Source organism: Lactuca saligna, chromosome 2, assembly GCF_052625555.1.
Source record: "Lactuca saligna cultivar CGN05327 chromosome 2, ASM5262555v1, whole genome shotgun sequence".
In the NCBI taxonomy this organism is placed as follows: Eukaryota; Viridiplantae; Streptophyta; class Magnoliopsida; order Asterales; family Asteraceae; genus Lactuca; species Lactuca saligna.
Genome location: NC_136418.1, coordinates 88,433,583 through 88,505,671, shown reverse-complemented (window position 1 = coordinate 88,505,671; position 72,089 = coordinate 88,433,583). Strand labels below are relative to the sequence as shown.

The 72,089-nt window shown below is 36.8% G+C and overlaps 1 pseudogene; it reads left to right on the top strand.

Annotated features, from left to right (window-relative positions):
* Positions 1-28,108: 28,108 nt before the first annotated feature.
* LOC145029848 (bZIP transcription factor 29-like) lies at positions 28,109-41,457 on the top strand (annotated as a pseudogene).
* The last annotated feature ends 30,632 nt before the right edge of the window (positions 41,458-72,089 follow it).

Sequence of the window (72,089 nt, the reverse complement as noted above, 5' to 3'; positions counted from 1 at the left end):
GATCCTTCGACTTCTTGTCGAGGAATGCTACTGGTCGTTCAATGTAGTTCAGGTTGTCATCCACCTGAATGTCCTCTAGTGGTACCACCGCTGAGTCGTCTACCTGACACTTCCTTAGTTGGGAGACATGAAAGGTGATGTGAATTTGACTAAGTTCGGCTGGCAGGTCTAGCCTATATGTCACCTTGCCAACCTGGGCTACAACACTGAATAGCCTAATGTGCCTGAGGCCCAACTTTCCCCTCTTCCTGAATCGTATGAAACCTTTCCAAGGTGACACCTTCAGGAGGACCATATCCCAGACCTGGAACTCTAGGTCTGAATGGCGCTTATCGGCATAACTTTTTTACCGACTCTGAGCAGTCTGAAGTTTGCTCCGGACTTGTTGGATCCTCTCCATCATCTTGAGTACCACTTCGGTACTCCCCATGACCCTCTGCCCAACCTCACCCTAGCATATCGGGGTTTTGCACTTCCTCCCGTATACTATCTCGAAAACCTAGAGTTGTGCGCCTCCTCCATTAGCACCTGTATGAATAGAAGACATGGGTTTGTTCACTTCCTCCATTAGCACCTAGCACACAACTCCATGATACGAAACCCACACCCTATGGTGTACTATCAACAACCTATGTCTATCATAGTCGATGTAGGAAATCTGCCCCACAATACGCTCAATCTTCCGATGTTCCTCCTTCATAGCCTCCTATTGGGCCTCTCAGATCTGCTCCAACAGTGAAGTCACTACTGTCAGCCATAAGCAAATCTCTCATAATCGTAATCCTTCACCACATCTAGCCACCGATGATGCCTCATGTTCTGATTCGGCTGATCAATGAGTTACCTCAAACTCTTGTTGTCCGTGTAAATGTTACATCGGACCCCATATAGGTAGTGTCACCAAATCTTGAGGGCATAGACAACTGCCCCCAACTCCAAATTGTGCATCGGGTAGTTAGCCTCGTGAGGATTCAGTTTCCTTGAGGCATAGGCTATACCATGCACTCTCTTTATCAATATCGTGCCCAACCCCGAGATGGACGCATTGCAGTATACCACAAATCCACCACGCCCTCTGGCAGGGCTAGAATCGGCACCTCGGATAGCCTCAACCTCACTGTCTTTGAATGATTCCTGCTGCTCAGGCCCCTAACGAAAGACCACGACTTTCTTCGTCAACCGGGTCAAGGGTATGATTATCTTGGAGAAGTCCTGAATGAGTCTCTGATAATAGCTGGCCAATCCCAAGAAACTACGTATCGTAGATGGAGACTTTGAAACCTCCCATCATATCACAGCCTCTACTTTGGTTGGATCAACCAGAATACTTTTCTGGTTGACAAGGTGCCGAAGAAACTGCAGGTTGCGTAACCATTACTCATACTTAGAGAACTTGGCGTACAAGCTCTCCCTCCTTAGTATATCCCAAACCTCTCGCAAGTACTCCTCATGTTAGTCCTGTGTCTTGGAGTAAACCAAGATATCATCAATAAAAACTATCATAGACCCATCCAACATCGGTCAGCATACGCTGTTCATGAGGTCCATGAACGCGGCATGAGCATTGGTGAGCCCGAAGGGCATCACCACGAACTGGTAGTGGCCATAACGAGTCCGAAAAGCAGTCTTTTGTACATCCTCATCTCTGAACCTCATCTGATGGTAGCCTGACCTTAAATCAATCTTGGAAAACCAAGATGCCCCTGTATCTGGTCGAAGAGATCATCAATCCTTGGGAGTGGGTAACGGTTTTTCACCGTTACATTATTTAGCTCCCGGTAGTCTATACACATCCGATGTAACCCTTCCTTCTTCTTCACAAACAGGATCAGGGCTCCCCAAGGTGAACTGCGCGGTCTAATGAATCCCTTGTTTAACAGCTCTTGTAGCTGTGTAGACAACTCTTGCATCTCGGGAAGAGCCAACCGATATGGTGCCTTGGCTATCAGAGCCACATCAGGGACCAGGTCGATCCTGAAATCTACTTGTTTCTTCGGAAGTATCCCAGGCAGCTCCTCTGCGAATACATCTGCATACTCTCGCACTACAAGTACATCACTCATTGTCGCCCTACCTTCCTCCCGGGTATCCATAACATAGGCGACGTACTCTATGCAATCGTGCTGAAGGTAGCCCCTAGCCTTCGCTGTTGAGCATAAAGTTGGTCCATGCTGTGGCCTCTCGCCCTAAATCACCAGCTCTCCACCACTTGGGGTCCTGACCCGTACCAAGTGTTGTTTGTAGTTGATCATTGCCCCATTGGTGCTTAACCAATCCATGCTTATAATAACCTTGTTCTCACGCAACGAAATGGAAACCAAGTTTACCAGGTAGCACTCCTCATACAGTCTTAGGACATAATCTCGAAAAACCTCTAATGCTCGTGTTGATTGGTCGTCAGCAATCTCGACCTCTAGAAGGAAATCCAACACTACCCGACGGCTTAGGGAACCTCTTGCTAAGGGCAAGAGAGACAAATGATCGGGTAGCCCCAAAATCAAAAACTACTTGGACCGGAATACCATTCACGTGGAACGATCCTAACACCACGTAAAACACATACATAAATATCATAAGCGACATAAAATAAGAGTTAGGAGAAGAAATCATACCCGTCACCACATCGGGTGCAGCACCTGCTTCCTCGGTAGTCAGCTAGAAGGCTCGGCTCCTCACCACTGGAGCCTCTGTCTTGCGCTGTCGGCCATCTGTAAGCCACAGGGGTGTTGGAGTTGGTTCCGCGACCGTCGTTGTTGCTGTCAATCTCGGGCATTCGGCCTTTTTATGGAAATTATGATTGTATTGGAAGCAAATCAGATCAGATGTTTGGTAGGTGGGGGTAGTAGCAACAATCCTTACCAAAGTGTCCAGTCTTGCCGCACTTATAGCAGCTCGATGACACTAATCTACACACCCCCACATGTGGCTTGCCGCATTTCCCACAGCGGCTCCGACCCTGATAGCCCTTCGACATAGAGTCGGATCCCTTAGGTTTCTTCCACTAAACCCATGTCACCTGCCTCTCTTCCACCTTCCTCTTCCTGATGTTCTCCAATTAAATCTCCCTCTCCATTGCCCTGTCAATCATAGAATCTAGGGTCGGGCATGCCGAGTAGTTGACATGCTCCAAAATGTCACCTCTCAACATGTTATGATAGTGGGTTTTCCGCATCTCCTCATCTCCTGCATACTGATGCACCAATAAGGCCTTCCCCTGAAACTTGGGGGTAATCTCCGCCACTGTCTCTGTCATCTGTGTCATGTCGAGGAACACTCTGGCCAGCTGTTGGAGCTCTACAGCCAATGCGAACTCTTCCCTAAACCAGGGCACAAAGTTTGACCAAGTCATAGCCTCAATGGTTGAGGCTCTAGAGAGTCACCAATTGACTCCCACCAATCTCTGGCTCTGCCTCTCAAACATCCCGCATCATACCGGACCTTTAACCTCTTAGGGTAGAAGCTCATCAACTGGGTAGACTCGATTTTTACAATCCATATCCTGGAACCAATGAGCTCCTTTACCCTTTGGAACTCTAGCGCACCACATCCCCTAAAAACCTTGAAGAAGAGTCTGTGTGTGTGTCCCCGTCTGGCCAGATGCCATATCGCTCATGAACGCCCTAAGGCGATCTTCCATCAACTCGACTATCCCCTCCTTGATCGACCCGAAAATCATCAGGGTCACCTCAAGGATGCCTCTCGTGATCTCTGATGTCATGAACTCACGCAGTCTCTCATCAACTGGTTCGGATCCCGAACCTAAACCTGATCCTGACCCTGACCCTGATCCTGATCCCGATCTTCCTGCTATGTGACGCGTAATCATCACAATTCTGATACAAAACATACAATTATCAGGGTCATACAAAATCTCGAGATGTCTCACTCACTCTATAAGTTCCCTAGTTCTATCTCGGTCATCCTTGACTCAAGTATGTATCATTTGCTTTCAGTAGTACAGACCCATACTACCTTCCACATCTATCCGTACTTACCTCAAGGATTGCTTTGACTTTACCAATTCCTTTCTACAAATGTTGCACTCTGTGCTAATCTCATCCTAGGCTTACCCTAGGGTAACTCTCCAAACCACTCTCCACCATCAACTGCATAAGAAGTCCATGTCATCTCTCCTTAACTAGCTCGCAAATACCTTTACATATTGCTAAGACCAGATAATTCTTCGAATGAGAGGTCTCTCCCTACAGCGGTTAGACTCAAATGAGAGCTGTGAAATATGGCTAAACCTAACCTTCTGAAATTAGTTAGTCCTCGTAATATGTAACTTAGCGTATTCGTTTACTAGTTACATAAAGATAACTATAACTCCTAATAGCACAAAGCAATCAGCATTCGGGCATTGAGTAACCCAAACCAAGCATATCCTATCCAGGCTATCATATCACTATCTACTCAGTACTATCATGCAGTTCAATAAGCACATACATTAGGCATATCAGGAATCTTCCTAGATCCTTAGCCCTATTCTATGTAACATCCAAAAACCCAGTTAAACCTTGTGAACCCTAATGCTTGAAGCAATTTTCTATATTGGTCCTTGATAAGAAAAGGGGATGATAGACGGGTATGCGGGGTGAATTGGTGTGTACGCTCAGCGTACTTGTGCACGTGTTTGATCGCAGAGGGCCGCCTAGTATGCCGGGCATACCAAGGTGTACGCGGGGCGTACCAGGACCAGTTTGTAACCCTAATATTTTGGGTGTCCCCTATTTAGAGAGTGTTATGGCCTCCTTGTGGCCACCATTTCCAGATACTTAATCTCCCCAAAACCCTAAATCTCGTTCTTGTAGCAACAGAGTGCCTTAAGAGCTTGTGCATATGTTCTTGAGCTTTTGGAGTGGAAAGGAAGCTTTGGATAATAAGGAGTTAGAGCCCAAGCTCTTGGATCTGAGCTTAGAAGTGGGAGAGGCTTCATTTGGAGGTAAAAAGCTCCAAGCTTTCCTATTCTTTAGTTGTGTTCATGTGTGGGGTGTTTAGGGTTTTTTCCCCCTAAAGTTTATGGCTTTATGAGTTGATAAGCCCCTAGAACCCGAGATTTGTCCCATTTTGGCTTATTTTGTGTTGTTGAGCCATAAAAATCTAATTTTGGTCATTAAGAGTTGGTCATGCATGAGTTATGAGTATTTTAAGGAAGGAAATGGCATGATTTGGGAGTTGGTAACATTTACCGACATGCAAAGGCTTAAAGTCACTAACTTTATGGATTAAGAGGCACTACACTAACTAGATCTGGGATTTGAGCCTTTGTCTTAGCCGATTTAGACCAAAACCACAAGAAGTGTGAAATTGGGACTTACATCAGGCGTAATCCCAATTGTGGAAGGATTAGTTGTGGAAGGATTAGTCCAGCTTCTTGAGGGCCAATATTAATGAGGGGTAATATGTGAAACTAGGACTTACGTCGGGCGTAATCCTACAAGGGGTAAAATGGTCATTTACCCTTCTGTGAGATGTGGAAGGATTAATCCAGCTTCTTGAGGGCCAATATTAGTTAGGGATAATTATTATGTGTTAGGCGGGAGCTAGACCCGGGAGTAGAGATCCCGATCCCGATTGCGATATTTTCATTCATTAGCTTACGAGGTGAGTCTTCTCACTATACTTTACCTTGAGTGGTAGTTATGTGTGACCAGAGGGTCTTATGTGCTTGAACTATGTAATGAGATATCCTACTATTTACTTGTGTTATGTTTTATGACTATTATATTGTGATGCTGAGTTGAGGGACCGGAGGGTCCATATCAGTTGTGGGACCAGAGGGTCGCACTGAGACACATTAACCAGAGGGTGTAATTGAGTTATAGCCTTGAGTGGCTAGTGTGCTCTGTGTGGTATTTTAGGGAACTCACTAAGCTTTTATGCTTACCATGTTATGTGTTATGTGTTTCAGGTAGTTCCGAGGATCGTGGCAAGGCACCGGCATGATTGTACACAGCGACAGGAGATTGTTTTTACGATTCTAGGATTGTGTTTTCTTTTATTGACATTTGAGAAATATGTGTTTTGAGAATTATGATACAAGATTTTATTGTGTTAAAAATGAAAAATTTTGTTAAAAAATTATGTTGTTACATTCTAGCATGCATTTCTCATATATAAAATAGCCATAAAAGGCATCCTTCCTAGATCCTTAGCCCTAATATGGCATGCAGTTTTCATAATCATATAATATCATAACATAATATGTATGCGTATCTTGGGGAAAACTTACTTGAGGTCAGTCGGTCGAGCACATCATACACCTTGTTCTTTCTCAAAGCTTTTCACTTTAAGTTTTGGGAAAACTATTTTCTTATGAAAAGCTTTGAAAACCTCGATTTGAGTCCAGACACTCTCGAAGAGGTGTCCGAATCCCTCAAACTAAGGCTCTGAAACCAACTTGTAACATCTCAATTTTCAAGACCACAATCAGTATCTTACTTGTGTTTTCTTTTTTGGGTTATGCTATACGTATGCACATTGTTTGTAAAATATATGTTTTGTTTTCTTGATATGATAATTTTATTATGTGGAGACGTCTATTTGAACTAAGGACATGTTTTCACAAAAGGATTTATTTGTGGGGTGGGGGGTTAACTTATTTTCTAGTATAATGGGTACAATTTCCCTTTTTGGCTTTCTTGTGAAATACCCGAAATACACATTGCTTATTGTCGATTTTATGTTTTGGAAACTATTTAATACATATCAGATTGCTACTTGCCTATACGGGGATTAATTGTGCATTCATGAAATATTATTTTCAGAAATGCTTGGAAGATATAAAGCTAAAAATGGTTATTTTGAGAAAAGAGATTTTTGTTATCGTACTTGTTGCATACATGCATATCATGCTAGGATGGGTCTGACTTTGTGGTCCCAAGTACCCAATTGAACATTTGTTATTGCTTGTTTTTTGTTGTGATTAGATTTCTAGATAATCCTAACATGCACTAGTAGAGGCTCACTACCCATCATGTTGCCTAGGTTGGATGGCCCATAGTGTGTGGTTAGTTATAGGAGTAAGGGAAACTCGACAACTTTGACTATTGTGCGTTCTTCACACCCAACCATTATTATTTACTAACAACTATGAGTACAAGTTGGCTGTATTTTAGGAGTACTTCGCAACTGACAAATTTTGTAAGTTGGACTTTGAAATTGACATCGGTTGGGATAGTTACATGCATTGCATTATCCATTTGGATTATTCTTTCAAGTTTTGTACACTTGTTTACTGATCGGATTATTACATCAGAGTTTCTTGTAACTCGTTTGAGTATTATTTGGATATATATGATCTTTTTTGGATTTTGATTTTTATAAGCTTTTACTTGAGGTATATCTACCTCATATTGTTTATTCACTTGTAAAGTTTTATGAGATTTGTCATATATGACAATGTACTTTGACTAATATAATAGTTTACCCCGAAATTAACTTTTTATGTGGATTTTTTTGATTTGAGATAGTATTGGTTCGTACAATTTTGTATGAACCACACAATGTATGCTTAATGACTATGATCAAGAAGCTGTCAAATAGCCCACCGTTTACGACGTCGACTGTGGGTGTGACAAAATGGGTTTTTGAGTTTGATTTGGTTCTCAAAATATGATGTGGTTGTAGGGTTATGGTTCTAAAATTTAATGGTTTCAAGATTTTTGTTTATAGGACAGAGGAGGAGGACAATTTTATGTTTCTTGACAAAAATAAGGCACCATAAACATGTTTGATAGATCTAGCTTCTGTGGAATTAAAATAAGAGAGAGAGAGAGAGAGAGAGAGGTGGACCCAATATTTATTATTAAAAAAACTTTAGATTAAACAGAAAGTATATATATATATATATATATATATATATATATATATATATATATATATATCTTGAGAGAAGTTAGTCTTTTTAATTTTCAAAAGGATCAAAACTACAAGAAAATAACCCAAAATAACCACCAATCAAATACATTTGTGGTTTGGACAACTTTTCAGAAAAATGCATACGAGATGGACCATTTTTGCTATAAATACATTTTAAACGTATTTATATGCATTATTATATACATATGAAAAACGTATTTATAGAAAACATATTTATAAATATTTATATCTTAAAAAGTTCTTAAAGTTTTTTTTTTCATTTAAACATTTTCATACATGTATTTATTAATACGTTTAAATAAAAATAGAACATTGAAAAACATTTTTTTACATGAAAAAGTTATTTATGACAAACATATATATATATATATATATATATATATATATATATATATATATATATATATATATATATATATATATATATATATATTTTGCCTTAAAAAAAATTTTTATTTTTTTTTCATTTAAACATTTTTATAAAGGTATTATAATACGTATAAATACATTTAAATGAAAAAAAAAGTTTAAAAAATGTTATTTAAAGTACAACAATATATAAACACATTTTTATATGTATTTATTATATTTATACATATAAATATTGGATTAATGTCTAAGTCCATAACTATAATTGGTAAGACTTGACTTGACCCGGCATGGTCCATTTGGGTTGCATGGCATCGGGACAATTGGATAGACAAGATGAGGAAAAAGATACTAGTGATTTATATTAATATATTATAAGTTCTAATATATTAATATATAATTATATTATTTAATTATTATTGATCAAGAATTAATTTATAATTAATTATGTGATCAAAATGAACTAATTAAATATGGACTCTTAGATATATATGTGTGATTGGCCAAGTTCATTTAGGTTGGGCTAAACTTTCATGGATAGTCCATGGAGTGTTTAACCCATGGATCATATGAAATGAAGGGTCATAGGTTTAACCCTAATCTCCACATTATATAAAGATGTCCTTGGTTGGTGAAATTGGCACTAGTGTGTGTACACAAAAGGGCAAGGCCGATTTCACTAGAGAGAACCATAGTTGCCTTATTCTCAAGATTATTCCAAGTGTTCATGGTGTTGTGTGAACCATTTGAGGTGTCACACTTGGGGCACTAGGCACTCAAGCTTCATGAAGAGAAGTTACATAAAAAATGTATGTATTCTATCTATTTCATTACCCAAGTATCAAAGATTGTATGCTAGATAGGGTAATACCTTGGAATATTCATATTTGCATGTATAATAGAGAAAACATAGATCCAATGTATTTAGGGTTGCATGTACACTTAGTAGTCTTAGAATGCTTAAAACCCAATAGTGGTATTAGAGCCATGGATTGTTTTATATTATATTGATGCAAATGTTTTATTTTCAAAGTTGAAAAAAAAGGAAAAAAATATGACGTTTATCAAATTTTAAGAGAATTACTTGTTTTTGTGAAAAACTAATTATTTGTAAAATTTGAATCATTTGCTATATAAGTTGAATTAGGTCAAATTTAGTAAAAGATAAACTGATATGATTATTTTATTAGTTTTAAAACTTTAATCTAAAGAGTGTTTTTTTAAACTTCCATTAGTTATGGTTATGAAAATGTTTTAAGAAATTGATTCAAAGTTTTTTATGGAGTTACAAAAATTGGTGTTAATGTTTTAAACAATTCAATAACCTATTCTTAAGTTATGGAACATGAAAAGTTTCATCTTAAAACAAGCATTTAACTCCATAAATTATGGATTACCAAAAGTTTTATGTTTCCTTGTGTGACAACCCGAAACTTCTAGCCATGTAATTGATCTGCGTTCAGCACTAAAACTCGAGTTCATTACCTTTTATTACATCTTGTGGTTCCATTTGAGTGCTCTAGATTTAGTATAACCTGGATATAAGATCTAGGAAGGGTTGGAAAGTAATTAAGTATCATGAAATCGGACCAAACACACCAAATAAGGTGTGTGCGGCCACACACCCAACCGCACACACACTCAACCTCACACTCAAACACTTATATGGAAGGATACCCCTTCATTCATTCATTTGGATGTTTCTCTTCCCTCTCTCTACTTTCTCTCTCTAAAATCATCAACCAAGAACACTTGAAAAGCTTCCAAATTATGATCTACTCCATCTTCAAGCTAAGTATAGTGGTAAACACTTGAACTAAAAGCTTAAAACTCATTATGTTCATCATATTCATCATCCCATGAAGGTCTACGGCCGCACACCTTCATATGGGGCAGCATACCTTCAAACCTCCTAAGTGTGAAGAGCAAACACTCAAAAATCATCAAATGGACTCAAATGAGGAGTGTACGGCCACACACTCCTGTGTACGGCCGCACACACCCTCTGTACAGCTGCACACTCTTGTGCGCTGCCTCACACACACTCCTGGCCGCACACCCCAGCCGCTCACTCATTTTCAAGGCCATACACTCACTTTAATGCCCACATTTGGCCCTAAACTTGCATAAATTTTTAAGCCTGGATCCTAGGGTACTTATTCTTAGTAATTCCAAGCCCTAAGGGTTTTTTCTTATCATGTTTAGTCATGAAACACCTTAATTCTAACTCATCTATGTGTCGTCACATGAATAATAGCGGCCATAGACGTTCAGGGCATCCGTTGACACTCGAACCCTACATTAAGCGGTGAGTTCATACCCCTACCCTTTTTCACTGTTTTCACTATTTTCAGGGGGAACACAAGCAAAGTACAAGAGGTTTCTTGTACTCAAAACTTGTTTTCAAATGTGTGTTTCACATTTTATATGCTTTTAACACTGATTACTACCACTGATAACTGTTTGAACATACAGATCACGTAAACATATATTTTCACAAGGGTAAACATGTTTTCAGTGTACAACTTTACTTTACATGTTGAGAAACAATAACCAACCTTTTTTAAGAAAATATGGGATTTTCTTGGTGTGCATAACATTTCAGAAACAAAAAGGAAACTCAACATTTTCATAAAACAAAAACCGCTTATGAGTCACCAGCATTATGCTAATTTTCAAACCGCTTGTGTTCTTAGGTTAGCATTAGAACAGGTATCCGAAGATCATTTTGTTCCAGGTTGGAGTGCGCAGAAGATCAGTTCATTTTGTTAATATATACTATGTATCACAACTTTATAACTTTACTTTTGTAACAACTGCAAAACTTTTCAATATGTAATGTATGGTTGTTCTACTTTACTTAATATGTGCATTGGATTTGATACTCAACATGGAGTCAACCCCGGAAATGTTTCCGCCTTCGGTTTTTGGGGTGTGACACCTTGATTTATGAGTTACTTTAGATTTATGGAAAAAAATTGTGTTTTAGTTGTTTTCAATCCTAATTAATCTAGAGGTAGTTCTTAAAATGTGTTTTTGTAACTTTTCCTCAAGTTACACAAAAGGTCACATTTATGAATCATAAAACACATAAAAGTGGCATAGGTCACATAAAAATGAAGAGACTTTTTCATTAAATAGTATTATGACTCCATAACTTGTCCACAAGTTATAGATGTTTAAGAGTCACTTCTTTAAAAGTGTTATTAAAGAATAAGATGTTACATAAAAAATGAAGAGTCTTCATTTTAATGAACCATTAAACTCATAAGTTATGAAATGAAATTTTTTTAATAGTTTCAAAACTTACCCTTAAGTTTTGGAATTTGAATGGTTTTCCCTTATGAATATTTTAATTCCAAGTTAAGCCCATAGAATTTTAAAACTTAAAATTCAACCTTTATACTTTATAATATATATATATATATATATATATATATATATATATATATATATATATATATATATAAAAGAGCAAGACGTCTTACCATTAGTAGGCCTCATTCACGAAGCCGGTCTATAGGGGGGGGGGGGGGGGATAAGGTTGCTGCCTATAAAATGGCAGTTTAATGGGAGTCCACTCTCACCCACCGCTTCCTTGACTGGTGGAGGGTCGTTAGCCAAACGGGTAGGACAAGCACTATAATTCTCCTTTCATTAAAAGTATTAATGATAAATATAAAGTAACTAAATGTCTTTTATAATTCCCAATCTTAGATACTTTAGGAAAATGTGAATAAGGTGTTAATCCATGCAATTACACTTTCCACTTTGTTTAAGTCAGTTAGTGGAGCGTGTATGGTTAACCGACACACTAAATCATATTTAACAAGGTAGGAAAAGGGTAACTTAATGTTTATCATAGTATCGATGGAGCGTGTGTGGTTAACCGACACATCGATTGAGTGGTAAAAACTTAAGAGTACCAAGTACTTTGCATGGTTACTTCCAATCCTGTTTTGTGATCCTCGACATCCCAGTCACAAAACATGAAGGGCACACTCGAGATTGAAACATGAAATTGAACAGTTCAATGAATCTCAAAAGATCTAGAAGTTTCAAATCCAAGTAAAACCTAATTAAATTATTTCATTTTCATGGTGGAAATTGGTGAATTGTAATTCACCTACCTTGAAATATTCTATAGCTTGGATTACGGCATCCCTCTTCCAAGTTATAAAATATTGTGTTGGGTTCTAGCCTTAATATTTCATATTCGGTGTTATATTAAGGACTTTAAATCAACTATCTTGAATATCTCCCAAAAGATGTCTAGTTCTGACATCTATGATCTTCCCAAATCTTTTGGAACTTCACTTTCTCCACCTCCTCCAATTAGTCTCTCTAACCCACAAGTTCAAGGTCACTCAAGCCCTATTGGCAAGAAAGTTCTATGTGTGATCGCATCTTAGAGATAAAGTCACATATTGACAAGCTAGGAGAGTTGGGTGTCAAAGTCTTAAGAAAGTTATATGTTCAATCACTTTCTAAGTCACATAATGAGTTCCTTTGGGACCACTATGGAACAGACTATGACATCAACCTTAATGATCTTATCTATTTGCTTGGTGCTTCTAAATCAACAATGATTAGGAGGACTAGTAAAGCAAATTTGATTAGAAGATCAACTTCCCAAATTTTCATGGACATTGACAGATGGTACATGGTAAGGGGCATTGGTTACGAAGCTTCCAAATTTACCTGAAAGATCTCCGGGTAAAAACCACTATCAAACTCTATTAAGTTTCTATTCTGAGATTCTTATTACATGATGTGACTGGGTAACATATTGATGCTTTAAGAATCAAAGAAAAAGTTAAGAAGGAAGTATATATTGATTATGATCATGAAGATGGATTTCGATCACATGGTTCGGTGATCAGAATTTTGAGCTGTTACTTCGGAGTTATGTAATATTGCTTAGGAATAGATAACAACAAGTTTTTCATATGCTTTTGCATTGTAAGGATAAGTTTTCCGCAAAGTTTTAAAATAAAATTTGTTGTTTTATTTATTCTTAGTATCCTTATAATGGCATTTGTGAAAAATTGTTGTTTATATGATTCCATTGATAGCAATATTGGAAGTGGATTTGATTCTTTCATTTGTGGTAGTGTCTAAATTTACCAAACAAGGAAAGATTCTCATCACCCAAGTTTTAGTTGGATAGAAACTTAGAATCATGCAAGTTGTATGATGAATGAGAATTTTCATCTTTGGAAAATTAAGACTAATTCTTTTTCACATGTTTAAGTGAATCAAGTGAAGGACTAAGGGATCGAGTACACATTCGTGTGCACTGGTTAGGTCCACTACAAAAGATTCATAAGACTATTTGTCATGATTTACTAAAGTTTAGTAAATATGGTTATAATTACAAGGTTAAGTATAATTCTAAGACATTGGAAAAGTTCCAAATGTATGGCAGTGTGAATAAGTAGAATCAAATTAGGTAGAATGATAAAAGTTTCTTACATCTGAAAAGATGGGAGAGTACTTTAGTATCATGTTATATGATCATCTTAATGATTAAGAGACCTTATTACAATTCATCCTCTAAGTTCATTCTTAAACCTAAGAGGTGGAACTATGATTTGTTTAAGTGGTCAAATCAAGAAGATGATTCATACCTCATTGCAGAAAACAATTCTTAGAGTCATACTCCAAGATTGTAACTTGAGTGACGTATCTTAAAGAAAAGTTTATTAACACCAGTCAAATGTAAGAGTAAAAATATTCTACTCTTGTACATTTGTAATTGATATGGTGTGATGTTTTAGATAAAACAAAGACCAACTAAGACCAATTGTGTGAAGTGTTTGTCTTGATAAAGAATCTGCACTATCTCTTGAGTATTTGGCAAGATAGTCTTATATGTCAAGAGGACAGTGGGAGTCTTAAAGATCCTGAAAAGAATTTCAAGATCTAATCAAGAATAAAAACCTGTAGTTTAACACTAGCACACGACCTGAGGTTTATAACCTATCATGTTGACATATTTCTATTTCTGTGCCCATTCCAGTTAAACATGGCTTTGCATATGAGTTCTTAGATTTCTCAAGTGGTTACATAACAACTTTGAAGCAATGGCAGACCCTTAAGCTGCAAGGTGGCAAGAAATTAAGATTGAGTTCAGTCCATATGAGTTTAGATTTGTCATTATCCTTGTCTAGTGATTATGGTTTTGATAAATTCACGTGGATAAGAACACATACACCATAAAATCTAAGTGTCATAAGATTTCACTCCGATTCATGAAAATGATGGTGAGGAAACACTTCCACCAAGTAGATTTGAAGCAGATAGCAATGATCTAAACCATTATGACTATGATTACGACATCCCTTTTCATAGTTCTAAAACTGTTTAGACACACCTGTGAGCTATCTAAGATAAGGTATATGATTTTGATAAAGTTTTATCAAGGCAATCTCGTCTTAGAAATCTGAACTTTGGTAAGAAAGTTGGTAAAGTATTGACTTTTAGAAGTCCAGCTGATTTTTGAGTACATGTCAAAGCTAGTGGAAGCATATGTGTTTTGCTAGTAATTATCATGTTAGTGGGAGCATGATAAATATTGTTGGTGTTGCAAGTTACCAATGTTAATTATAGAAAACAAAAGGTTTCAATTGGGAAAAAGTTGTTTGCTATAATTAAGGGAGAGGAAATTATACTTCATTTCAATTATAAAAGCTTAGATTGAGGTTTTAATCATCTTTAGTCAAGGATATATATGAATTTTGTGTTGGAATGGATCAACATAAGGAAATTCTATATATAGGTCTATTATTTGCATTCTAAAATTTGATTATGATTACGACATCCCTTTTCATAACCTGAATTGTGAGAACTCGGCAAATATAAATATTCTAGCAAAAGACTGGTCTAAAATCATGTCTTTATGTGAGACATCATGAATCGTGTCCCATTTGTTTTGGGTACAAGATCGATTACATGTGCTATAAATATGATATAAAAATTAGTTATAGGCCAATGAGGCCTATTACAGTTAGAATGAATCATTCTAGGCCCATATGAGATGTATTTGAACGAGAATAGAGTATAATATTCACTTAGAGTGTAGGCTTTTACAATTAATGATGTTTGCATGGGAATATAACTTCCTATCAAAATGCCACTTGTGGCACTTCTTCTTAAGAAATCACATTTCAAGACAATGGAAATTTTTAGATAAAAACAAAATAAAAATAAACTTAGCACACAAATAGAGCAACGAAGATTAAAAATAAAATTAAATACGTTCAAAAACAATATTTTTGGATTTTTTATATTTCTAAAAAGGAATTAAAACAGAAATAAACATATTTTTGGATTTTAAAATTGTATGATTTTTTTATTTTTGTTTGATTTTATTTAATACTCCCCATAAATTTGTGCATAGAGGAAAAATATGAACAAATTTAACAAAAACAAAAATAAGATAGAAAATGTACAAAACAGAAACGTTTGGGATCAAAGTTGTCAAGCAATTTAATTTCGTTTATCAGCACACACCTGCATGTTTAGCTCTTGTCAATCACCAATATTGTGGTCTACTTAAACACAAAGCATGTTGACAAGTTGGATAAATTATAAGTGACAAGACATTGCACCTATATTCCTAAATAGACCATTTAGCTGACGACGACCAAGGATATTGTTATCCACTTAAATTCAACAACGAGATCTACAAACAGCCTTTAATCATGAACCAATTCAATTTTAAGCTCACTCGAACGTGTTCCCCAGTTCACGACATACCCTAGCAATCAAGTAATTCCAAATAGCTCTTTACTTTAGGTGAGTGCTCAATTATCTGAGAGAGAAGATAGATATAGAAATGCATATGTTGTAGCCCAGGTCGGATGTCTTTCAATCACGCAGAGGGACAACATATGACTAACATAGATAGATGGATAGAGAGATAGAAAGTTGCATATGTTGTGTCCTAGGTCGGATCTTCCAATCATACAGAGGGGACAACATATGAATGACATAGATAGATAGAGATGCATAGAAGTAAAGGTACATATGTTGTGTCCCAGGTCGGAGCTTCCTATCATGCAAAGGGGGCAACATATTACTGACAGAGATGATGAGTATAAGAAAGAAGAACAATTTCACATTGACCTACTTTATTAGAACCCCCCAATCACCCTATAAGCACCACAATGAAGGACATTAGTCTGTACATCGAAGAAATGTTGTGCCACAATTCTAGATGATAAGTAACTTTAATGTATCTCAAAGTCTCCCTTTTTATCTCACTGCTCAATCTATCCAAGTGTTGTATGGTCAGTCCAAATGAAACTATCTAAGTCCAGATGAGCTAGCACTGTGAAGTCCTTTTATTGTTAGTTGTGTCTAGTCCTTTAATTTTTCATCCTTCGTGGCTACCAACACATTGAACACAGAGTCAAAACAATTCAGGTCCAGTGCATTACACGAATTTCAGATTGCTCTTTAACACTAAACTTCATATCACTTCCCAAGAATACTTACGAAAGAAAAACACTTTTTTTTTAATTTTTTATTTTCTCCGCTTTAATTTGTGCATGGGGAAGAAACAAACAAAAAAATGTGCAAATTTAAAAAAAAAAAAAATCTTTAAAACAACTCTTTTATGAAAAAACATAGAAATCTTGAGAAGAAAACATAAATCGTAATTCATAAATTGAAGTTGCATCCAGATGATCTGAAAACATCATGTAAATGCAGCAACAAATTCAACCTTAGTTGTGTTTCAATTCTATAACGGATTCAAAAACTCTTCACATCGTTAAGTACAATCCCCATTTGTGGTCCTCTTCTTTCTTCGTTTCCCGCAAAGGATACATGCTCTCAATTAAAGTTATTAATGTAATGTAGTTGAGAGATGTATCCTATCATGTGCCTAGAACAGCCTCTATCAAGAAACTGAAGTCTAATGATATTCCTGTTGTATAAGGTGTCTAAGTTGATAACTATTTCTGGTATGTACTTGACTCGGTTTGGCATGGTCAATTTGGTTTGCATGGCATCATGCATTTGGATTGACTATAAATGAGGGAAATAACACTTATGGTTTATTAATATATTATAAGTTCTAATATATTAATGATATTATTTAATTAGTATTGATAAAGAACTAATTTCGAATTTATTAAGTGATCAAAAGGAGACTAACTAAATATATGGGTTGATTGTATAAATCATCCATACTTATATAGTGGGCTAATGCTTCCTGGATTATCAAGTTGGGCTAAAACCCATAGGATGCTCCATTGATGCTCTATGGTGTTTGTTGAACCCATGGGTCATCGAAATGAAAATTCATGACAATTAGTGTTAACAAGGTGTAACCCTAATTGTAACACACTATATAAGGATCCTTATTTTCACCAAAATCGGAAATTAAGTAAGAAAGAAGAGGGCTAGCCGATTTCAAGTAGTGTGACATTTCTCTCAAGTCTATTACAAGTGCATTTGGTGTTGTGTGAGACATTTGAGGCATCACACTTAGGGTGCTAGGCTCATAAGGTATTCAAGGAATCCAAATCACTACAAGGTATGTATTTCTAGCTATCTTTTATGTTTAAAGTTCTTCATGTATGCTAGATAGGATTAAGAACCTTGGAAAGAAAATTTTACATGTTCTTTAGACAAAAATAGATCCAAGGTTTCTACGGTTGCATGTACACCTTAGGGGTGTTAGAATGCTCAAAACCCTTCAGTGGTATCAGAGCCTAGGCTTGTTTGTTTGATACTTGATCCAAAATAGTGAAAAAAGTCAAAATTATTGTTGTCTGCACAGGGTACTCGCCGAGTCCATGGAGGGACTCGATGAGTCCAACCATATCTTCAACCAACTCGGCGAGTCAGTTCTTGCACTCGATGAGTTGGTCGGGTAGAGTGCAGATTTTCGATTTTTGCTGCTGGAAATTGACTAGAAACATTACCCTAAATTGTTTTGGTGTTTTAAAACTTATTTTAAATGGTGTAATGGTTGTTCTAATCCATTTACAATGACTAATATCAGAATTCCATGTTTATATGTGTTCATATGTTCTTGAAATTTTGATATGAATATTCATGTTCTTATGAGTTCTTGCAAGATCATAAGAATTATGTGCTATTTATTGTTAGTTAATTCATGATCATGATGTGTTTTAATGGAGTCCATAACTTATTCTCACGTTGTAATAAATCCATTAAAAGAACACAAAAGTTACAAAAATGAAGAGTCTTCATTTTTAATAAACAATAAAACATACGTTATGAAATGAAAAGTTTTGTAAAGTTATAAAACTTGCCCTCAAGTTTTGGAACATGTAAAGTCATCCAGTAAACATTAGTTCCAACCCCTAGAATTTTAAAAGTTAAAATTAAACCCTTATACTTTATAATATTATAAGTTAGTATATATATATATATATATATATATATATATATATATATATATATATATATATATATATATATAAGATCAAGTCGTTTTACCATTATTAGGCCTCATTCACGAAGTCGGACTATAAGGGGGGTAAAAGGTTGTTGCCTGTAAAATGGCAGCATAATGGGTGTCCACTCTCACCCACCGCTTTCTTGACTGGGGGAGGGTCGTTACCCGAGCGGGTAGGACAATGACTTTAAATTCTCATTAAAAGTATAATGATTATTATAAAGTAACTAAATGCTTTATTAAAATCCAAATCTTAGTTACTTTAGGAAAATGTGAATAAGGTGCTAATCCATGAAATTACACTTTGCACCTTGATTAAGTCATTAGTGGAGCATGTGTGGTTAACCGTTACACTAACTTGGACTTAACAAGGTAGGAAAAGGGTGAATTAAGGTTTTTCATAGGTTAGTTGAGCATGTGTGGTTAACCGACACATTGATTGAGTGAAAAACATTAAGGGTACCAAGTAATTTGCATGGTTACTTCACACCTTGTTTTGTGATCCTTGGCATCCCAGTTACAAAACCTGAAGGGCACACTCAAGATTGAAACATGCCATTGAAAAGTTCAATGAATCTCAAAAGAATCTAGGAGTTTCTAAAAGCCAATTAAAACCTAATAATTTATAATTCGTTTTTCATGGTGGAAATTGGTAAGTCATCATTCACATACCTTTCAAATATGTTATAGCTTAGATTACGACATCCCTCTTCTAAGCTATAATATATTTTGATTGGGTCCTAGCCTTAATATTCTGTTTGGGTGTTTTATTAAGGACTATATTTATATCTAATCTATACTTGTTTTTTCTTCTTTTTCGGATGTCCACCAACAATGCTGCTTCTAGCTCAAACCCTACCTGTGCCTTCTCTCTCATGAACCTTTGTGGGAGAGTCATATTTGTAGGATCCAACTTTATGGATTAGATCAGGAACATCAGGATGGTCACTCGGTATGAGGACAAACAATATGTCCTCGACAAGGAGCTTAAAGAACTCGAGCCGACTACTACTCCGGAGGAGATCACTGAATATTAGGCCCATTAAAGAGATGCTACCAAAGTGACATGCATCATGATAGCCACTAAGACAGTCTAGTTCCAAAAGTCCTATGAGCACTACTATCCTTTTGAGATGCACCAGGATTTGATGGACCGCTACCATCAGAGTGCTCCTCAAGAGCGATATGAAATCATCTCCTCCATGATAACAACCCGGATGAAGGATGGTGAATCCATCACGAGCCACATCCAAAAAATGCAAAGGTATGTGGACTGTTTGCTGAAACTTAATGTGAACTTCCCCATGGAGTTGGCAATAGATATCATTTTGCACTCCTTACCCATGTGTTATGATCAACTCCACATGACATACCACATAAAAAAGGAGGAGGTTACCCTCAGCAAGCTTCAAGGACTCCTAAAGACCACTGAAACAGGTCTTAGAGGTAAGTCAGTTCTTACCACTCCTACTTCTACTCCAAACTCTGCCCTTGTCCTGGCAATCAGGAAAAGTAGAAGGAAAAAGAGGAAGAACCCTTCGAAGGGTACCAAGGGTAAGATCCTTGATGGCTCCTCTTCAAGTGGAACCAAGAATGGTTTCGTCACTCCTTCTTCTGACTCATAAGAGGCTGAATGCTTCTATTGCCATGAAAAGTCGCATTGGAAACAGAACTGCCCAAAGTACTAGCAAGATATTAAGGATGAGAAAGTAAAACCCACCCATGTAGGTATTTACATAATATTGTATAATATCTCACCCTATTCTAATTCTTGGGTCCTTCATACAGGTTGTGGAATTCACATATGTTCTCATTTGCAGGGACTAAGAAGAAATGAGAATGTGGAGCATGGAAAGATAAACTTGATCAATGGGAATAGGAAAGCATCACCTGTCACCTAGATTGGAGTTTACTCTTTGTTGCTAATTAGTGGGTTTACATTAGATTTGAATAAATGTTGTTACTCGCCTGAAATGGCAAGAAATATTAGTTCCTTTCATGCTTTGTACAAACAAGGGTTTACCTTTTCTTTTGATGATGAAGTTGGTGGAATAAATGCTTTCCTTAATAATGTTCTTTATTTCGAAGCATTACCTTGTGATGGTGTATGAAGTTGTGTTTGTTGTAGATAACCTAAGAAATAATGTGTTGTGTATTGATTCTTCTAAATATAATAGTTTGGATAAAGCATCCTTATGGCATTGTCGTCTTGGACATGTAAGCAAGAAACACATAGGCCAACTCTAAAAGGATGGAGTCTTGGAGTCATTTGACCTAAATTCAGATAATAGCTGTGAATCATTCTTACTTGAAGAAATGAAAAAGTCACCCTTTACTAGTTCTTGTGCAAGGGGTGAAGGTTTGTTGGATCTAGTGCACACATATGTGTGTGGACCCTTCAAAATTGCCACAAGGGATGCTAATCGCTATTATGTGACTTTATAGATGATTTTAGAAGATATGGTTATGTCTACTTAATCAAGCATAACTCAGAGACTTTTGAAAGGTTTAAAGAGTTTAAACAAGTCGAGAATCAATTGGGCAGGACATTAAGATGATCGATCCGATCGTGGTGGTGAGTATCTTAGTACAGAGTTGCTCGACTATATTAAGGAATGTGGGATTGTCTCACAGTTGACACCTCCCAAGACACCACAATTGAATGGTGTGGCTGAGAGACATAATCGAACCTTGTTGGACATGGTTCATTCCATGATGAGTCGAGCTTTCCTACCAATCTCACTTTGGGCTTATGCCTTAGAGAGTACCGCCCATATCCTTAATCTAGTCCCTACAAAGAAACTTATCAAAACTCCTCATGAGATGTGCACTGGAAAAGTTCCTAATCTAGACAACATTATGATTTGGGGTTATGAGGATTTCATGAGGCGTGAGACTCACGATAAGCTCGAACCTCAGTGAGAGGTGTATTTTCATCGGCTACCCATACAAATCCTTTGGTTGCCTCTTCTACAGACCTGGTGAGAATGTGATCTTTGTAGCAAGGATGGGTGTCTTTTGAGAGAGAGAGAGAGAGAGAGAGAGAGTTCATAAGCCAAGGAAACAGTGGGAGTCAAATTGACCTTGAAGAAATTCAATAGTCAAGTGGTGAAGGAACTTCAAACACTAGCAGTCAATTTGAGGAGGAAACTCATGTTGATCCAATTGATGAGTTTGTACCTCTAAGGCATTCTACGATAGTTAGGAACGCACCTGAGCACTACTTTGGTTTCCATATTACTGTGGAAGGTGAGACGCTTATCAGTGATGAGACACTGGTAAGTCTGGATGAACCTAACAGTTATGCGGAAGCCATAGCAAGCCCGGAGTCTACTAAATGGAAAGAGGCAATGGACAGCGAGATACAGTCCATGTATGACAATCAAGTTTGGAACTTGGTTGAAAATGTACCAGGTCGCAAGACAACTGGGTGTAAATGGATCTTCAAGAATAAGACCGACAAGGATGGTAATGTACACACTTATAAGGCACAGCTGGTTGCACAGGTTGTTTCTCAAACTTTGGGAGTTGATTATGATGAGACATTTTTAACAGTAGAAAAAATTAAGTCTATTAGGGTTATGTTAGCCATTGCTGCATTTCATGACTATGAAATATGACAAACGGATGTCGAAACTGCTTTCCTTAATGGAAAGTTGGCTGAAGATGTTTACATGAGCCATCCAGAGGGTTTTGTTAGTATAGAGTACCCTAATAGAGTGTGTAAGCATGAGAAATCCATCTATGGATTGAAATAGGTACCTTGTAGGTGGAATCTTTGTTTCGATGAGAAAGTCAAAGTGTTTGGCTTCTCGAGGAGTGAAGATGAATCTTGTGTATATGTCAAGGCTAGTGGGACTATAGTCAGTTTTTTGGTACTGTATGTGGATGACATAGTACTCATAGGAAATGACATCCCAACCTTGCAGGAAGTGAATTCCTAGTTTGGGAACTGTTTCGCTATGAAAGACCTAGGAGAAGCTGCCTATATTCTGGGAATAAGTATTTTGACAGACCGGAGTAAAACACTAATTAGACTTAGTCAGAGTTCCTACTTGGATAAGGTGCTAAAGAGGTTCAAAATGAAGGATTCCAAGAAAGGAGTGTTACTTATCCAGAGTAACGCCAGATTGACTAAGACTCAAAGCCCGAGTACCAAGGCCGAGATAGCATAAATGAGTGGAGAACCTTATGCTTCTGCTGCAGGCTCGATCATGTATGATATGACTTGTATTTTTCCTAATGTACGCTTTTCTTTGAGAATGGTTAGAAGCTATCAGGGGAATCCTGATAAGACTCACTGGACTGCGGTAAAAGAATATCCTCATGTACCTGCAGAGGACTAAGGACTGGATCCTTAATCTCAGTGGGAGTGATGACTTGAGAGTTTTAGGGCATAGTGATCCTAGCTTCCAAACTGATAGGGATAATTTATGCTCTCAATCAGGTTGGGTCTTTACCTTAAACGGAGGAGAAATGCATTTGGTGTTGTGTGATACATTTGAGGCATCACACTTGGGGTTCTAGGCACACAAGGTTTTCAAGTAATCAAAATTACTACAAGGTATGTATTTCTAGCTATCTTTTATGTTTAAAGTTCCCCATGTATGCTAGATAGCATTAAGAACCATGGAAATCAAAAGTTTCATGTATTTTAGACAAACATAGATTCAAGGTTTCTAGGGTTGTATGTACACCTTCGGATTGTTAGAATGCTCAAAACCCTTCAATTCCTCCATAGATCCTCTGGCACAAAGTGCGAGATTAGTTTCCCTTTTGAACCCAGTCCATTTTGAAGCTAGGTTGATCATTGTAATCTACACAAGGTACTCTCTCCCATGACATATCCTGTTTATCAGACACGGAAGATGAAGAAGTGTTAGAATCATTAATTGATTTAGGAGTGCGAACCTTTGGAACCCCCCCCCCCCCTAATCGATTTTCCCCATTCCTATCATCTAATTGAATTTCCGAAATTGCCCCTACTTCCTATGAGTTGTATGACATACTATATTGAAGTAGTTTCCATAATCATTCTTCCATTTCACCTAATATAAGTCTCCATCTTTGATTTAGTCAAATTGAATTCCTACCAAATATACCCCCAGAGCATTTCACCAAGATTTTGCTTTTCAAACGGAAGATTAGAGCAAATATGATTGCTAATCTATTCCAAAAGTAACGCTCAACATTGCAAATTGAAAGCGATAAATCAGGAACTTCAGCAAATGAATTTGTGTATATTGATTTTGTCTCCCATTCATTTGATTCAAACTCTAAAATCAACTTCTTCTGGTTCTCTATTTTCATTTCTAGCTCTTGAGCTTCGTAGAATCGCAAACATTAATAATGTCTGGTACATTGCTTGGTCTGGTTTCACATCATTTAACTCTTCTGCCATCGAGGTATTCCTCTATTCCACTCTTATATATGTCAGTTTTATTTGGTTATAATCGGTGTGTATGCTTTTCAGAAACAAGTTGTAAGTTTGAAGTTTATAACTTTAGTCTTTATGTAAGTGATTCTGAATTTAAATGCATATAAGGATCATTAGAACCGTAATAGTGTTTGCAAGATGAAATTCAAGAGTTTGAATTAGAATTAGATCAAAATTAGTTCAAGTAGCAAGTAATAACGAACAAGGAATTAGTGTGTTATGTTCGTGAGACTATATGTGTTAATGTGCTTGTATGTGCGTTATTGTGGTTGTTAGTGTGTTGTTGTTGTTGTTGTTGTTGTTGTTGTTGTTGTGTATGCCAAAGTTTATATTTTGTCACTATACATTGCACTCTAAGTGTTTGAAAAAGTGGCCATGAAAACTTTTTTCTCCGTATACATTGCATTTTAGGTGTTATTTTAGGGGTTGGGTAAGAAAATGTAAAATTATGTTTTTTGAGATTAGTTGTTTTGGTATTCTTTTTTTTAGATGAAAAATTTCATGAATTATATAATAGTGGTTCTTTCCTTTTAATGGTTGGTTTATAGTCACTAAATTTGATGTTCATTTTTTATTTAGCTCATGTAAATATTTTGTTTTGAAAGTATTACTTAGTGTCAACTTTAAAGAGTTTCGAAGAGTGGTAGGTAGGTAAATACTCTATTATATTGACTCATTTGAAAAAACATCAACATTATGGTTATTATTTCACATCTGGGAAAAAACAATGATTTTTTTTTTTTTTTGCTTTTGAGCTTTGATATAAGCATGGAACCTGCTCGCTTTGCAACTTATAGGGGTATAGCATGTCTGACACTTCATCTTAAGGTTGGTTGTTTTTTAGTTCATAGAGAGACATATACACCAGATAGATCACTTCACAATGAAATTGATTGTGTCAAAACTTTGGTAGTTTCTTTTAATCTGTTTATTGTTTATTTATAGTTGGTACTTGGTAATTTGGTTTCATTTTCTTTAATACCAAATTTCCACCCAACTAAATTATTGATTATATTTTTATATTCATTAGTTAAATTTATATATTGTTCATGCTTACATTATATATATTAGAACATTCTAACTATAAATTTATATGTTCTTTAATTTTAGATCTTGTTGCAATCTGGGCAACTTTCTTAGATTTTTGTGTTTAGTTAAAAATACATGAGCTTGGTATAATAGAAACACCAGATGATTTTTTTGTAGACGTATGTAGATTTATTATATTGCATTGCAAGAACTAATCCAATTCATTTTCTTTATAACATCCTACTATTATTATGTTAATAGTATTTTTATATATTTAATTAAAATGATATTTTTCGTGAATTTGAGTAACATTTATATCAAGGAGAAGCTACACCTTAAAGAAAGGAGGTTAAGTGAGGAGGATGAACATTTAGCAATTTAATTTGGTGATTGCAAGATCATCTTTAAAGGGATTATTTCCAGCCGAATAATCATTAATCATATTGATGTGTTGATTATAGTTATGGATGGTTAGGTAGTTTTACATTTCATTTAATAGTTAGTTTTGGTGCCTATCCTAACCTGATTCCTTATATCCAATTATAGTCGATTCCTAACCTACATTTTCATATCCTAGATCCTGATTATCCGAATGTAACATTGGAGTTGACCTTTTTTAATTCATAGTTTGGATGCGGGGATCTTAAAAGATTGAGGATTTGGGGTATGGTAGAAAGGTGATGGTTGGTATGATACATTCATTAGGTTTGGCTAAGTTTTGGTATTTCTACCCTTTTTTTGTGTATCGTGCTCTATGTATACATAGCACCATAGTTTAACAAAAGAGAGGTTACGTATGCCACTCTAGTTGAATTTGATTTAGTATTGATCATGGTATGCATTTCAAAATTGCAATTTTCATCTTACCTTCCATCCGGACGATTTTGCTCTAGATAATGGTGTCATGTTTTTTGGAAAATATTGATGGATTCTGGTGATCAAGCATTACACTACAAGAAAAATAGCCTTTTACGACGCGCAAACCACGACACTCATTGATTTATGTTACGATATGGAGAGTGACGTTAAAAAAGTGTCATCTCTTCAAAAAATTTAAGGATTTAGGTCATGCATTATTGCGTGCCCTTAAATTAGCGTCATACGAGAAAAAATTAAAAACACGGAGGGCGTTGTATCTTAAATGGGCGTCCTCTATGAGTGTCGCTTTATAATTTTACTGAAAAGAGCGTTTAGTAGATAGGGGGAAAATGAAATCCCTAAAATTTTGAACACCCGCCTTCATTTTTATCCTCCTCTTTTGTTTCCTTCTTGCCCTAATTACGATCCTTTCTTCCCCCTCCATAGATTCGACTGCCGCCTTGCCTAGTTATCAACACTCCTTCCTTCGTTCCTCACTTGCCTTCTTCGCCTGACAATATCTCAAGAAGTACAACTCCGAAAGCGTACAAGTCGGACTTATGTGTCGGAACTCCGGTAGACTGAAATTCAGGCAACATGTAGCCTCGTGTTCCCTAAAATTTCACGAATCTTGAATTTGGCTTACTTGAATCTCGTTCCAAGCTGCTATCGGTTTCGCCACAGAGTTCCGCCGTTCCAAAAGCGCATATTTTCGCGTTGAGTGACTATGATTGGGTTACAATTATGCTTGAGCCGACGATTGGGTTTCAATTATGTTTGAAAGTGTGAAGAACTTACATGCTCCATCTAATCATGTCATACTTCATGTTTGTATCACAAATATTGAAGGTCTATCCATTTCTTCTGACATATGGGTTTCAAAATTTGGGGTTTTTATGGGATTTGAAGTTATGGAGATGCAAGGTGCCCTCAAGGTGCTCGATGAAATGCCAGACTGTGTAAGTATATTTTTTTCATATTTGATTAGAAAAAGCGATAACAAAAATACTTCCTCATCAACTCATCTTATGGGTTGTGCTTCTTTGTTTAAAACACGATTACAAATTGGGGAATCCTCCTCCTATCGCATCCTCTTCTAATTTCTTTCTTCTAATTTCTTTGTTTACTGATTTTTTCTAATTTCATATTGATTTCATCTCTTGTTTCTCTATTCACAGATCTTCCAATCATCAAGGATGTATTGGAGATTGCTAATGTATTAAACAACAAATGGAAGGTAAGTAATACCTCAAAAAACATATTTGATACCTGATCTTCATTCCATACTCACCATATATATTCGAATGTTATTATATTTTTTAATCTCCCGTTACTATTTATTTGAAATTTATTGCTTCTGTTATTCGTTTTGTAACAGAGGCAAGTGGAATTAATGTACATAATCACCTATGACATTCTTTTCGGATAGGTATCTTCACTTTCTAGGATGCCACATCATACAATATTTTCTTTAAATTAATCATATACATAATTTTAACATTTCTTCATAGGATTCATCTCTAACAGGAGATCCAGAAAAGTACCTTATTTTGCGGGAAAAGTCAACTACAGTCAGCTCTTGCAAAGATCTTATTAAAGAAGGGAGCAAAACGTATAGAAGATTTAATGTCCCAATATAAGATTCCCGGTTTGTTCTACCAATAACATTCCACTTTATTATTTATAATTTACACAACCATATTTATTAAACGAGATCTATGATTTATCATTTATGTAGCAGATGTTAAAAAACCTCGCTATGTTCGTGTCAATACTCTAAAATTGGATGTTGAAACTGCTGTGTCTGAATTAAGCAAAGATAATATGGTAACATTAATATACATTATGGTACCCTATTTAATTTATCTTTTTTATTTTTCTGATTTTAGTTATAATAATCTTTATAGGTCGAGAAGGATGACATGATTCCCGATTTATTAGTGCTTCCACCAGCTACTGATTTGCACAATCATCCTTTGGTCACAAACGGAAGTGTATTTATGCAAGTAAGATTTAGTAATTTTTTTCATTTTGGTTTATTTTATTTCATCCATAATTACTTTAATATAATTTTTTTTTAGGGTAAGGCAAGTTCCATGGTGGCAGTTGCCCTTGGGCCTAAACCAGGGTGGGAAACATTGTTACTAGAGTTCATGCATGGGTATGTAGAAATGATGATGGGCATGAGATGGGTTCGATCACCGAACCATTTACGTGGGTCCCACATGTTAAATCCAAGATCATCCTGTTCAATTGGGCATAGCATGACAGGGTTTGGCAAACACCAGTTGGTATAGACTCTGAAAAAACAGGAAACTAGCATACTAGGTATTGCATTGGGATAAAGTTGGCATACCTGAGCAACTAAAAGAGCCTCCGAAGGGGAAGTTGTTGACGATTTGTTTTCTGCTTATATGAATCTTGAAAATCTTGACACATTAAACTCTTCTGGAACTGACGATAAACAAGGAACTGAGAATCGTGAAGATTTAGATAGTCGAGCTAGTGGAACAAAAACAGATGGAGGTGATAGCAGTGATAATGAAGCTGCAAGTAGTGTTAAGGATAAAGGGATTAAACGGAGTGCAGGTGGAGACATTGCTCCAACAACAAGGCATTATAGAAGTGTGTCAATGGATATTTTATGGGGAGGATGAACTTTGCTGATGAATCACCTAAGCTTCCTCCTTCTCCTGGAGGGCATATTGGTCAATTATCCCCAAATAATTCAATCGACTCAAATTCAAATACAAATACGTTTAGTTTGGAGTTTGGAATTGGTGAGTTTACAGGGGCTGAGCTCAAGAAAATCATGGCTAATGAGAAACTTGCAGAGATTGCTTTATCTGATCCCAAACAAGCCAAAAGGTATGTAGCTTTTTTCAAATTCATTAATATTTACATTATAATTGGAGAAATCTGAATATTTATTTTGATATTTGAATAAACAAATATATTTTTTATATGATATGTTTTAGGATTTTGGCAAATCGACAATCTGCTGCAAGATCAAAAGAGAGGAAAATGCGTTACATTACAGAATTGGAGCACAAGGTTCAAACTTTACAGACTGAAGCAACCTAATAAAAAAACAAAAATCTCACTACCACCCTTAAGTATTATATCATTATACAATACATGACTAAAAATTACACTTTTCGTCCCTGTGTTGTATTGATTTTCACTATTCCATAACATGCCTTTTATAGAAGGCCATTTAGTCCCATCACATACCTTGTACCCATTTGCTTCCACTTTAATCATCATCATTACAAAGATATTTTTCAGAAATCATCACCAATTGTCAAATATATGGTTTTCAAGAGTCATCCAGAGAAATGAAACAGTGAATTATGAACTTAAAGCCTTTTACAATGGTGTCTGTCTCGTAGACTAAAAGTGTTATAGAAAAATGAATTATGGAAGAAAAAGGGAAAAAGGGCGAAAATATTCTTTTTTGGATCATAAAAAGGACCACTTTTTCATCCCTAATTCGATGTTTCATAAAAAATTTAGTCACTGGGACATATGCCATTTATAAAAGGGTGTTAAGCCCGATAATATACCTTGCAGAAGAGGGCATGTAGGTCATTTCATTTATCTCTGCAATGGGAAAATATAATCACAAATTACTTAAAACAAATTTGTCATGTAGTTTGGTTATGCAAAAGTAGATCGACGAGGTCTTGTTATGCTGACATTTCAGCCTGCTATTGGTGAGCGCAAATGTGATTCAGAAAAAGAAACAGGTAATGGAACATTGGTAATTATAATTTACTTTCTATTTCCTGAGTTATTAAAATTGGAATAGAATGAAACATTACTATGGAATAGAATAATCCTCTTTAGCGATCTAACTGGTTTTTTGATGTGTGGTTGTTTGCCTTGTCAGTGACAGAAGTTGGATCATTCATAAGTTTAGGTCCAGGAGATTCTTGTGAATTCTTCCATGATCCATTAATACAATCGAGGTATAATAATAACCATTTGTTATTTATGGTAAATATACATTGAAAAATCACTCTTTGCTTACCATGTTGAAATATTAATTGATTATGGTCTATATTGATTATGTCTATATTATAGGGATGCAAGTCATTTCTCTAAGTAGGTTATTTTTGTATATAATGAGAATGAACATAGTTTTCATGTCCATGGCGGAACCAGAAAATTTTCCTAAGGGTAGCACAAAAAAAGTATCGATAAAGGATAGTAATATATATATATATATATATATATATATATATATATATATTATGACTTCATTAGATATATCAAAATAATGTAAAAATTTACATTTTAAAGTTGACATCTTCGTTAACATAATTATAAAGTACAATTTCATTAGATATAAGCTTTAGTGTTGAATTAATTTGTTGTTTATGTTAGGTTAGTACACACGCCATCTTTATTTATATTAGTGGGCCATTTCTTCTAATCAATGGGCTTCTAAATGATAAAATGGCTTTTTTAATTTAACCTTCATAGGAGCACACTTGATTTCACATTTCATACATGAAATATATATCTAATAAAATTCAATTTTTCAGTACAGGTGGGGAGTAAATGAGGGGTAGTACCAACACAGTGGCCGAACTATTCATGTCTCTTATTAGTATGTAAATTTGATGTTAGTTATATATAAAAATGGTTATTGAATTTATATTGGAGTTTTATTTGCGTGCAGCTGTAGCAAAAAATATCTTGAAAACAAACGAACGATTAACAGTTCCTGTAAGTAGAACAAAGTTTGCAATTGGGTAGTGCAGCTTTCAGTGTATGTGTCCTTCGGATCCACTTGTCATGAACAAATTCATTGGGCACACAAAAGATGTGATGGGTTTGATCAACTGGTACTGGCTCTTTAGTCTTTCTTTTTATATCTTTTTATGAAATCAACTTATGATATGAGCTCTGTTTTTCACATGGTCTAGGACCACTAATTGCTTAGGATGGTAACTGGGTTGTCTTTTCGCGCCCTCCTTTGATACACCATAAAGGCATGAAGATTCTCTCTCTCTCTCTCTCTCTCTCTCTCTCTCCAAATTCTATAACAAACAACAACAGGTAAATAGATGCCAACATTTTGCTTAAAATTTTGTGAACATTGAAAAAAAAACGAGGTCGATAGTGCCTTTTTCATGAGATTGTCAAAAGTTGAATAAAATAAAAAAAATAAACAAGGGTAATATTGTAATAGGGAGGGTCTTAATACATAAAGTGACCAACCTCTCACTTAGCACGACAAGTCATTTTGATTTTATTAAGTAAAAAAGAAACAACCTTATCAATCTACATGCATTTAGTCATGTACTGTTGTCCCACAATTTGTCATCATAGAAGAAGACCCTGCTGTCCCACAAGGGTAATATTGTAATAGGGATGCTTTATATGTCATCATAGAAGACCCTGCTGTCCTATAATTTGTAACAATTTGTATTATCATTATTTGATTTTAATAATAATTTGTTTTGTTTTACTGTTGAGGTTATAGACTGATAGTCTTACTTTTCATGTCATTATTATTTATTTCTTTTTTTGTTTGCAGTTTCTTGCAGAAACTTTGGATGTTGTTCAAGACATTGATTGGGTCATTTCTCTTGGAAATGCTTTTGCAAAGAAGTATGAGCTTTATACATACGATGATGAGCATTCTGCACTACTTCACAGGTATGAACTATTGGGTTTTAAGCAATCTAACACTTCCTAAGTGTGCATGCAACCCTAATAAACCTTGGATCTATGTTTGTCTAAATACATGCAAAATAATAATTTTCCAAGGTTTATAACCTATCTAACATGGCATGGGGAACATTTCAATATAAAAGAGTTAGAAGAGATTACATACCTTTTGGTGAGTTTGGTTCTAAGGAGTTTGAGGGCCAAGCACCAATAGTGTGAATGCCTCAAATGGAATCACAAACACCACAAACTCTTGGAAAACTTTGAGAGAGTATACACCTTGTATAAAATCGGCCACACACATGCACACGCACATTAGTTCACTAGTTTTCTCTTAGGCTCCATTTCATGCTCCATAAGCATGCTTATATAGTGTGCATGGTTAGGGTGAAACCCTAATAACCCATGTATTTTCCTTTCCAAGGATCCATGGGTTAAAAGCTCCATGGATCATCCATGGACTTCCACATAAGCCTAGCCCATTAACAAATGAGTATTAGCCCACACTATATATAAAACAAATAGCCCATAATCTAATTAGTCTTCTTTTTAATCTCTAAATTAATTCATAATTAATTTAAGACTAAAACTAATTAAATAACGTAACTTCATATTAATATATTATAACTCATAATATATTAACAAACATATGTGTATAACTCTCATAAAATTATCCATAATAGTTTGGATGAGATGCAACCCAAATGGACCATGCCGATCGGGTCAAGTATATACCAAATAAGTTATGGACTTAGACACCTTATCCAACAGACTCCCACTTGGATAAGTCTAATAACTATATTTGCCTATAACTTCAGGAACCAACCAGAAATCGTAGCTCTCGAAAACTCCCTCGAACAATGAAGACTCTGTCGAACTATGAAGCGCCATTTTAGATAAGTGATCACATAATCCTCTGTTCTCATGATATCAGCCGGACAAACACATGGAGCTGTGTCTTGCTTATTGTCTAGCAGTTGTTTCTCGATTTTCCGATTTGTTTGACGAAGAACTCCACTGAACACATCGGTTTAGTTCTGACTAGGCCTGGTACATGGATCAACACAAAATCATCAAGGGGCCCAGATATCGTTTCTATTTCTAGAAGGAACAGATAAACTTCGACCGATATGCTTGTTCTACTACTTATTGAATTGTACACAAAGGCACGTTTTATAACATCAAGTTACTGATGCGTTTACATGCAATCAATGCACAACCAACTCATAGGTAACAACTCATATCTCTAGGTTCAAAGATTTATATGATGTTATCGTCTCACGATCACTCGAGATAAATTCCATGAAGTGATACAAGTGAGCGTGGGTTTATACCAATACTCATAACTTATGAGTACTCATGAATGCTGCAACAACCATTGCTATGTCTAAACACCTTTAAGGCATCTACAAACCCAATTCATGACAATCTTGATTCATAGCTACTTCCGACGTATGATCAATTATGGAGGTTTGAATAAATTAATTATTCTGGAAGTCAAAACATGCAAAACTGAAACAATAGTAAATAATTGACAATGATAGTAACACTTTACTCATGAATAAATCAAAAATTTTATTCATCATCAAACGTCGATTACATTTTACAAGTTTCAGGAAAACTATCTAATATGTAAAACTGATATCGTCCCTCAGCCCGATGCGTCTTGCATGCTGAAAATGCTTAACCCTTGTCAGTCCCTTCGTAAGGGGATCTGCAGGATTATCATCCGACGATATCCTCCTTGTCACAAGGATTCCTTCTTCAATCTTGTGTCTTATGAAGTGATATTTTCTGTCAATGTGTCTGGATCTGCCATGATCTCTTGGTTCCTTGGCTAAGATAACCGCACCATTGTTGTCACAGAAAATCTCTATAGGTTCCTTAATAGCTAGTACAACTCCAAGGTCTCCGATGAAGTTCTTTAGCCATATCACCTCCTTTGCTGCTTCACTCGCTGCTATATACTCTGATTCACAAGTTGAATCAGCCACCGTCTCCTGCTTGGAACTCTTCCAAGAAATTGCCCCTCCATTTAAGGTAAAGATCCAGCCCGACTGAGAGCAGAAATTATCCCTATCAGTCTGAAAACTAGCATCACTATACCCTAATACTTTCAAGTCATCACTACCACCAAGGGTAAGGATCCAATCCTTAGTCCTCCGCAGGTACTTGAGAATGTTCTTTACCGCTGTCCAATGAGCCTTGCCAGGGTTCCCCTGATACCTGCTGACCATGCTCAAAGCAAATGCCACATCACGACGGGTACAAGTCATAGCATACATGATCGAGCCAACTGCGGAAGCATACGGTAATTGGCTCATCTCAGCTATCTCTGCCTCTGTACTCGGACTCTGAGTCTTACTCAGTTTGGTATTGCTTTGGATCGGTAAATCTCCTTTCTTGGAATTCTCCATGTTGAACCTTTTCAACACCTTATCCAAGTAGATACTCTAACTAAGTCGAATTAGTCTTCTACTCCTTTCTCTTAATATCCTTATCCCTAGGATATAGGTAGCCTCCCCTAGGTCCTTCATAGCAAAGCACTTCCCAAGCCAGGACTTAACCTCCTGCAAGGCTAGGATGTCATTTCCTATGAGTAGTATGTCATCCACATACAGTACCAAGAAGCTAACTATACTCCCACTAGCTCTGACATACACGCAAGACTCATCTTCGCTTCTCGAGAAGCCAAACTCTTTTACCTTCTCATCAAAACAAAGATTCCAGCTACGAGATGCTTGTTTTAATCCATAAATGGATTTCTCAACTTTCCATTAAGGAAAGCGGTTTTGACATCCATTTGCCATATTTCATAATCATGAAATGCTGCAATGGCTAACATAATCCTAATAGACTTAATCTTTGCTACCGGCGAGAAGGTTTCATCATAATCAATACCTTGAGTTTGAGTAAAACCCTTTGCAAAAAGTCGAGCCTTATAAGTATGCACTTTTCCTTCCATGTCTCTCTTCTTCTTGAAGATCCATTTGCACCCGACTGTTTTACATCCTGGTACATGGTCAACCAAGTTCCAAACTTGATTGTCATACATGGACTGTATCTCGTTGTTCATAGCCTCCTTCCATTTAGCAGACTCCGGGCCTGCCATGGCTTCCTTAACACTGCTGGGTTCATCCAAATTTACCAGTGTACTATCACTAATAAACGTATCACCTTCCGTAGTAATATGAAAACCATAATAAAATGAAGGTGTGTTCCTAACCCGTGTGGAACGCCTCGGAGGTACAGACTCGTCAGCTGGATCAACAGGAGTTTCCTCCTCAGGTTGATTGCTAGTGTCTGAGGTTCCTTCACCAATTGATTCTTGAATTTCTTCAAGATCAATCTGCCTCCCACTGTGTCCTTGGCTTATAAATTCTTTCTCACGAAAGATCCCTCTTCGTGCTACAAAGACCACATTCTCACTGGGTCTGTAGAAGAGGTAACCAAAGGATTTCTGTGGGTAGCCGATGAAAATACACCTTTCACTTCGGGGTTCAAGCTTATCATGAGTTTCACGCCTCACGAAAGCTTCGCAACCCCAAATTTTGATGTGGTCCAAATTGGGAACCTTCCCAGTCCACATCTCATGAGGTGTTTTGCTAACCTTCTTTGTAGGGACTAGATTAAGGATATGGGCGACAGTCTCTAAGGCATACCCCCAAAAAGAGATTGGTAACGAAACTCGACTCATCATAGAGCGAACCATGTCCAAAAAAGTTCGATTACGCCTCTCAGTTACACCATTCAGCTGTGGTGTCCTGGGAGGGGTCAATTGTGAGACAATCCCACACTCCTTAAGATAGTCAAGGAACTCGGTGCTAAAATACTCACCACCTCGATCGGATCGAAGCATCTTAATGTTCCTGCCCAATTGATTTTCTACTTCCTGTTTGAATTCCTTAAACCTTTCAAAGGTTTCTGACTTATGTTTGATTAAGTAGACATACCCATATCTACTAAAATCATCAATAAAAGTCACATAATACCGATTAGCATCCCTTGTGGCGGTTTTGAATGGCCCACATACATCAATATGTATTAGGTCCAACAAACCTTCACCCCTTTCACAAGTTCCAGTGAAGGGTGATTTTGTTATCTTTCGAAGTAGACAAGATTCACAACTATCATCTGATTTAAGGTCAAATGATTCCAAGACTCCACTCTTTTGGAGTTGGCCTATGCGTTTCTTGTTTACATGTCCAAGACGACAATGCCACAATGATGCTTTATCTAGGCTAATAGAAGAATCAATATACAACACATTATTTCCTAAGTTGTCTACAATCGACACAGTTTCATACACACCATCACAAGGTAATGCTTTAAAATAAAACACATTTTTAAAGAAAGCATTAATACCACCACATTCATTATCAAACGAAAAGGTAAAACCTTGTTTGTACAAAGCATGAAAAGAAATAATATTCCTCGCCATTTCAGACGAGTACACACATTTATTCAAATCTAATTTTAACCCATTATTAAGCAATAAAGTATAAACTCCAATCTTGGAAACAGGTGAAGCCTTCCTATTCCCCATGATTAAGTTTATCTTCCCGTGCTCCACATCCTCACTTCTTCTTAGGCCCTGCAAATCAGAACATATGTGAATACCACATCCTGTATCAAGCACCCAAGAGTTAGAATATGCTGAGTTATTAGACAATATGGTGTAAATACCTGCATGGGTGGGTTTCACTTTCCCATCCTTTAGATCCTCCAAGTACTTAGGGCAGTTTCGCTTCCAGTGTGCCTTTTCATGGCAATAAAAGCATTCAGCATCCTTGGGAATGGCAGAAGGAGTGGCAGAACCGCTCTTGGTCTTTGATGAGGAGCCTTCAAGAGACTTTCCCTTGGTACCCTTCGAAGGGTGCTTCCTCTTCTTCCCTTTGCCTTGCCCAATAGCTAAAACAGGGGTAGATGTTGGAGTAGGAGTAGTGGAGGTAACAACCGCCTTACCCTTAAGACCGGATTCTGCGGTCTTCAAGAGTCCTTGAAGCTTGCTGAGGGTAACTTCCTCCTTGTTCATATGATATGTCATTCAAAATTGATCATAACAAGAAGGCAAGGAGTGCAAAATGATGTCAATTGCCAACTCCTCAGGGATGTTAACATTCAGCTTCAGCAAACGGTCCACATACCTTTGCATCTTTTGCATGTGGCCCGTGACGGATTCACCGTCCTTCATGCGGGTAGTTATTATGGAGGAGATTATTTCATACCGCTCCTGACGAGCACTCTGATGGTACCTTTCCATCAGGTCTTGGTGCATCTCAAAAGGGTAGAAATCTTCATACGACTTTTGGAGCTCGGCTGTCATCGTGGCCATCATGATACATGCCACTTTAGTAGCATCTCTCTCATGAGTCCTGAATTCAGCGATCTCCTCAGGAGTAGCAGTAGACTCATCAAGTTCTTTTAACTCCTTATCGAGGACATATTCCTTGTCCTCATAACGAGTAACCATCCTGATGTTCCTAATCCAATCCATGAAGTTGGAACCATCAAAGATGACCCTCCCACAAAGATTCATGAGAGAGAATGAACCAGTTGGGTTAGAGCCTAAAGCATTAGTGTTGGAAGACATCTGAAAAGAGAGTAAGTTTAGATTAGATATATATGATCCTTAATAAGACACCCAAATGTAATATTAAGGCTAGGATCCAATCACAATATATTACACTTAGAAGAGGGATGCCGTAATCTAAGTAATAATATATTTGAAAGGTAAGTGAATGACGATTCACCAATTTCCACCATGAAGACGAAATGATTTATTAGGTTTAATTGGATTTGAAATTCCTAGATTCTTTTGAGATTCATTGAACTTTTCAATGGCATGTTTCAATCTCGATTGTGCCCTTCAAGTTTTGTGACTAGGATGCCGAGGATCACAAAACAAGGTGTGAATAACAATGCTAATTCACTTGGTACCCTTAATATTATCACCTAATCAATGTGCCGGTTAACCACACACGCTCCATTGATCTATGACAAACATTAAGTCACCCTTCGTGATCCTTACTAGTCCTAGTTAGTGTGCCGGTTAACCACACACGCTCCACCAACGACTTGGTAAGGTACAAAGTGTGAATTCCATGGACTAGCACCATGTTCACATTTTCCTAAAATAACTAAGATTGGGAATTAAAAGAGTTTAGTTATTTTATAATATTCATTATACTTTTAATGAGAATTTAATGTCATTGTTCTACCCATTCGGCTAACGACCCTCCACCGATCAAGCAAGTGGTGGGTGAGAGTATACACCCATTAAGTCGCCATTTTATAGGCATCAACCTTATACCCACCTTATAGACCGGCTTCGTGAATGAGGCCTACTAACGGTAAAACGACTTATTCTTATACATATATATAATAATTAACCATTAATGTTATAAATAGTATAAGGGTTGAATTTTAACTATTAAAACTCTAAGGGTTGGAATTAAAGTTTATTAAAGTGTGTGAAACTTTACAAATTCCAAAACTTGAGGGCAAGTTTTGTAACTTTGAAAAACTCTTCATTTCATAACTTATGAATTAAAGGTTCATAAAAATGAAGACTCTTCATTTTCATGTAACTTATGTGTTTTAAGTGTGTGTTAAATAAAAGTGACTTTTGGTAATCCATAACTTGAGGACAAATTATGGACTCCATTAAAACACATAAATGATAAAGAATTAATCCTAAACAATTCAGCAAATAATTCCTATCATTTTCTAAATTCATAAGAACATGAACACGATCATCAAAAATTCAAGAATTATATGAACACATAAAATCATGGAATTTTGATATATGCTATTGTAAATGGATTAGAACAACCATTACACCAACTAAAATAAGTTTTATAACACCAAAACAATTTAGGGTAATGTTTCTAGTCCATTTCCAGCAGCAAAAGTCGAGAATCTGCACTCTTTCGATCCTACTCGTCGAGTGCATGAACTGACTCGTCGAGTAGGTTGAAGTTTGCCTTGGACTCGTCGAGTCCCCCCAATGGACTCGGCGAGTCCACCATGCAGACAACAACGATTTCGACTTTTTTTCACTATTTTGCATCAAGTATCAAACAAGCAAGCCAAGGCTTTGATACCACTGTTGGGTTTTGAGCAATCTAACACTTCCTAAGTGTGCATGCAACCCTAATAAACCTTGGATCTATGTTTGTCTAAATACATGGAAAATAATAATTTTCCAAGGTTTATAACCTATCTAACATGGCATGGGGAACATTTCAACATAAAAGAGTTAGAAGAGATTACATACCTTTTGGTGAGTTTGGTTCTAAGGAGTTTGAGGGCCAACCACCAATAGTGTGAATGCCTCAAATGGAATCACAAACACCACAAACTCTTGGAAAACTTTGAGAGAGTATACACCTTGTATAAAATCAGCCACACACATGCACACACACACTAGTTCACTAGTTTCTCTTAGGCTCCATTTCATGCTCCATAAGCATGCTTATATAGTGTGCATGGTTAAGGTGAAACCCTAATAACCTATGTCTTTTCCTTTCCAAGGATCCATGGGTTAAAAGCTCCATGGGTCATCCATGGACTTCCACATAAGCCTAGCCCATTAACAAATGAGTATTAGCCCACACTATATATAAAACAAATAGCCCATAATCTAATTAGTCTTCTTTTTAATCTCTAAATTAATTCATAATTAATTTAAGACTAAAACTAATTAAATAACGTAACTTCATATTAATATATTATAACTCATAATATATTAATAAACATATGTGTATAACTCTCATAAAATTATCCATAATAGTTTGGATGAGATGCAACCCAAATGGACCATGCCGGTCGGGTCAAGTATATACCAAATAAGTTATGGACTTAGACACCTTATCCAACATGAACTCATTATCATTATCATTACATTTTTTAAATTAAATTATCTTATTGAGAGTATTCTTCTCCTACAAATGTCTTGGTATACTTCTTCAGAAAGTTGATAACATCACTTATGTTCGTGATAAAATCGTCTGGATGTACAAACAAGCAAATAATCTAGATTTCAAGTATTCCAGAACCTTGATAATTATTACATTGCTATGTTTCACATTTAACCCTGTTTTTTAATATTGTTTTGGTTGAACATGTTATTCCTCAAATTTTAACAGATTCTTGAATTGTGACTCACCCCTACAGCTTTCTGAATGCAGGCTTATTTTGGTGCTGGATTAAGTGGAGTTCTGGCTTAGTGTGTGCGAGTGGGAAGGAACCAACCCTAATATTCCAATATCAGGTATCATGATTTGTGTATTTATAAAATTTTGAAATAGGGTCTTGTTCAATGCTTTGGCTGTGTTTGCTCTAAGGGAGATCAACTTATCAAAAGTAAGTTACTGTTTCACCCTTTTATTTAATATTTTTGTGATTGAATGAAAGTCCTAATGAAAGCAATTGACAACCCTTTCTCTGTAAATGATGTTGTGATTCTGGGAGAGGTGTTGTGTTTTTCTCTGTTTCTAGGTAACCTTCTCAACAACAACATTCTACTTAAGAAGGTGAGTAATCAAGATTAAGGGAGACTTGTAATCATGTTTGACATTCCTTTCCAGTAAGAAACAGAGTTGTATGATTATTTGTTTAACATTTGAATGATTCTTTGTATGACATTTGAATGATTCTTTGTATGACATTACAATTTGTGCAATTTATTTTATTTTTTGAGTATGAAATTTTATTTTATATTATGCAATGGATTGTATTTTTTGTATATAGTATTTTATTTCTATTATGAGAAATTAAATGCAAATTTAATTTGAAAATTAATAAATATGTAAATTTATTTTTTTTAAACATTTAAATTTATGATACGCAAAAATGTGTGTCATCTTCATTTATGACATGGCCTTTCTTGACAGGGGCTTTCTTGATACGCATTGCGTGTCATTAACACGCGCGTCGTAAGGTTACGACACGCGAATGCGTGTTGTAAACGCGCGTCGTAATTGCGCGTCGTAAATGAGCATCGTAAAAGCGCGTCGTCTCTCTTTATGACAAGGCCTTCCTTGACACGCATTTGCGCATCGTCTGAGCCTTTTACGACGCGCAATGAGCGTCGTAAAAGGCTGTTTTTCTTGTAGTGTTAAAAACATCCAGTTTCATCTTAATTTAAAATTACATACTATTTGTGGTCCCTTGGTACATGTCAAATACATGGGTAGTTATGGTGCAAACTAGATATGGTCAAGTTATAGATTATTTGGTTGGAGATTAGTTATAATTGAGAATTAGAATTATAATTATGTTTCTCTATTGATGGGTTATTATTTAATGATGATGATGGTGAATATTGGTGATAGTAAAACATTATACGGTGAATTTTAAGTAAACATAAAAATTTCAAGTGATTGGTTATTACAATTTAAAATTATCAATAGTAATTTTCGTTTTCCCTACAGTGTCCGTTAAATATAAATGGACATTTTTTCTCTCGTACGTTTACCCTAACAAGGGCAATTTAGGCATAATATTAGTATGTTAGTATGATGCTATTAAAAGTCAAATCTAATGCTACATTAACATTTGTTTATTGTTATTCATTTTAATTGTGATTTGCATTGGTCATTTCATTTATTGGTGTAAAAGTGCAAAAGGATTCAAAAGGGTATAATGAAGTCAATCACAACTTTTAAGACTTGCTTCATTTTATGGGATTTGAACAATTAAATATGGTCCTTTTTGTTTAACAATTATTATCATATTGTATTATCATATTTGCAGGTGATACAAATCTTTTTACCATTCTTTTATTATAATTTTTAATTTTAGTGTTTATTAAATTCATTTTGATTATGTTTAGTATATGATAAATAATATCAAAACATGTATAATGTTTGCTGAATTTCAACATATATATATATATATATATATATATATATAATATTTGGTTAATATATCTATAATTATAATTTATATTTTATGTTTAACTGATGATAATTTAACAAGTCAAGAAATGATCCATTTCTAATTAGTTTTTAAATATATATATATATATATATATATATATATATATATATATATATATATATATATATATATATATATATATATATATATATATATATATTTTGGTATATGATATACCTTCTTTGTTTTCCACAATAGTCTACAACAATTACTGTATAATATCAACGGAATATATACTTAACTTTCAATCTGTTTTCAACTGTTTGTAGGAAATGAATATAGATAATAAAGTATACTTCAAAAGCATTGAACTGATTGATGATGATTCACATATCAAAGTGCGGGTGCTAAAGATATGAAACTTTATAAAAAATAATGTGGTTTTATCAGTTGAAGTGATCGTAATGAATGAGGAGGTTTGTTGTAGTATTTTTTTTTTAATATCCAACTAAATATTACATACATTTCAAGCAATAAAATAATTGTTATTTATTTGATTTAACAGGGTAAAAAATACCATTGATATGAATTATTATTTAGTGAATGACTATTGGATTCTCCATATTCCCCCATTACTCTTCATAATTAGTGAACATTATAGCAAAGATTATTATGAGTTTTATGAGTGTAGTTATGCACCATTATAATGAGCATTCATATCATACATCACCTTTCATCTTCTTTGTCTAGTATAAATAGTAAATATTATGTATTGTAAAGTTTGATGATTTCATCACAAGTATTGGAATAGAGGTTCTCTCTACTTTCATGTCTTTCTTTACTTTATAACTTATATTGTAATTTGATCATATTTTATAACACGTTATCAGCACGACTCTACCATATAGCTCTAACTCCTTATTGGTCTTGTCATTTCAGGTATGTATTTTTTATAATTTTACATGTACAATGCTTACAACTTATTTTATGGAATTTCTTAACTAACAATTCCTTACATTACAAGTTTTTATTTTAATTTCTATTTTCATTATGGAAATCAATGCTAGAGAAAGCTTTCTCTAGTTTTCATACTACTAACATGCTCCTACAGTAGCAATATCATGAGAAATGTTTAAAATAAATATGAATTAATCTCATATCTTCTTGTGGCTAAACAAAACAATGAGTTATGAGTCTAACCGAGGTCGTGGAGGTTATCAATCAATCCCGACCAGTTCTAGTACATTCCGTGAAGTGAATGCAACTCAAATAATCATAATAGTTATGAGTCTAACCGAGGTCGTGGAGGTTATCATAATTATCATAAAAATAACAAGATTACAAGTAACCACCAGAAGTTGGAAAACAACAAAAATCTACATCCTAATGATAAAAGTGGTCAAGGAAAAAAAAATGAAAATGTTTCTCACTAATATGGAATGACCGATCATTAGTCTTGTACATCCCGCTTACCAAAGCATTTTGTTGATCTTTATCAAGATTCTCTAAAATATAAAGAAGAATATCAAAACAAATTTTATTCAAAGTGATATTCATGAAGATCAACCAGAAATGACACATTTGGATGTTGTCGATTTTCTTGTCTACCCCGAAAGGACAAGTGGTGATATAGATGGTGATTGATCAGAATAAATGTGTAGTTTTGTTTCATGACATTTATTATGTTTTTAGGTCATATTCGTTTCCTGAGAAATGATGTCGTCACAATTTTTATGTCATGTTCGTTTCATGAGAAATGATGTCGTCACAATCTTCCCAAATTAATAAAATATGGATTTATTTCTCTAAGTCGAATGTTTCTTATGTTTTATTTATTTATTGAAAAGAAATATGGATATTCGCAAAAGAAATAATGAAGATATATTTCTTGTAGACAATGCAATAACACATAGCGTTTTTAATAATGAAAAGTATTTTTTTACTTATCAAATAGAGAAGCAAATGTTAATATAATAACAGGTAATGCAAAATTGATTGAAGGCTCCAGAAGAGTGAATATAATATTACAACAAGGGATACTAATTACAAATTAGTGATGCATTATTTTCGTCTAAATCACCAAGATTGAATGCTCCGGAAGAGCGAATATAGTATTACCACAAGTGACAATAATTACAATTGGTGATGCATTATTTTCATTAAAATCATCAAGAAATTTATTAAGTTTTAAGGATATTCGGTCTAACGTATATCATATTGAAACAACTAATGATGGTAATAAAAATTATCTCAACATTACAAAAATGATATCGGATAACAAAAGTTTTTTTGTAAAAATTACTTGTATTCCTCTCCAGATTGTACTATACAAATATTACAATGATTCATGCTATTGAAAATAAAAAAGGTATGATATTACCTTCATAGTTTGGCATGACCGGTTGGGCCATCGCGGATCAATTATGGTAAGTAGAATAAATGAAACTTCAAGTGGTCATTCCTTGAAAAACCAGAAGATTTTTCAAGATAATGAATTGTGTTGCATGCTCTCAAGGAAAATTAATATTCAGTCCATCATTGAACAAAGTTAGGTATGAAAGTCTTAGTTTCTTACAAAGAATTCAAGAGGATATATATGGACTAATTCATCCAACAACATGTGGACCATTTAGATATTTTATGGTTTTAATTGATGTGTTAACTAGATGGTCACATGTGTGCTTGTTGTCTAGTCATAATTTGGTTTTTGCAAGATTACTTGCATAAATAATTTGCCTAAGGGCACATTTTCCTGATTACCCAATTATGAAAATTTGACTTGACAATGTTGGAGAATTTACATCATAATCTTTTAATGATTATTCCATGTCGATTAGAACAACTATTGAATATCTTGTTGCATATGTTCATAAACAAAATGGTTTAGTTGAGTCGTTAATCAAACACTGTTAATTGATTGCAACACCATTACTAATGCATTCTAAACTTCCTATATTGACATAGGGCATGCAATTTTACATACAACATCACTTATATGCATAATAACAACTAGTTATCATTAGTTCTTGCCTATTCAACTGGTTTGCGGTCAGTAACCAATTATTTACCATCCAAGGATGTTTCGATGTATAATTTATGTACCTATTTGTCCACCTCACTTCATAAAAATGGGTCCTCAAGAAGAATGAGAATTTATGCTGGATATGAATCTCCATCTATAGTAAAATATTTAAAATCATCAATTGGAGATTTATTTACAGCTATATTTGATGATTATTATTTTGATGAATCATATTTTCCAACATTAAGGGGAGAAATAAAGAAGTTGTAAAATAAAATCTCTTGAAAGGAATTGTCACTTTCAGTTTTAGATCATCGTTCAAGTCAATGTGAACTTGAAATAAAAAAGATAATTCATTTACAAAATGTAGCAAATCAATTGCCAGAAGCATTTACTAACCCTAAGTGTGTAACAAAGTCTCATGTACCAGCTATACTTACTCAAGTTAGAATTGATATCCCAGAAGGAAAAAAAAATACAACTGCAAATGAATCTTAGGCACGCCTGAAGCGTGGAAGATCGGCAGGTTCCAAAGATAAAAATCATCGAAATGAAATGAAGCAAATATAATTGATGGTCCAAAAGAGAAAATAGAATCTTTTGAAAAGATTAATGAAGCTCAAGAAGAGCCCAATGACATAACAAAAGAAACTAAGGTATCTAAAAATTATGAAAATGAAGAGATCTCAATAAATTATATCATGACAGGAATAAGATGGAACCTAAATAAGATAGACGTCGACGATAATTTTTCATATCATGCTTCGCGTGCGATTATAAAGAAAAAGAGGATCTTGAACCTAAATCTATCGAGTAATGTATGAATAGGAAATATTGGCAAAAATGGAAAGATGAAATAAATAAAGAGCTTAATTCTATTACTTAACGAAAAGTTTTTGGACCTCTAGTCCGTACACCAAACATAGTAAGAATAGTGGGACACGAATGGGTATTTGTGTGCAAAAGAAATGAGAAAAACGAAGTTGTGAGATATAAAGCAATACTTGTTGCACAAGGTTTTACCTAAAGACCCGAAATCGATTATGAAGAAACGTATTCTCTAGTAGTTGATGCAATTACATTCAGTTATTTTATAAGTTTAACAACATATGCAAAACTGGTGATGTGTCTCATAGATGTATTTACCACTTATTTATATGGTTCACTTGAAAATGATATTTATATGAAAATCACAGAAGGGTTTAAGGTGCCAGAAGCACAAACTTCTTATTCTCATGAAGTATATTTGGTAAAACTAAATTAATCTTTCTACAGATTGAAACAATCTGACCGTATGTGCCTTAGTTGTTTTATTACATTTATGTTGAAAGAGTGCCATAAAAATGATCCATCAAGATCATGTGTATTCATAAAAAGATCCATATAAGAATTTATCATAATTGATGTTATTGTAGATGATTTGAACATAATTGGAACTCATAGAGAATTGGAAAAAGGTCACTTCTTGTTTGAAAGAAACTTTTGAAATGAATGATCTTGGTAAGATGAAATTATATTTGGGTCTTCAAATTAAGCACAAAAAAAATGGATTTTTTGTACATTAATATCTAGAAAAGGTGCTAAAAAGGTTTTATATGAATAACTCACATCAATGAGTAACCCGAAGGTGGTAAGGCACTTAGATGCCAAAAAGGATCAATTTCAGCATCATAAAAAACATGAAAATATTCTTGTTCCACAAGAACTATATCTTAGTGCTATTGGTGCACTAATATATCTTACTATTAATACAAGACCTGATAAATCTTTTGTCGTGAACTTATTAGCAAGATATAGTTCTTGTCCAACAAGAAGATATTGTAATAGAGTTAAACACATTCTTTGATATCTTCGAGGTACAATGGATATGAATTTATACTAATCAAATTCTTAAAATGTGAAGTTAATTAGTTATGCAGATGTTGGATTTTTATCTGATCCACACAAAGCTCGATCCCAAACAGGTTCTTTATTCAGTTGACGAGGTAACGTAAGTTCTTGTCATTTTGTTAAACAAACTTTAGTTGCTACTTATCCTAATGGTCTTCTTCGCTTCGGGAGTAGACGAGGATGTCGTCAATGAACACGATGATGAATTTGTCTAAGAAAGGACGGCACACCCGGTTCATTAGGTCCATGAACACAGTCGGTGCATTGGTTAGACCGAAGGGCATCACTACGAACTCGTAGTGTCCATACCTAGTCCTAAAAGCTGTTTTGGAAACATCATTTTCTTGGACTCGTAACTGATGGTACCCAGACCGAAGGTCTATCTTTGAAAAGTAGCTGGCTCCCTGGAGTTGATCGAAGAGGTCGTCTATTCGTGGAAGAGGATATCGGTTCTTAACAGTTAACTTGTTCAGTTCACGATAGTCGATACACATCCGAAAGGATCCATCTTTCTTCTTGACAAACAGAACCGGAGCTCCCCAGGGTGAGGAACTCGGTCTAATGAATCCTTTACTGAGCAACTCATTGAGTTGACTGGATAACTCCTGCATTTCTGCCGGAGCTAAGCTATACGGAGACTTTGCTATGGGGGTAGCTCCAGGAATTAGGTCAATACGGAACTCGACCTGACGTTTGGGAGGAATTCCTGGAAGCTCTTCCGGAAACACATCTGGAAAGTTATAGACTTCGGGGATGCTCGCGAGGTCTCTAACTTCTTGTTTCTCGTTGATCACATGGGCTAAGAATGCAATGCACTCCTTCCGTAGGAGCTTTCGAGCTTTGATGCAAGAAATGATATGAAGATTGGAACTGGGTTTATCACCATAGATCACGAGAGTTTGATCCGAAGGAAGATTGAGACAAATGGATTTTTCATAACAAAGAATATCAGCATGATTTGGACTCAACCAATCCATGCCAATGAGATCTATAGGAAATGAGTGATCATTTAAGGTAAGCGTACAACCTATGAATACATCATTATCTCTTTCTTTCTCACCGTTAGCCATCTCGACGGTAAGCGTTTCAGTTAGTGGTTGAGGATTTGGTTTTAGATTATGTTTGAATGCATGACTAACAAAACTCCTTTCAGCACCCGAATCAAAAAGAATACTAGCATATGAGTTGTCGAGAAGGAACGTACCCGAAACAATAGTGGAATCAGCGACCGCTTCCTCTCGTCCCATGGTTAGAATCCTTCCAGTGTTATCAACAATTGACTTCTTGGGACAGTTCCTTTTAAAGTGCCCAACTTCTCCACAGTTGTAGCAGGCTTGACTAACACCTACTCCAGATGATTGGTTGGCTGATTGGGTAGGAGTTTTGCAGAATCGAACTGTGTGCCCTTTCTTACCACAGTTGGTACAGGATAGTTCTTGGCAAGGACCAGGATGATGATGGTATTTACACTTGTCACACAGAGGGAGGTTACCATCATATTTACTGGTAGGAGTTGGAGCTGTGGATCCCATGACAGAGGCAGCAGCAACAGGGGTAGTAGTTGCAGCATGGACTGCTACCGTCTGCTGTTTCTTGGAAGATCCTTGAGAAGATTGACCCTTCTTCTTCTTCCAGAATTTTCTCTTTTCGCCACTCCTTTGAATCGGCTCAGAAGTGGTAGTGATTTCCTTAACGTCATCGTTGTGATCAATCAGAATCTGAGCTAAAGTTTTAGCACTATCATAGGTATCCGGACGAGCAGCTAAAACATGACTCTTTCTCGGTTGAGATAACCCCCAAACGAACCTTTCGATCTTTTTGTTCTCAGGAGTGACTAATCCCAGGCAAAGAAGTGCGAGATCATCGAATCGGGAAGTGTATGCAGCAATGTCGAAACCTTTCATCTTCAGGTTCCAGAGCTCGTGCTCTAGTTTCTGCATTTCACCACGGGGGCAGTATTCGGCAATAAGAAGTTCTTTCATGGATTCCCAACCCATGACATTGGCTACGGGTAAGGTCAGAGATTTGACTCGGCCATTACACCAAGTCAAGGCTTTATCAACGAAGGTACAGGCTACGAATTTAACCTTATCGGACTCCGCACAAGCATAGATTTCGAAAATGGACTCGATTTTATCGAACCATCGGGATAAGGATATGAAACCTCCAACGCCATTGAAAGGTGTTGGTTTCGTGTTCATGAAATCCTTATAGGAACCCCCTCTTTGGTGTCCCTGGCTAACTTCGGGGTTTTCAGATTGAGGACCACCTCCTGAACCAGTAGGGTTCATTTGTGACATAGCTGCTACCATTGCAGCTGTAATCATCGTCTGGAGTGATGCTAAGTCAAACTGTGGAGGGGGTGGCGGCGAAGAAGGATTGTTGTTGTTCTTTGAGCTAGGTCTCTTTCGGGGAGGCATCTTGATCTAATAAGATCAAGAAAGAGAGGATGATAAGTCCTCTATATTGAATTGATAGAGATGGTAGTTACATGATTTGAATAAGCGATAAAGCAGGAAAGATTTATCGAACAAATAATTTATCGCTAAGAATAATCACAGAAAGCCTCTCGAATAAGGATTACTACAGAGGATCGGGATTGAGAAATACTCCCATAGTATTTCATGAATTGTTTACGACCATGATTCGATGTTTGGGATATTAGGGTAAGTTTTAGGCATGCCGTATACCACAGTCACTCCCAAGCACATGTTGGCCGTATTTCGAATGAATATAGTTGGCCAAGCTATATTGACCCTAGACACGACTACATAACTACCCAGGTTTAACCATAGTACACAACACCCAATTACTTATGTTCTATTCTACTTGTGGTTACGGATGATGACGGTTCAGTATACTTGTATACTTTTGAAAATACTTGTAGTTTGAAGATACTTTTAATTCAGAGCACTAAGGCCCCTTTAGTGTTTATAGTTTTATACCATGTAAGGTTTGGTATACTTCATTCACTATAAACCTGGCTCTGATACCAATCTGTCACACCCCGAAAACCGAAGGCGGAAACATTTTCGGGGTTGACTCCACGTTGAGTATCAAATCCGATGCACATAGTAAGTAAAGTAAAGCAACGATTACATTACATAAGAAAGTCTTACAGCTGTTTCAAAAGTAAAGTTTGTAAAGTTATGATACATAATATATATAAACAAAAAGAAAAGGATCTTCATGTACACCGTCTTCAAGCAAAAAGGATCTTCGGGTACCTGTTCTAACGCTGACCTGAGAACATAAGCGGTTTGAAAATCAGCATAAAGCTGGTGAGTTCATAAGCGGTTTTTGTTTGTGAAAATGTTTCGAGTTTCCTTTCTGTTTCTACAATGTTATGTACACCAAGAAAATCCCGTATTTTCTTAAAAGTTGGTTATTGTTTCACAAATGTAAAGTATAGTGAGTTTGTACACTGAAAACATGTCTACTTATGTGAAAATGTATAGTTGGTTATCTGACTTGTTAAACTGTTCTGTTTACTTATCATGTTTTACCAGGAAAGTCGCATACTTTCCTTATTGTATGTTACCAATTGTAAAAGATGTAATGTTATCCAGTTTGTTACTCTTTTTGATATGTAAGTATTACCCAGGAAAGCCCCATGCTTTCCTTCATGTTGGTTTCTAATGTGAACGATGTTAAAGATGTAAAAGATGTAAACGTGATTAGGTTTCATGTTCTCCTCAAGAAAGTCCCGTACTTTCGTGAATGTTAGTTACAGTATGTGAAAGATGTAAAGGATGTAAATGATGTAAAAGATGTAAAAGATGTATAAAGTGGTTCATTATTACTATAAGTAAATCTCTGTTATCCTAATTGCGAGTTCCATAACCATACAATAGACTATAACCTGTGGCAATAAGTATTCCACATGTGGCAATAAGTAGTCCACATACTTATGACTTTTGTCACCCTTGACCCATTTCGGTTCGGCTGTAGCTAGCAGCCAGGTGTGGGGTAGTCAGCCCCGTATAGATCCATACACTCAAGTTACGCTCTCTAAATAGCAGAGATTCTGGTTATAGGTTTAGTCCTCCACTCACGTATCTCGGTGGAGTGTTCTCCGAGGACGTGTCTCCAATCATACATGATTAAAAAATTTACTAGTAATAATATGATAGTCCTCCACTCGCGTATGTGTGTGGAGTGTTACCAAGGACAAAATAGTGTACATGTATTATGTTCAAATGTTTAATGTCATGCTTTTAACTGATAAAATGTGGAAAACCATTTGTGAAATATATGTAAAACATAACAGTTTAAAGACCTATTTCACAAATATATGTTACATGATCTGCATGTTCAAATGGTTATCAGTTGTGATGATCAGTAATAAAAGCATATTAAATATGAAACACACATTTGAAAACATGTTTTGAGTACAAGAATTCTCTTGTACTTTGCTTGTGTCCCCCCCCCCCCTGAAAATAATGAAAACAGTGAAAAATGGTAGGGGTATGAACTCACCAGACTCGGAAACGTGTCGGTTTTGAATACTAGACGTTGGTTCGGGGTTTGATTACTCGCGATGTCCCTATGTAAAATGAAATAATGTCCATATATATATATATATATATATATATATATATATATATACAATTAGGGATACATTCACTAATCATATGGAACATTACACTCCAATGAGGTTAAACACCCTAAAACGAGCGTTTGGAGTGACCCGGGTGACATCTTCGGATGTGTAATGGCACTAGGGACTTGGGACTTGAGTTTAGTCCCCAAGAGTAAACATTTTAAGGAGTTTAAAGACATAGAACACACACACACACATGAGTTTACGGCCGTAAACTCATGTTGGTGTAGTTTTGAGTGTTTAAAAGGCTTAAATGGACATGGGGATTGTTGGAATGGATTTCTAAAATGCCTTGGAATTGATTGTATGAAATTTTAACACTTAAATGAGTGTTTATGGCCACACCATAAGAGTTTACGGCTGTAAACTCACCTATGGCCAAGGAAAATTGATTTGAGCTCAAAGGACAATCACATGTGATTCTAGTTAATTTTCCAAGCCTTGTTATGATTTAGAACACCATTTAACATACTTTTTGGAGTTTACGGCCTAGAGGTATGTTCTAAGGCCATAAACTCTCTTATGCCCATGAAAAGGTTAGTTTTTGATGCTTAAAACAATCACATGTGATTCTAGAAATTTATGCAAGCCTTTAGAGTGTATTTGATGCATCTTTAACAAGGTTTTATGAGTTTACGGCCAAGGGTATGTTCCTAAGCTATAAACTCCTATAAATGATATTTTTGATGTGTTTCAAACCCTTAAACTATTTTTAGATGCATCTAGATTTTACCACAAGGCCATTGGTTAAGTTTTAAAGCATTTTGACATGTTTAAAGGGACTTAATCCCCAATTTAATGGAGTTTACGGCCCAAGAATATTTCATGGCCGTAAACACACTTTTGTTCCCCAAAAATCATGTTTAAAGTGTTCCAAGTCTAGATTAGCAAGCCTTAAGGTCATATGTAAGTCCCAACTATGATTTGGAAGGGTTATTTGGCTTAAAAACCCCATCTTTAGGAGTTTACGGCCCAAGCTTGTTCCTTTGCCGTAAACTGATGTTCTTGGTCCCAAAACACAATTTAAACATCAATTTGAAGGATAAAGAGGTTTAATAACAAGTTAGGGGTGTTACCTCTTTGATTGGAAGCCTTAAATCTTAGTTTTGGACCTTTGAATTTGGATGAGGAGAGAGGTTGGAAGAGTTAAATGAGAAATTTACCAAAGTATTCAAATGGAGGCTTAAACACGTTTATATAGGTTCTAAAATCTGAACACGGTGGAATTCTACCCGATACCGGCGTAAGACGAGGCTTTTGGTCGTACCCGATTGAGTTGCCGTAACCCGATACAGTAAATTCTAGAAATATTCCGATCACTAAAATTGGGTGTTAAAATGTTTTCTAAATGTATTAAGACACCCATTAAGTCATTTTAAATACGTACCAGTTAATGACTTAATTAAACGGAAGATCGGAAATCGAATTTGGAAACGACGATTGGTTGCGTGAATTGTACTACAAAAGAGTTACAAGAAATGATACGGAAATTTCGGGTTGTTACAATATATATATATATGGGAAAAGTGAATATACCCTTAAGGTTATATAAGCTTACGTACCCAAACTCATCATAATACATGGTTTTGTATCATAACATACATTGTAATTGTCTAATGCTCTTTTAATTCAACTTCTAACTTGATTTACTTATAAGATTTTTATAAATTTCATATTTATTTTCTTCTTACATAAATTTCATTTTCAACTATAATATATATAGCCTAGTAGGTGTTTGACAACAAGATATCATGTAAGAGGAAGATAATAATGAAATTTCAAAAATATTAAAAGTAAATCAAGTTAGGGGTTGAAGTTTAAGAACAATATAATGAATATGTCAAAAAAAACAATGTATTATGATGGATTGGGTACCTAACTTATATACCCTCAAGGGTATTACACTTTATATATATATATATATATATATATATATATATATATTAGTGTCTTCTTTCAACTGAACCTGAGGTTTGTTTTTTCATTAAAATTTTAATTTTAATTTAATTATTATAATTTTTAGAATAATTTATATTCTTGTAATGCTTTTGTACTTGTTCAGAGTAAAATGGCTATACTTTTTGGACAAGATTGAAAATCTTAGCTATACATGTGAACAAAAGTAGTCATTTTACTTGGAACAGGGACCAAAAGCGTTACAAGAGCCTCTAACAAGGAACAAAATGCAAGAGAAAAAAACCTTTTGGAACCAAAAATGTAAATATGCAGAACATAAATCACATCAATAATTCATTACAATTCCGAACATGTGACGATTTATGTACACAAAACAACCCAAAATATCCCTGAGACAAAATTTGTTGTAGGTTTGAAGTTTCTGACACAATTTTGTACTTGATGCTTATTTTCTTGAATATTGACTTGATATTCATTTTCGTTCAGTATTATTTTCAAATGGAATATGGCATGGATCATGTTTATGCAGATAAAGATTGTAAGATATCATGATTCTTGATGGTGGTGTTGCTTTTTCCAGTTGCTGATGCAATTGTTGGTGTTAATCCAAACCAAGTCAAAGCCACATGTTTTATTGAGGGGCAATTTAGTCTTATCTATTTAAAGTATTTGATTTAGTCGTAATTTTAGGAGTCAAATAGTGCATGGTTTGTTTCCGAATAGATAGTAGTAGTGCTCCCAGTTTCTAGTTATCTTTTGGTATTTATAGTCTTGTAGTCGAGTTTTTAATTTGCATCAGGAATAAGAGGAGTAACTTTTGCAGATACATTTTTCCTTCTTATATTTCTATACTTCATTTGTGTGTAGACTTATAGTAGTAGAGAAGGCCTGATCCAACAATTGGTATCAGAACTTAGGGCTCTTGAAGAGGAACAAGGCCCGTTTGAGAGCCAGTTTCACTAAAGGGGTAGCCCTTTGCTGCAGGGCAGATGCAACAGGAAATCGGGTTTCAGGTGAAGAGGGTGATTGCTTGTCGATAGTGGGTTAATCACAAGAGGTTACTAGGTGGTTATCGGGAGCTGTTGTGATAGGAAATAGATGCCGATTTCCAGTAGGTTGCTGGTGTTCGAAAATGCAGAAGATAATGTAGCAGGTGGTTGCGGCTTACTATGGTTTCCCGGAGAAGATGGTCGACAGCTGCTATGGTAGCGATGGAACGGTGATGATAGCAGGTAGATTTCAGTAAAACAAAGGGAAGAATGCTCCCAGTGTAATAGATGGTTAATGTAGTTCAGTATGATGAGTCTAACTAGAAGCCAAGAAGACAAGCCGGAAGAAATCAGAATTGGTGGTTCTTTGGTTTGGCTTATTTGCAGGTAAAAGAAAACAGAAAAAGGAGAAGCTCGGTTTTCTTGATTGGTAGTGGTAGAAGAATACTCTTGGAACAGGTAAAGGATTGAAGCTGTCAAAGGGAGGTCTGGACAGTGACTGCAGTGGCAATTAAAGGAGATTGTGACAGAGTTGGCTTCGGATGTGGCCGATGAAGAGGTTGGGGTCTGGGAAAAATCGAGAGAAGACTTTGGATGTGGGCGAGGTGGAGGTCTGGTGTCCGGGAAAGGTTGAGACTCGTAGTGGTTGTTTTCTTGGTAAAGCAGCTGGATGGAAGATTGTACAACCATATAGTGTTGGTTAAAATAGCATGTGATGGGAGTTAACAAAGATGAAGGTAATCGTGTTTCTCATGATTTTCGTCGGTGCAGAATCCAGTGGAGATGTTCTTGGCTATTTTCACAGTGATTCAGCATTGTTGTCGCATTAATGGCTCACGGTGGTGATCGTGAAGACATGTGTTGAAAGATGCAGATCTATTGAGGAGGTTCGATCCTGGAGATGACAGCAGATGGCTGTTGAAGATGCTTTCACAGTTGAGGCGTGAATAGGGTCAAGGCTGCAAAGGTGCAGTCTCCATCCTTGATCAGAAATGTTCCTGGTTACAGAGTGTCTAACTAGTTGCAAGAAAGAAACCCAAGATAACAAGCATGTAGTCTTTAGGAAGTAGCAGACAAGAAAGAAAGCAAGCTACAAGCAGTATGCGTGATCGATTTTGGTGATCGGAAGGAAGGATGAAAGCAAGCAGCAAGAGCGATCTGTTTTGATTGAGGAAGAAAGAAAGAAGTTTGGCAGAAATGGTTTGGATTAAGGGGGAGAATGTTGTTGTTAATCAAAACCAAGTCAAAGCCACATGTTTTATTTAGGGACATTTTAGTCTTATCTGTTTAATGTATTTGATTTAGTCTGGAAGTAATTTTAGGAGTCAAATAGTGCATGGTTTGTTTCTGAATAGATAGTAGTAGTGGTCCCAGTTCCTAGGTATCCTTTGGTATTTATTGTCACACCCCAAAACCATTGAACGGCATAAACGTTCTAGGGCGGAGGACGTCATGTATAGTATCACAACAATGAAAAGTAGTAAATAAGCAAAAACATCATCCATTGAATTAATAATATAATTTTAATGAAAGTGTGTTCTGTCAAATTATAATAGACACTAAAGTATAAATCAAAATGAAAGATGAGCCTTGAACGAGCACCATCTTCTCTAAACCTTGCATTGGTACCTGTTTATGGTTGACCTAAGGATACAAGTTATTTTAAAAGAGAGTATCAGCTTTAAAGCTAGTGAGATCATAATCATTTTAGTGTCTTAATTTGTATGTAATTACTTGTATGTATTTGAAATGTAAGTATTTGTACTAATGAACTGTAAGTATTTGTATGTAAATGAACTGTAAGTATTTGTATGTAAATGAACTGTAAGTATTTGTATGTAAATGACCATCCTAGAAAACCCTATGTTTCCTACTAACTTTATCCTTCTACCAAGGCATATAGTATCCATGTGTGCGTCTCTGGTAAGAATGTGCATTTTCCCAAATCTGACTATCATTAACCAAAAATATAGTTTCTACATTACTGTGCATTGTGTGAATGTTCACGAAGTGAATATAATACGAAAATGAAATAGTACTATGGTGGAGTATCAAATAACTACAACCGCACTAACTACCTTAAGTCTATTGAAATCTTGAAAGTACTATAGTATTTGTAATAAGTGACTACCATTGTACTAACTACCTTAAAACAAAAAGGTATTCAATATAACATGTGATCGACCTGTATCCTGCTACCGACTCTAGTAAAACGAAGATGTAAGACGCCGTAAGAAATAACATTTGGCACCCATAGACTAGCAAGTCCCACTGTAGCGAGCAACAAGGTGTAGGATAGTCAATCCAGTATAGATCTATTCGCAAACTCATACGCTCTCCAATTAAGGAGATTCGGGTTACAAGAGCGGTCATGGCAGGAAGTGCCGTGACCCGCCCAATGGTTCACATAACTACATAAATGTATATGTAATGAATGCGCTAGCTGAAAGTATAATCTTTCTCTGTCTAGCCTGTATGTACTGATATGTTCTGCCTGTGCTAGCTGTAATGTATGTTCTCTCTATCTAGCATGTATAGTAATGTACTGTGTGTACTAGTTGTAATGTATGTTCTCTTTATCTAGCATGTATAGTAATGTACTGTGTGTACTAGCTTTAATGTATGTTCTCTTTATCTAGCATGTATAGTAATGTACTATGTGTACTAGCTGTAATGTATGTTCTCACTATCTAGCATGTATAGTAATGTACTGTGTGTACTAGCTGTAATGTATTTTCTCTCTCTATCTAGCAAATATTGACTCATGAATGAACTGACTCATTGTATGATGTCGTGTACTAGTAATAGTTCTAGTATTTTCCTAAACTACCCCTATGGTAGCTTACTAGTAATCTAACTGGTACGTATGAACATGGATGTATACCCTTGCTACCCAAGGGTATTGAATGAACTGGAAGAACCTTTATGACTATATATGTACGCATGATATATAACTAATATTTAAACGACCTTCGGACGGGTACTTGATATCTCACCAGACCACATCTCAAGTGCGAAAATGAAATAGGGTGGATAGCCTTGCTAAGTCCTTTCAACATTTCTTATATAACTATACATATATAGGCATGCAATTGACAATATAAAAGCATAAAATAAGTTTTGTAAAACCTTTTGAACATGATTTCTATCTAGGAAAAGATCAACTTGTTGTCAATCTATAAAACGGGTTGGAAGTATTTATCTAACAAAACAGTTTTAAATACAAAGAAACATTTGTTTGAAACACAATTGTAAATGAGTTTGAAATGAAACATACAGAGTATAATGAACAATTAAATCATGAGTTTTAAACATATAAAACGTATACGAAAATCCTTTGAATAACAACTGTTTGGTAAAACATCTAATGTGTAGTAAATCATTTGAATGCTGCTTATTAATCACTTGTGATTCATATAATAACTAGCATGATTCTACTTGTATCCCCCCCATAAAACATTTAAAATATTGATTAAGGGGTATGAACTCACCTGTTGTGAGTGGTACGGATGAACCGAAGATGTAGGATTGCTAGGTGTCAAGTGAAGTCTTGAACACACTCTATGATCCTAGTTAACATATAATATCACATATACATAACAAATTAGTCTATAAACAACGAATAAACAAGTCAAGACACCCTAGGACATGCTAAACACCTTTATCAAGTGTTATTAGCCTGTAGGATTGCATCTAAGTGTTGTAGGGAAAAGCTATTGTGTGTAGGGCTCAAGGAAAACTCCACCATGAAGTTCACGGCCCTAATGACACTACCAAATGAGTTTACGGTCGTAAACTCATGAGTTTACATCCGTGAGCTCATACTTATGTGACCTTATTGTGTTTGATGCTCTACAAGACCCTAAGAAGCATTTCTACTTAATGGTTTGGTATATGGAAGTGTTTAGGGCATTATATAACTCCTGTTAGGAGTTCACGACCCTGGGACCAAATCCCATGGAGATTACAGCCGTAATCTCCCTTGGAAGGGTGTTTGTGGTGTTTTCAAGTCCCTAATTTAACTAGGAACTAAACTAGGCTAGTGTACAAGGCTTTAGAAGAGGTTATAGCACCTTGTGGCCCTATTGTTTCGAGTTCACGGCTCTAGGACTTCTTGGGCCGTGAACACCTTACTCTTGGTGTTCTAATGGTGTTTGCTAGTCCTAAACACATTAGGGTACATGTCTAAATTTGTCTCTTTGCTCAAGGAAAGATTTTAGGGCATTTTGATACCTTAAAATGGAGTTCACGGCCCAAGAACATCCTTGGCTGTGAACTCACTTCTAGTCTTTGTTTCTTAATGATTTTGTGGTCTAAACATGTCATGGTAGTTTCTAGGTTTAGTTCCAAGGCTTGGAGGGACATTGGGCACACTTTGGCCCTTATAAAAGAGTTTACTCCCCAAGGTGTTCTTGGGTGGTAAACTCTCAGATCTTAGTGTTTTCCTATGATTTATAGTGCATTAAGCATATAAGAAGCTTTAAAACAACATTAGATAGAAATGGAACTAATGAATAAAGATCCTTGAGAGAGAATTCAGCTTTTCTCTAGTTGGAAATGGAACTAATGAATAAATATGGCTCAGATTTCTATATATAGTCCTGGGATTTTTGGCAGAAAATATTCTATTCCCGAAATGAACTCTAATATCATAGAGTTTTGGAATAACAGTGTTGCACAAAACCCTAGTGCATCCACTCTCCTGATATCACCTTAAGTGTAAATCCTGAGAAACTGCCAAACTTATACCCAAAAGTCTAGAACTTCACTGTTACTATTCTAACTTCTATTGACTTGATATGGTTTGTACAGAATTGAAACTTCGGGTTGTCACATCATCCCCCTGTTAAAGGGAATTTCATCCCGAAATTAGAATTTAGGTAAGGAAGTAGGTATGAATGATCGAGTCATGAGGTGGGAACTTCCTAATCGATTGGTTCTCGCGCTCCTAAGTGAAATCGGGTCCTCGGTTGGTATCCCAACGAACCTTCACTAATGGGCGATGGCGTTGCTTCGTCCGCTTGACCTCTCTGTTGAGGGTCACTATGGTTCTAACACGAAGGCAAGGATCTCGTTAATCTCAATCTCGTTGAGTGGACTTACGAGAGTCTTAACGGAAAGGTACGGTGAAGAGTTTAAAATAAACTTAAAGATCGATTAGATCTATGAAACAGGTAAATGAATGACTAAGTAAACAATTAAGAACAAGCTAATGAATCAAAAAGTGTCGAATGATTCAATAAACAATCCTCAGAAGAGCTCGATAAAGAACGTCAACTGTAGAGGATTTTAGGGTTTACAATATTCAATGAGAGTAATGACCGTTACTATATGCATACATGCATGCATATATTTATAATGAAACCCTAACAGTTTTTCTAATAAAAATAAGGCTAATCTAGCTGAACACGGATTGACAAGCCCAATCCGGTTGTAAAACAAAAGGGCCCAAGACACAACTCTATTATCTTCAACAATCTCCCCCTTTGCGTCTTTGGCACAGAGTCTTCATTCTCTTTTGACAGCAGAAGGCTTCTTTACCATCTCAAAAATCCTCGGTATTATAGCCAGAATGTGATACCTGAAGGTGATATACCAACGAAGTATATCAGTGAAGTTCTTCTTGTCTACTGTTGAATTCTGCTTGCATCGGTGAATGATATTTATAATATGCTCCAGACAATCTGTTGAAAACAAATGTTTGTCTACCAAAGCAAACAAAAACTTATGCTTGTCGCCTCTGGTGAACATGACCGTCAGATTGGAAGAATCAATTTGCCCTACCTTCATTTTATGAACATCTCCTGTCTTGGAAGAAGGCTTGACGGTCGGTTTCTTGTTTATAATCTTTGCTATTTCCTGATCCATAGTGGCGAGCTCATGGATGTAGGAAGCCAACATTCTTTTAAGATGTTTAAGAATCGGTTCATACTCTCTATGGTTGGAGAGAAGAATGTTGTATAGCAGAATCCAATCATGCGGATTCAGACTGGGAAGATCTACCAGAGAAATGAGATGTTCTGTGTTGGCCGTTCCTTTGTTGATTTTGAAATTAACGTTCACAAATTTCCCAGCCTGTGTTGGTTTCAGTACCTTGACTTTAATTATCTTCTGAGCGCTCCATGTCAAGTACTGCGGTTGACCATACTTCATATAGAAATCTATTAACTCTCTGTCAACCTTCAAGTTCGGATGAGGGACATCGGTAGTGACATCAAAGCAATGAAATGTAAAAGCTTTTCGCGTGATTGGCATGTCAAACTGCGAGTCTTTTGTATTTTCACACTCGAAAGATGCAATCTGTTCCAACCAATATATGGAGGGAAACTCAATCGCTTGAGTGATGAGTGTGTCTCTGTCCTATTCTGGGAACAAAGTCTTCTTGGCTTGAATAGCATCCTCATCCTCCTTGATCTTTCTTTCCGTGGCCTCGGCCTCTCAAGCTATTTTGAGAGTTTCATCTAGCTCTTTGTCCCTTTTCTTCCGTTGAAGAGCTTCAGTGATAGTTTCATCTGAATCTGACTCGCTCTCAACAAGGACTTGTTTCCCAGAACCCGAAGCTACATTAACCTTCGGTTCTGTCTTTGACACAACTTCCTCTCCCCCTTGCCGCGGAAGAACAAGCTTCTCCGAGACACCCTTCATTTCACTCAAGATGTTAATAGCAGGAAGGAGTTTAGCCTGGAGATGCTGTCTGATAGTAAGGGTAAGGAAGGGATCATGAGTGTCAAGAACATTTATTAACATATTCTTGACATCACCAGCGCAACCTTGAAGAACTCCCCGCTGAGTCTTTAGCAAAGAAATTTCTTGTTGTGCCTGGGCCAGTTGGATCTTTTGTAGGTCGATGGTTGCCTGATGCTTGACAAGATCTTCCTTTAGGGTGCTCTCTGCTACCAGAGAAGCAAAACGTGAATCCAAAGATTTGAGAAATGATGTGGATTCAGTTTTGAGGTCAGCACGCAGAGCCTCAAATTTGGAGGTTTCACCCTGAAGGGTAGCCGAGAAAGAGTCGATGGACGTCTGAAACTTGGCCGCACTGGAATCAGCATGAGCTTTTAGAGAATCAAGAAAGATCTGAGTTGTGTGGACAACCTCAGAAACTTCCTTGGTGGCTTTGGAGCATGAAGCAACTGAGTTGTCGATGGTATCAGTTGAACGATCCAGAGCGTCAGTGTACGTCTTGATCGCAGACTCAATGAAGGCTTTGAGCACAACACCCGCGTAGGCTTTATTATCAGCCAGCAAACTATCAAGTTTGTCTTGAATTTCCTGAATCTGCTGACTAGTAGCAGGGGTATCGGCATCAGTGTCTGTAGGTATCCGGTAGGGCTATAATAAAGAGAGTCGTACTCTTCATCATCGCCGCCCAAGGTAGCACCGGAGTTGGAGGATGGAGAAGGAGATGGGGGAAGGTTGATGACCGGGGTTTCAACCACAGTAGCAGCCCCTGTATCAGATACATTGACTGTTACTGGTGGTTAGGAAGAGGTGATAGTAATGGATTCGGTAATAATTGGTGTGGAGATAGAGGATGAAGGGTGAGTAACAGAGACGGGAATGGTTGGTTCTGTTGTAGTAGGAGGGCTGGTTATAGGAACAAAAAGTGGGACCTTCTGTGTTGGTGATGGGGGTGGGGTTGGAATTTTAGGAGAAGTGGGAGGAGTGGGTGATTTGGTGATTTGGGGAGATGTAGGTGGAGAGGGTGATTTGGGAATTTTGGGATATGCTGGTGGAGAGGGTAGATGAGTGCCTGCGGGAGAAGATGGTTGTTGAGGAGACTGAGCTAAGGATGTCTCGGTTTGAAGAGCAGCAGCCTCTGTGTCTGATGGGTCATTAGGAGCAGAGCCAGGAGAAGGAGACCCTTTGGCTCTTTTAGCCATCTTCTTGACCTTTCTGGATTCGGACTGAGAAGGTTCCTCTGCCTCAGATTTGCGTTTGGAGGATCTGCGCTTCCTCTCCTTCTTTGATTCAGTTTCTTTCTTCTCCGTTTTCTCCTTTTTGCTTGCCCTCTTGCCACTGTTGGCAGGTTGATCGAGGGTGTCGAGAGCAGCTCTCTGTTCATCGGACAGAACCCTTGGAGGCAAGGGTGTTCTGGTGCTATAGTCAGCCATGATTTTGCTGTGAGGCGTGACGCACCTATACATGGATTCAGGGATCAATCCATAATGGAGAAACTTACTTGTATCAGAGACGATGATCTTCTTGGTGTGGTAAGAGGCAATTAAAGCCATAAGAGCATCCTTCATCACCGGAATTTCAAGGGAATCCATGGCCCTTTTGGTAATAAGCGTCCAGAAACGGCCGCATGATATCTCGGAGTAACGTGTAGTTGTGTTGAGACTCTGAACGACTTGAGACCAGATTATGGAGCCATAATCTAGATTGATACCGTTGTAAAGACCATACAGGATGGTGAGAAACCCTTTACTCGTGGTGTCATAACCACCACACCTCTCCGCTAAACCCTTAATCAGAAGGGTAAGCAATCCGTTCCACTGAGACGGAAAATAGGATTTCTTGACTTTGGCAATGGTAGTAAGAACATCCGTATACCCCATTTCGTACATCATTGAAAAGAGTTGAGTAGTGGTGATAAAATTCGGCGAGATGACGGAAGAGTCGACGGCAAGCCCTAGAAGAGAGCAAAACCTTGTTTTGGACACATAGGTTTTCTTGTCGTGAATGGTGAAGAAGATGCGATCCTTGTGTTTGTCGTAGTTGGCCATTGTGTAGACTTGAGAGAGCAGGGACATGGGAACAGCCTCCACCTGCGTGAGTGCCAACAACAATGGGGAATATTTTAGGCATTCCACCACGTGTAGCATGTATGAATCATATAAGAATGGGGTCATCTCTATAATCAAATTTTGATTAGGTTTGATTAAGAGCAAAGACGAAGATGCAGTTTGATCTTGTGCAGAAGAAGAAGTCGCCATTGTTGAGTTGTGGAAGAAGATCAACAGTGGAAACTTTTCAGAGAGAGAATTCGTGGGAGGTAAATGCCAAAGAACATGATCACCCCCTTATTTATACAGTTCACTGGAGAGAGAAAATCATGATGATTAAGAAACCAAAACGTCGCCTGAAAAAGCGCGATTGGAAGTTATGGTGTATCCCAGGAATACGTCAGCACACGTGGGTGTGAAACGATTCAATCGCACGCACCCAAATCATTTTTGTACCGTTTGAAAGTCCTTGTGCCCTTGTTTGGTTACAACTGAAACTTAAAACCACATACCAAACAACAATCAGAATGTTTGGAAAAATTAATTTTCGTGCATAAGAGTGTGAAAGATAAAGAAATAAATCAAAGGTGTTTGGGATGTGAGTGTTGTCTATTAAGAAGACAGAAAGCGGAAGATTCCGGGCAAGAATCGCTTCCTTCAAAGCCAAGAGAGACTTGAAGTGCTTGTGTGTTTTCCCGAGAAATACGATCAGTTGTCTTTTAATAAACAATGAAAGGCATCTTTTAATAATAGGCTGAAGGGTGGCTGATCTCAAACCGAACATCGAGTCTTAACATAAAACTGAGTGTTGGTAAAGATACCTGTGAGACCGATGTGATCTGTTGAAAAGGTAGGTGGGAATTATCTCGTGACAAGAATGGGATAGACAGAAATCTCAAAGAAAAATAAACTGGACCTCTTTGGGAAGAAATGTCTTAGGTGGAGACGATTTCATAAAGGATCAGACAAAAAGAAAATGAGATTTCCAAGTAATAGCTTGAGTTTATCACTCACCGTCAATTCATTTCAGGTATTGGATTTTGGGTTTCACTTAGAACGTGATAATCGAATCCAAGATCATAAACACAGAGGTGGTGTAACATAAGCCTCAGTGGTAAAGACCGAAAGCATCAAGGGTTACTTTGGGGAATCGAAGGTAAATGAAGAAGTTGAGGAGATGGTTAAGAGACCGAACGTAGCTTCTGCTACAAAATAGGGACAAAGCAGAGCAACTCATGTTTCAGATGAGTAGAGTAAGGTAGCTCTAGACCGAGTGTGAGAGAATAGCCTGATTGGGAAGAAACGATAGGTATTGATCGAATCATTAAGGCCTGCTCGAGGTCATAGAGGCTTGTGACAACATACAGCAGCATGCTTCTAGGGACGTCTAACTAGTCTGATAAAGATAAAACATACCTAGGTAAACACTACAGAAGGAGATGCTTTTATTCACCTGTGCAAAACGTACACCTACCAGGGCTTGCAAGTAGTGAAAGTACGTAAGAAAGCGGAATAAAACAGAAGAATAAAATGTTTTTGTAATTTTAGGATTTTTCTGAAAAATAAATAAAAAAACAGAAAGATAAAATGTTTTTGTAATTTTGGGATTTTTTTGAAAAATAAAATAAAATAAACAGAAAGATAAAATTGTTTTTGGAATTTTGGGATTTTCTGAAAAATAAATAAAAAACAGAAAGATAAAATTGTACAACATAAAAAAAATGAGGAAGCAGAGATAGACCGAGCGATCTGTATATTTCGGTGACAATTTCAGAATCGAGAGGAACCGAGTGGTCTGTCAAGTTCGGTTCAGTAAATCATTAGAGTAGAGAGAGACCGAGCGGTCTGTTTGCGTTGGTTCCTTTAAATCTCCAAGACAGAGAGAGACCGAGCGGTCTGGTTGCTTCGGTTCCCTTAAATCTCCAGAGCAGAGAGAGAGACCGAGCGGTCTGTTTGCTTTGGTTCCTTTAAATCACCAGAACAGAGAGCAACCGAGCGGTCTGTTTGCTTCGGTTCCTTTAAATCACCAGAGCAGAGAGCAACCGAGCGGTCTGTTTGCTTCAGTTCCTTTAAATCACCAGAGCAGAGAGCAACCGAGCAGTCTGTTGGCTTCGGTTCCTTTAAATCACCAGAGCAGAGAGTAACCGAGCGGTCTATCTCTTTCGGTTCTTGATTCTTAGATGGATATTTGAGGATTTGGGACCGACTCTCCAACCATCATACCCAAGCCTTGTAGAATTTTATTGAAAGTCATTTCAGGAAGAGCTTTGGTAAAGACATCGGCCAATTGATCAGTGGTTCTAACAAAGTGTACTTCAACATTTCCGTCTTCCACGTGATCTTTGATGAAGTGATACCTCAGTGCGATGTGCTTGGTCTTGGAATGCTGCACTGGGTTATGACAGATCCTAATTGCACTTTCAGAGTCACAATATAGTGGGATCTTTTTCATATTGAGTCCATAGTCTCGAAGTTGACTCTGGATCCAAATCACTTGAGAGGTACAGGAAGCAGCGGCAATGTATTCGGCTTCAGCAGTAGACAGTGACACACAGGTTTGTTTCTTTGACTGCCAGCTAACCAACTTCCCATCGAGGAATTGGCAACCGCCAGTGGTGCTTTTCCTGTCGAGACCACAACCACCATGTTCTGCATCTGAGTAGGCTTGAACGAAGAAGCCTGAATTAGAAGGGTACCACAGACCTAAAGAGGTAGTTCGCTTGAGATATCGGAATATGTTTTTCACTGCAAGCATATGAGGTTCCCTTGGATTTGCTTGAAATCTAGCACAGTAAGAAACGGAAAACATTATGTCAGGTCTGCTAGCAGTAAGATAAATTAGAGAACCTATCATTTGACGATAAAGTGTAAGATCAACAGCTGGTTTGTCCAGGGATGGAGTGAGCTTAGTGTCGAATGCCATTGGGACTTTTACTTATGAATCTCCCATCATGCCAAATTTTGCTAAGAGATTCTTGGTGTAAGCTTCCTGGTTGATAAAGATGCCTTCAGGTCCCTGTCTGATATTTAAACCAAGGAAAAAGTTAATGGGACCCATTGAGCTCATTTCAAATTTAGTCTCCATCAGCTTTCTGAATTCAGCTGTTAGGCGTGGATTCGTGGAGCCGAAGATGATATCATCGACGTGAATTTGAACTATCATAAGGTGGTTACCTTCCTTTTTGCGAAAGAAGGTTGGGTCAACCGAACCTTGTTTGAATTTGGACATCTTTAAAAATTTAGTCAGCGTTTCATACCAGGCCCTCGGTGCTTGTTTTAGACCATACACGGCTTTATCCAATATGTAACAGTGACTGGGATGCTTTTCATTCACGAATCCAGGAGGTTGCTCCACATACACAGTCTCTTCGAGATCTCCGTTGAGAAAAGCACACTTGACGTCCATTTGAAAGACCTCAAAGTTTTTGTGAGCAGCATAAGCAAGAAATATTTTCACTGATTCCAGCCTAGCTACCGGAGCGAAAGTTTCTTCATAGTCAATGCCTTCCTCTTGACAGTATCCTTTGACGACCAAACGAGCTTTGTTTCTGATAGCATTCCCTTCCTTGTCGAGTTTGTTCCTAAAGACCCATTTGAGACCAACAACCGAGGCATGAGGAGGAGTTGGAATAAGACGCGAGACCTTGTTCCTTTCAAATTCATTCAGTTCATCTTGCATTGCTTGAACCCAATCAGAGTGATCAAGAGCAGTTTTAATTGTCTTTGGTTCAACTTTGGAAATGAATGAGTTAAACATGCAGAATTTGACTTTTGAGTACAAGGATGCTTGTTTTGCCTTGAGTTGTGATCGGGTCAGAACTGTTTCTGAGATATCACCGACAACTTGAGAAATAGGATGATTTCTGGTCCATTTGGTGAGAGGAGGGAAGTTTGGATCAAAGGATGGATCCAATTCAGCATTTATCATTTCTTCTGGTTCGGACAGACTGTCAAAGTCGTATGACATATCAGCATGCTCCCCCTCGACATGTGATCTTGTAGGAATGTCTTGTGAATCTTGAGCTATAGGGGTTGACTGAGGTGATGATCTTTCGGGTGTTGATGAACCTACGGTTGGAGAGACTCTGTCGTTTAGTGAGACACTTTCGGTTGGTGAGACACTCTCGGTTGGTGAAGCATTCTCGGTTGGTGAAGCACTCTCTGTTGGAGAAGCACTCTCTGTTGGAGGTTGAGACCTTAGCTCCCCCTCAACTTGTGAACTTAACTGGAATGCAGGTGGATCCTCCCCTTCTACTGATGCATTGTGTTAGGGAGGGTCTTGGGAACTCGATTCTTCTTCATTCAGTCTTCTTGCAGCATCATCAATAAGTTGCTTCAAGTTATCTACCCTGTTGTCTGCTGCACTGGCTTCAGAAAGAGTGGCCTTCTCTGGTTCATCAAAAAGCTCCATGAATTTCTTGAATAGGTTGGCGACCGAGGCTGTGACTTGGCCAGTTTAAGGAAAGATTTCTCCAGCTGTGTCTTCGTTGGCCTGTAGCTTCTTAACATAGCCATCATCAAAAGTCACGTAGTAAGTTTCTTCGATCTTCTTTGAGCGCTTATTTAACACTCTGTATGCTTTGGAAGAAAGAGAATAACCCAGAAATATACCTTCGTCAGCTTTGACATCAAACTTGTTGTGGTGTTCTTTGGAATTGAAAATGAAGCATCTGGAACCGAACACATGGAAAAACTTCACATTTGGCTTCCTGTTATTGATGATCTCATAAGGAGTGAGAGTGAAGCGTTTGGTAAGATACGACCTGTTCTGTGTAAAACAAGCAGCAGAAATAGCATCAGCCCAAAAATATAAAGGTAAGGAAGCAAAACTTAGCATTGTTTGGGCAGCTTCACATAAGGATCGGTTTCATCTTTCAACAATTCCGTTCTGTTGAGGTGTGTAAGGAGCTGAGAAGTTGTGACTGATTCCTTTTTCTTCCAGGAATTCTTCAAATTCTTTATTTTTGAACTCCAACCCATTGTCACTTCTGATGTTGCGAACGACCTTCTTCAGCTGTACTTCAATCTGCTTGATGAACACTTTTAGCTTGTGAGTCGCTTCAGATTTAAGCTTCAGAAAGAACACCCATGTAAAACGTGAAAAGTCATCAACAATAACAAGAATATACTTGCTACCACCAATGCTTTCTACAGAAGATGGACCACATAAGTCAATATGAAGTAATTCAAGTGGTTCAACGACTTTAGTGTTTATTATGGATGGATGACTTTGACGACTCTGCTTTCCCATTTCACATGCAGCACACAAATGATCTTTGTCATATTTGAGCAACGGGAGACCCCTCACATGACTTCCAGTGACGAGTTTGTTGATATCTTTGAAGTTAAGATGAGAGAGTCTTTTGTGCCACAGCCAGCTTTCGTCAGATGGTGCCTTAGATAATAGACAAATGGCTGGGTTTCCTTTGATTGGTTTGAGATTTAGGGGAAACATTTCACCTTTGCGCTCTGATTGGAGAATGACTTTGTTCGTCTTCTTCTCAATAATTTCCGAACCTTCATCATTGAATGAGACTTTGAGACCAGTACCTCCAATAAGCTGAGATACACTGATGAGTTTGTGTTGTAATCCATCTACATATGCAACTTTCCTAATTGAGAAATCACCGTTTGTAATCATCCCGTAGCCTTTGATTGTTCCGAAGGAATTGTTCCCAAATTTGACATTACTACCATTGGAAAGAGATCTGAATTCCCTAATTTCTTCCTTCCTCCCTGTCATGTGATGCGAGCAGCCACTATCAATGTACCATTCTTCGTCATAGTGCTCGTCACTAATAACCTGCAAAAATTAAGCAGATTTAGGAACCTAGAGCTTTTTGGGTCCTCGTGAGTTGTTTGCGGGAATAGTAAGAGAGATGTCAATAACGTATGTTCTTTTAATTAGTGTTGTATTATCTTTTCTTTTGATGGTGTAAACTTTCATTTTATTTGGATTTGATGGTTTCAGTATTGATTTTGATTCAGTGTTTGAAACCTTCTGTTTCCATTTTTGATAAGCTGAAGACTGAGATTTTTGAGAAGAAACAGAGTGGACTTGAGGACGAGAAGAGACAGAGGATGGTGAGGAATTAGAAGTGTTAGAATGAGATGACTTAGAACGGTATGACTTCTTGATTGAAGATTCTGGGTGACTCTTTTGCTTTTGATTAACGGAAGGACCAACTTTAGAGTTTTGACCTCTTTTAATTCCCGAACCGAACCTGTGCTTTCGGTTGAAATCATTCTCTGAACCGATTCTATATGTTCGGTTGTTGTTGTGCTCTGAGCCGAACATCTGCTTTTGGTTGTTGTTCTGCTTAGAACCGAACCTCTGCTTTCGGTTGTTGTTCTGCTCAGAACTGAACCTCTACTTTCGGTTGTTGTTCTGCTCAGAACCGAGACTCTGTGTTCGGTCATTGTTGCTCTCCGTCGATCCATCAGGATTTTTTGCTGGTCGGTCATTGTTGCTCTCTGTGTTCGGTCATTTTGCGATCGCCAAAACTGTTTTCTTTTGGAGAGATTTTTCCTGTATCTCTGATTCCTTTCCCGTTTTTGACTTCTCATCTGCTTTGGTCGATGATGGACGTTAGCTTTATGTTCATTAGTTGAACCACTCTGATCCGATGTTGCTTTGCTTGGAGACTTGACTTCTTTTGCAGGAATTTCTTTCTCTTGAGGAACATGTTTTGTTCCACTGGTACTTGCCACGTTAAAGCAATCAGGTTTATTTAAAGGTTCTGGAACGTATCTGCCTTTGCTTTTCCATGAAGTCCTTTCAGACAAACCTACCGTTTCATCAACATTGTCAATGGAAGCCGACCAGAAGAACTCATCACACCCATCAGCATTGTCTTCGTTCACAATAGCTGTTAGTTCAGCAATCTGATGTTCGGTTACACCAGTGACTTTGTATACCTGATTCGGAGTGGTCCTTACTTTTTTGTATACAACTGCCTTCTCTACAAGAATCGGGGACTGTTGTTGGGACAACCGAGCGAATTCCATAGAATTTTCTGAGATGAGATTTTTGTGGTTCTCGGGTTTATTTTTGACAAATTCTGAGCAATCAACTGTGTCTTCTACAGAAATTTCACTCATGTTATCGTCCTCATTAAGCTCAGATGCATTTTCAACATCAATTTTATTTTCCGAGCTTAAGTTGACATTCAGTGAGTCAAATTTTTGTATAGTTTCGGTTCTAAGCTTCAGTTTATCATTTTCATCCAAAAGATTTTTGAGCATATTCTTGTGGTCCTTGGATTTTATGAAAGATTCAATTTTGTCCAGTCCATATAAATATGTTGGATTAACATCCTCTGATGAAATAATACTCTCACAATTGAATGCATCCGCATCAATTTCATCTTCCTTAAACTCAAGAAAGGGTAAAATCATGCGATGAATCTTTTGCCCTATTTCGCAATTTAAATGAAGCTGAGTAATATTAGTATAAAGACGTTTGGCAATCAGACAAAAAACATTTCGCTGTTTTAAAAGCTTTAAATTATCTCTTTGCAAATAGATGTTTTCATCTTTTATTTTGATTAACTCTGACTCCTTCAGTTCGATCCACATCCGCCGTTCCTCACTCTTCGAAGACACCCTGCTTAATTGATCAGTTAGGTTAGAATTGGTGAGCCGAGTTTGAGTTAAGCTACTATCTAGATGAGAGATTCTTGAATTAACACTTTTTAATTCCTTTTCATATGAACATTGTGGGACTTTAAATGAGACAAAAACTGATTGTACCTTCTTGATCAGTTCATCAAGTTCGTTGAACTGCTCGCTGAGTGGTTTGGCGGTAAAGCATAGATTCTGTTGTTCTTTGTCATCATTCCCACCATCTGTGTTGTATCCTCTCATCTGCAAAACATCAGACACCATCAAGCATTCTCCTCCACTGCTCTCTTCTTTCGCTACATAGGCCTTTCCATGTGAAGGCTTCCTCACTTCATCATCTTCAGAGTCGGTTGACCAAACCTCCATGCCACCGAACTCATCATCAGCTATCAAGCCCTGCACAATTAAAGCATTCATGGAAGGGTTAGCAGCAGATTTCTTCTTCCTTAACTCATCAAGTTTTTTCATCAACACAGCTTCTTCATCATTTTCTTCATTCTTTTCTGCCATCTTTTTGAGGACACAATCTTTTGCGTAGTGGTTCTTTCCTCCACAATAATAGCAGCTCACTCAAGAATCTCCTTCAGCCTTCGGTTCCATCTTTGCTTCTTCAGCTTTTGGTTCATCTTTGACCTTTTCAGTGCTATAGCTTCCTTACCAGTTTCGGTTCCTATTGGTGGGGAATTTCTTCTTGATGAATAACTTAGGGTTTGACACCATCATAGCACAGTCTTCAGATGTGAGATCATAATCATCCAAGTTGAGATCTTCGTCCTCTATCACAGCTTTGCTTTTCGACACGAGTGCTAATGAACCCAGACTTGAAACCACGGTCTTCTCCTGCAGCACGATCTTTTCCTGAGATTTTAGGATGCCCACCAGTTTTGCCAAAGAATAGGATTTGAATTGCTCGTGTGCTTTAACTGTGGACACAATTGCTCTCCACTTAGACATGAGTCCATTTAAAAAAGTAACCTTCTGTTCAATTAGCTTCCTTTCGATGTCATGCTTGATCATCTTGCTAAGAAGATGATTGAAGCGATCAAACGTTTGAGTCACTGTTTCTTCTGTTCCTTGCTTGAACTCACCAAACTCAGATAGAAGTAAGGTTTGAATGGAGTGTTCAAGGTATTCATCTGTAGAGTACAATTCACGTAGCCTGTCCAATATCTCTTTAGCAGTTGTGCATGAACTTACCAGTCTAAAGGTATCGGATTGAAGAGCAAATCTAATCAATCTTAGCACTTTGATATTGCACTGAAATTTAACTTTTTCATCTTGTGCTACATCTTTAACATCTTTCAGGAGATCATTATACTACTTTTGAGTTTTAATAATCCTTGAAGTTGCTGAATGAGAAAGCGGTCCAGAGATAATTGCTTCCCAGATGAGGTATCCATTATCCTCAGATCCTATGACATAATCTTCAAAGTGATTCGCCCAGACTTCATAATCATGGGTGTAGAGGATGGCAATCTTTGTTGCTGATCCAATGTTGTTTGAAATATTGATGGGATTAGATTGTGACTCGTCCATAATTGATCGAATAACCTATTCAAAGATCAGACTTGTAATATATCGAATTAGGGCAAAGATAATAAATATTGAGATACGTCAATTAAGAGATGACAGCTCAATAAATATCAATGAATGCGGAATAACCCTAATCGAAGCCTTTTCACAGAAAAGAAATGTATGAATTACACAGCCTCCTGCTGTGATACCAATTGAAGAGTT